Source organism: Cryptomeria japonica, chromosome 9 (genome assembly GCF_030272615.1).
Source record: "Cryptomeria japonica chromosome 9, Sugi_1.0, whole genome shotgun sequence".
Taxonomy (NCBI): Eukaryota; Viridiplantae; Streptophyta; class Pinopsida; order Cupressales; family Cupressaceae; genus Cryptomeria; species Cryptomeria japonica.
In genome coordinates this window covers 618,599,286-618,671,374 of record NC_081413.1, presented here as the reverse complement: position 1 = coordinate 618,671,374, position 72,089 = coordinate 618,599,286, and the positions used below count along the sequence as shown (strand labels likewise).

The window sequence follows — 72,089 nt, the reverse complement described above, 5'->3', positions numbered from 1 at the left end:
AGGTTTTTTATTTCCCTTATGTTAGGGGGTATTTATTTTTCCTACACATATATTATTTAAGCTTGCTTAGGTTAATAGGAGTGGTTTATATGAGGACACGTGGTGAGATACTTCAGCTACATGTGTAACTATCCACCTCACATGGGTAGTTGAGTTACACACCCTCTTTTGGCTTGTTGTGCCACCTCTCATAACCACTATTTTATCATTTCCTAAGTGGGTTGTGGGGTAGTTGGGTTTCACACCCTCTTTTGGCCTTATGTGCCAACTTTCTCAACTCCTTTTTTGTCTTCATGTAAGGAGGTTATGCCACATGTTTTGGCATTTACCAAGAAGGTAAAACCTTCCACTTTTTATGGGGAATAGGAGTTAATGCACCCCTTGGATGTATATGCTTATATTTTTCTATACAATAAGCACTATACTCTCACCTTCACTAGTCAAGCAGGTGAAGTGATAGCTCAGTGAGAGTCTTCTCCAAATTCTCCTCTTTGTCTCTATTTCTCTCTCATATTGAAATTATCTTCATTAAGCTATTTTGATCTTCGATCATCCGTTGTGTGAGGAGTTGCATGTGATCTACGACCGACATCAGATCTTGGCTCGATTCTTGCTTCTCGCAGAATCTCACATGGTATCAGAGCTTATTGTCTGGTATAGCTCATTGCTTTTTATTTATTTATTTGAGAGATTTGAGATTTTTATATAGCTAATATTTTTCTTAAAAATAAGTATGCTCTTCTCCTGCATTCTCGTGTGATCTGGAGAATCAAAATAGTTTAAAGGAAAATAGCTTCTAGTTAAATCTGGTTTACATGTATGTGTTCTTGTAAGATCTGGGTGATTGCAACTTTATAGTAATATTGGAAGCTTAATAAGAATTTTCAGAGTATCCATAAGGCTTGAAAAAGTCAAAAGTGACTTTTACTTCACCAAAATCAGAGTTTGGAGGACACAGTAAAAAATCAGAGTAAATTTTTTTTAACTGGAGCTGTTTTCATTTTGGCTTTAGTATTCCAGCTTTTGTTCACTTTCACAAAAAATGATTTCTGGGTTTTCTTTCCAGCATCGAAAAACTTCTGGGTTTTGGATGGTATTTCTAGAAAATTAATAAATTTTGCAGAAATCGAGCTTGAATAGGGCCTAAGCCGTTTTTCTATCAGGGAAATTCAACAACATTTCTTAAAAGTTGTACAACTTTTGCCTCAGGTGTCAGATTTTTGCAAACAAATACTTGACGAAAAGCTGGAAATGAGAAATCTCCATTATTGCAGGTCTAATTGAAATTTTTTGCCTTTTTCTATCAAATATTAAAGGTTGTATCAACTGCTTCGTTTTCTTTTCAACTGGTCATATCTTTCTCCTCACAACTCTATTTTTCAAAAACTAATAGTTGTTGGAAAGGTATTAAGATAAATTAAGTAGTTATAAGGCTAATTTGTTTTAGATATTGTCTCAAATTATTTGTATTTAAAATATCTATTGGTTTCTTAAAAGAATTGTAATCTGATAAAAAAGTCTTGTAAATACACTAATTATAAAGTGCCAACCTTGTAATATTTGGGGGGGGTGATTTCTGAGACTAGCGAAAAGGGGGGGTGTCTCTTATGCCTTCTTTCTTGCACTTTTCTTGATTCTTTGCAATCTTCTTTTCTACTATCATGGATGCATCTATAGTTCCACTTTTAACACCATATAATTATTTTGAATGGAAATCTAAGATGATAATATATCTGAAAAGACATGGATATCATCGTGTTACTATGAGATTTGAAATTGAACCTCAAGATGCTACATAAAAGATTAAATGGTTTAATAAATGTGATCAAGCTTTTGGTACTCTATGTATGTCCATCTCTCCAGACCTTTTTTTTCACATTGAATCTGCCACTACACCAAATGCAGTGTGAACCACTTTGGAAAACCTCTTTGGTAAGCAGGATGAGCTAAGAGGTCATTAGTTAGAGAATGAACTCATAGGGTTGAATCCAACCAATTTTGATGCTATACAAGACTTCTTCACTAAACTTAAGTCTGTAAGATTGCAGTTGGAACGGTGTGGAACTAAGAAAGATGATAAGCAACTGATCTTGAGTATTCTTTCCAAGCCTGGTCCTAACTATTCAGTGTTTGTTTCTACATTCTATGCTACAAAATGTGCCCTGGGTACCACATTCAAAATGCCTTCTCTGGATGAATTTGTTGCAGAACTCACTAGGGAGCAAGACAAATTGGTTCAAATGGGTACAATAAAACCCTCTAAGTCACATGCCTTAGTTGTAAATCAAGGCACAAAAGAACAAAAAGGGTCTAGTAAGCAAGATAAGAAACAAAAGAACTAAGGAGAGAAGAAAAAAAATAAAAAATCTGCTACTACAAAAGCAGATAATCAAACCTCTTCATCAAGAGGTGAACAACCTAAGAAGGAGAAGGTAAAGTGTTCTTATTGTAAGAGGTCTGGTCATGATGAACATAAGTGTTTAAAGAAACAAATTAATCACCTTTCAAATCTTCTTGAAAAGAATAATATCAAGGTGCCTGATTCAGTCAAACAAAGTTCATCAGAAGGATCTTCTAAGGATACAGATAAGAGTAAAGGGAAAGGAAAGGGTAAGGCCCTAGTTGCTGTTGCTTCACAACCTAATTCTTGGATAATTGACTCAGGTGCTTCGCATCACATGGCTTCTTCAAAAGACGATTTCACCTCTTTAGAGCCATGTTCTATGCCTTCCATACTAATGGGTGATGACACTCCTGTTGAAGTGCATGTGAGAGGGTCTGTTGATGTGGGTGAAGGAACATTTAAGGATGTCCTTTGTGTTCCATCTTTATCAACTAATCTTCTATCTATTTATCAGATCACTCACACTGGTTCTAGCAAGCGAGTTGAGTTCACACCAGATACAGTGGTAATCAGTGAAATGCATAATGGGTCTACTATTGTTGTGGGAAAAGCAGATCATCAATCCAAATTATATCAGTTTTCTCACTTTGTTCCTGACTCACCTTCGATAGTTTTACTCACTCATGCAGATGAGATTAGTTGTTTGTGGCATCAACGATTTGGCCACTTGAACTATCATTACTTGCAACAACTCAGTCAATAGGACATGGTTTCAAGGTTGCCTTCTATTCGATTTTTTGATGGAGTTTGCCAGGGATGTATTCTTGGTAAGCATCCTGAGGAGAAGTATGATAAAGGCAAAGCATGGAGAGCTCAACAACTATTGGAGTTGGTACATAGTGACTTGGTAGGACCATTTCCACAACCATCTTTTAGCAGGGCTAGATATGTCTTAACATTTATTGATGACTTTTCCAGATTTACGTGGGTTTACTTTCTCAAAGAAAAGTCTGAGGTATTTGAGAATTTTCTAGATTTCAAAGCTTTTGCAGAGAAATAATCTGGGAAGTTCATCAAAATTCTACGTACAGATAATGGGGGTGAATATGTTAATAATCAGTTTGAACAATTTTGTGGTTCAGAAGGTATCAACATGCAACACACAGTTCCATATAGTCCTTAGCAGAATGGTGTCGCAGAACGAAAGAATAGGTCCTTGAAGGAGATGCCAAATTGTATGATTCACTCCAAGTCTTTGGCACCTCAGTATTGGGCAGAGGCCATCAATTGTGCATGTTACATCCAGAACCGAGTTCCTCATAGAGCTGTGAAGGGGGTAACTCCTTTTCAAGCTTGGACCGGTCGAAAACCTACAGTTAAGCATTTCAAAGTGTTTGGTTCTCTTGCATGGGCCCACATTCTAGCAGAGAAACGCAAGGCTATAGATCCGCAGAGCAAGCCTTGCATGTTTGTTGGGTATCCAGATGATGTCAAAGGGTATAGACTTCTCCATCCCTCTACACATGAGTTGTTCATTGAGAGGAGTGTTCATTTTGAGAATAGTTCTTCTATTTCTTCTCATACCACTTCTCCATCCACTATCACATTAGAGACATTGCATGATGATGGCAGTTCTTCTGAGGATCTTAATCCTCCTAATCATGTTGAGGAGTCTTCTTCCTCCACTTCAGATGGTGACAGTGATGGTGAGGATTCACATTCTTCTCATAGTCATCCTTCAGAGGTTGATGATTCTCCCCTAGACTCTCTAGCTTCAGTGCCTCTTTGGGCTCGACAAAATTTTGAGTCAGCAGGAGATTGGCTTGGTGATCCATCAGATACTAGAAGAATTAGGTCACAATTTCAGCAAGCTCCACATCTCTTCATTGCTTCAGCTTCTGATCCACGGTCTTTTCGAGAAGCTACAGGTGTTCCCGAATGGGATTCTGCAATGCAAGAAGAGTTTAATTCCTTGGAAAGGAATCACACATGGGATTTAGTTCCTCTTCCTAAGGGAAGGAAACTTGTTCGATGCAAGTGGATCTATCAAACAAAATCTATAGCAGATGGGTCGGTTGATAAGTATAAGGCTCGCTTGGTAGCAAAAGGCTTTTCCCAAGTTCCAGGGGTTGATTACTTTGAGACTTTTGCTCCAATTGCTAAGATGAATTCCATCTAGCTTATCCTTGCTATTGCTGCAACCCATCTTTGGGAAGTTCATCAGATGGATGTCAAGAGTGCATTTCTTCATGGTGACCTTCAGGAGGAAATCTACATGGAGCAGCCACAAGGGTTTGTTCAAGATCCTTCACTTGTGTGTCGACTTCGAAAGTCTCTTTATGGCCTCAAACAAGCTCCTCGAGCTTGGTATGCCAAGATGGACTCCTTCCTTCTGACAGTTGGTTTTGCTCGATGCCATTCTGATCTGAACGTCTACATTCTGCACCAGGATGATACTCTCACATTTCTAGTTCTCTATGTTGATGACTTGTTGATCACAGGGAGTCACTCATCCACCATCAAGGTAGTGAAAATTGCTCTACATGATAGATTTTTGATGTCAGACTTGGGTCTTCTACATTACTTCTTGGGAAATGAGATTACTCAATCTTCTTCAGGCATCTTCCTTGGACAACCCAAGTATGCACTCGATATGCTCTCTAGATTTCGCATGGCTGATTGTAAGCCTGCACCTACTCCTTTTTTATCTGGGGTCAAACTTGAGGCTAAGTGCTCTTCACCCTTGGTTGATAGCACTTTATATCGACAAATTGTTGGGAGCCTCATCTACTTGACTCATATGAGACCTGACATTTCATATGTGGTGGGCATGGTCTCTAGATTCATGCAAGAGCCACATGAGTTGCATTCGAAAGCAGCTAAGCAGATTCTCCACTACATTCAGGGTACTCACAATTATGGAATTCAGTATGCAACAGGCATGGATATTGACTTGGTGGGATATACGGATTCAGATTGGGCGGGTGACTCTCAGGATTGCAAATCCACTTCAGGGTATTGCTTCTCACTTGGTTCTAGTCCAGTTTGTTGGTCGAGTAAGAAGCAGTCTACAATTGCTCTTTCATCAATAAAGGCTGAGTATCGAGGGGCAGTTAATGCCACCACTGAGGCTATTTGGCTTCAGAATATTCTCATTGAGTTTGGTATTCCAGTTAGGAAGCCTACTATCATCTTTTGTGATAATCAAAGTGCTATACAAATCTCAAGAAATCTAGTTCATCACCAGAGGACGAAACACATTGAGATACATATGCACTATATTCGGGAGCTCAGTCAGGAAGGCATCATTGATCTTAAGTATTGTTCTACAACGGAGCAAACTGCGGACATCTTCACCAAACCCTTCACCGAAAGCAAGTTCCTTCATTTGCAATCACTGCTTGGGATATGACAGGTGTCTACTTCAGGAGGACTTCTTAGTCCTCCCTTCTTTCTCTCCTTATTTAGGGGGGGGCTATTCCTCTTATGGGGGGCTTCTTCTTTTGGGGGGGCTATCTATGTACACGAGCACCTAACATGGTTGCATTTGCCGAGACTCATATTTTCACCCACCTAAGCTACGCTTAAGGGGGGGGTGTTAGTGAAGGTTTTTTATTTTCCTTATGTTAGGGGGTATTTATTTTTCCTACACATATATTATTTAAGCTTGCTTAGGTTAATAGGAGTGGTTTATATGAGGACACGTGGTGAAATACTTCAGCTACATGTGTAACTATCCACCTCACATGGGTAGTTGAGTTACACACCCTCTTTTGGCTTGTTGTGCCACCTCTCATAACCACTATTTTGTCATTTCCTAAGTGGGTTATGGGGTAGTTGGGTTTCACACCCTCTTTTGGCCTTATGTGCCAACTTTCTCAACTCATTTTTTGTCTTCATGTAAGGAGGTTATGCCACATGTTTTGGCATTTACCAAGAAGGTAAAACCTCCCACTTTTATGGGGAATAGGAGTTAATGCACCCCTCGGATGTATATGCTTATATTTTTCTATATAATAAGCACTATACTCTCACCTTCACTAGTCAAGCAGGTGAAGTGATAGCTCGGTGAGAGTCTTCTCCAAATTCTCCTCTTTGTCTCTATTTCTCTCTCATATTGAAATTATCTCCATTCAGCTATTTTGATCTTTGATCATCCGTTGTGTGAGGAGTTGCATGTGATCTACGACCGACATCAAATCTTGGCTCGATTGTCGCTTCTCATAGAATCTCACACTATGAGACTAGTCTTTTTAATGAACAGATACTGTTTTTGTAAGAATAGCCTCAAGCTCTTTGTTCGTAACCTCTACTTATCCATTAGCTTGTGGATGATATGGAGTAGATTTCCTATGCCTTATATTGTATTCATTGACCAAAGCTGTTATCAATGTTGAAGTAAATTGAGGTCCCTGGTCTGAGACAATTTCTCTAGGTACTCCATATCTTGTAAATATTTCTTCATAAAGAAACTCAGCCACCTTATTATCTCTTGCATGTGTCATGGCATGAGCTTCCACCCATTTTGTTACATAGTCTGTACATACCAAAATATAGGATTTGCCATTAGAAGGTGGATCAATTGGGCCAACAAAATCTAAACCCCATTTATCAAATGGTGCTATTGATATTTGTGGATATAGTGGCATCTCATCAGAATTTGTAGGTCTTCTCATACGTTGGCATCTATCACATTTCCTTGTATATTGTGTTGCATCCTTATGTAATGTGGGCCAATAGTACCCTGTATTGAGTATTTTCAGTGTTGTTCTTTTGGTAGCAAAATGGCCTCCACATGGCTCATCATGACATGCATGCAAGATATCATACGTTTCATCTTCTCTGACACATCTTCTCATGACTTGGTCAGGTCCAGTGTAAAACAGACAATCAGCAATCCATGAGAAGTTAAAACTTTTTTCAACTAGCAACCTTCTTTCCTTAGAAGAGAAATAAATTGGCATTTTAGCAGTAGCTAAATAGTTTTCTATATCAGCATACCAGGGAGTGTGAGATTGGATAAGAAATAAATGTTCATCTGGAAAAGCATCATCTATCACTGTTGAATCTTCTTGTAACTGAAGTCTTGAAAGATAGTCAGCAATTGCATTAGACTTCCTTGGTTTATCAACAACTGTAATATCAAATTCCTGCATCAACAATAACCAGCAAGCCAATCTACCAGTGATTGATGGCTTATTCATAAGATATATGATTGCAGTATGATTAGTATGCACAAATATGGGATATCCTGTGATATAGTGCCTAAATTTGTTAAGTGCATATATAACAGCTAACATCTCTTTTTCAGTGACTGTGTAATTCAACTTAGGTCCTTGTAAGTTCTTCTTGATATAATATATTGCATTTTCCAATTTGTCAATCTTTTGTCCTAAGACTGCTCTTATTGCATAATCAGATGCATCTGTATGGATTTGGAACGGTAAAGACCAATTTAGACCCTTAAGAACTGGTGCTTGAGTTAAGGCATGCTTAAGCTTCAAGAAAGCTTCATTGCATGCTGGGGTCCATTTAAATTCCATATCTTTGGTAAGCAGTGAATATAAGGGACTTGCAATTTTACTGAAATCTTTGATAAACCTTCTGTAGTATCCAACATGACCAAGAAAACTTCTTACATCCTTTTGTCTCACAGGAGCATTGATATGTTGAATGACCTCAATCTTTGTTGGAATCTATTTGGATACCTTGTATAGAGATATGATGACCAAGGACTATTCCTTCCTGCATCATGATGAAACATTTCTCACTATTTAATGACAAATTGTAGTCTTCACATCATTGCAAAACCTTTTTTCAGATTACCCAATGCTTGTTCAAATTCAGAACCATAAGTTGTAAAGTCATCCATATATATTTCCATGTTGCCTTGAGAAATATCAGAAAAGATACTGATCACTACTCTCTGAAAAGTGGCTAGAGCATTACACAATCCAAAAGGAAAAATAGAATATGCATACATGCCCCAAGGACAAGTAAACATTGTCTTCTCTTGATCCTCAGGAGCTATTTGAATCTGATTGTAACCACTAAATCCATCAAGAAATGAAAAGTATCTTTTACCAGCCAAGGAATCCAATACCTGATCCACAAATGGTAATGGAAAATGATCTTTTCTTGTTGCTAAGTTCAGAGCTCTATAATCAACACATACCCTCCATTTTCCTCCTTTCTTAAGGACTATGACCAGAGGTGATACCCATTGGCTGTCAAAGATAGGATAGATAAACCCGACCTTTAACAACTTCTGCAACTCTTCTTTAACTATCTCTTTTAATGCAGGATTGATTCTTCTTTGAGGTTGTCTGAGTGGGCAACACTCCTCCTTTATATAAATACGGTGGGTGCAAACTGCTGGATCTATCCCATGCATATCCTTGTAATCCCATGCAAAAGCATTTTTATGAAATTTTAGTAAGTCCACTAGGGCTTCTTTTTGAGCATCTGCTAGACCTCTATTAATATTCAAACCTTTATTCGACTCCACTTCTACCTTAATAGTAAGATCAATTTGGTTCATATCAGAAAAATGAGAAGAAGATACCTCTTGTGGCAACAAAGTATGCAATATATCAGTGGCTGCGGTAAAGTCTAAACTTGCAATATTCAGAACTAATTCCTACAATTTCTTCTCTTCTAGTAACTCATTTATTAGGATTTTATAAAGAATTGATTCTTCATCATGTAATTGCATGAATGGTCCTCGATTAATCATCATAAGGTGATTAATAGAGTCAACTCCCTCAAATTCTTCTCCCAAAATAGGCCAAATGGCTTATTGTTGATCAAGCTGGGGTTGTGCAGGAGAATACAAGGTTAATGTTTTTGTAGAATTTCCATCTGAAATAGTCATATCTCCTAATCTACATCCAATATATGCATCAGCTGTGGCAAGCCAAGGTCTACCCAAAATCACCGGATATCCTCCCAATGTTGCTTTTGGAGATAAAATCATAAAGTCTGCAGGGTATTCCCAGGAATCCAAAATAACCACTACATCCTCAATGATACCATCAGGTCTCACCGTAGAGCTATCAACAAGCTATAGAATTGTGGGTGTAGGCCTTAAATTATTGATCCCAAGCTGTATCATTACTTCCCTTGTCATCACATTAATGGCTGCCCCTAAATCAATCAAAACATTTTTTATTTGACTGCCATTAATGACTATACTCACAATAGGACTACCTGGATCAGAATATTTTAGAATGGAAATCTTGCCTAACATAATATCTGCCACTTGACCCATAACATGCACTGTTTGTGGATCCTTTTTCTTCCTGCCAGGTTTCTTTAAACATTATTCTCTCAGAGCCTTACCATATATGGGAACATCTTTTATTGCTTGCAACAATGGAATTTTAACACAAATATGCTTCAGTTGGTCTATGATATCAAAGCCTTGTTGTTGTTCTGTGGAAACTTCCTTTTCTTGCAATCTCTGAGGAAATGGTGGCAATATTTGGCTCTGAGGTACTAGATCTGTTGGACTAGAAATTTCTTGCTCCTCTTGTACCTCAGTGATAACTGGATGAGAGGGATTAGGCAGAGTTGTCCCAGATCGAAGGTGAATGTCACTTAGAGATAGAGAATAGGCTAGGTATTGATTAAGATCAGTTGAATAAGCTTGTTGTTGTTGTTGAGACTTAATATTAGGATTTGGTAGTGGTTGAGTAGGCAACTGTGTTGGTTTAGGTGGTACAACAATCACTGTAGGAGGAGGCATTAGTGCAGGAGGCTGCGGCTGTTGATAACTAGAAGATTGAGCATTCCATAGCTAAGTCCCCCTCCATTGAGAAGTAGGTTGCCAATTCCCTTGAAATTGGCTTCCTTGGCCCTGAGGTGGGTACCAGTTCCCTTGTCGCTGCTGCCACTGTGGCATTTGATTACCAAAATGCTACCCTTGGCCTTGAAGTGGGTACCAATTTTGATAATTACCAAAATTTTGAGCATATGATGGTTGCCATTGGTTATTTGGTGCATAAGAATTTCTACTATAACCAGAAAAAGAAAGTGGATCCGGAGGCATACCTTGTCTCTGGAAATTTGGTCTTCTTTGAGCAACATAGAAGACTTGCTCGTCCTCACCTTGAATTGGCTTGAATTCACGTACCTCCACATTTGCAACCATTTTACATCTACAATCCTTCTTTCGTTGTCTACAATGAGGGCAAAATTCTGCAAGAAATGCATCAGCTTCTTCATGCTTCTTCTTAGTTGCAAGTGTATCTAACTGGGTGGCCATATTATTTATAATGTCCTCCTTAAAGTCCTTCAATAAATGGTTCCAATCTAGAAACTCTAGTTCCAGATGCTGATGATGGTGCTCCTAGTTTAAAACGCCTATTCTTCTTAGAAGCAGATCTAGAATACTTCTGGCAGACTTGTCCTAGTTCAACCCAAGTAGACTGTGTAATGTCACCTCCTCCCATAAGATCCAAAGAATCAATGCATTCATCACTGATTCCCCTCAAAAATATCAACTTGAGGGAATCTTCATTGAGAGTTTTATGCTAGGACTTTTTGACACTAAACAGGAACCTTTCCAGATAATCTTCAAGACTTTCATCTTCTTTTTGTGTCATTCTAAAGATATCATCCCCATGATGATCAGTGCCTCTACAATAATCTTTGTATTTTGCAAGAAACAACTGTTTCATTTCATCCCATGTATTGATTGTGCTACTACCCAAGCTCATAAACCATCTCAAGGATGACTCCTTCAAGGTGGCCGGAAATTTTTTGAGTCTATGGGCATCTATAGTATAGTCAAAACTTCTACAGAGAACATCAAACTCAAACAAAAATGTGTCTGGATCCTCTGTCACCAATCTACAGAATTTAGGGAGTGAAGATGCTCGAATGTTCTTGAGATTAGCATTATCATGCTGATCAGATATGGGGAACTCAAACGTTGGGCCTGGTGGCGGTGGTGGATTATTTCCACCTGGTGGTGGGTTATTTCCACCAGGAGGTGGGTTCCCTTGCATTGAACCTGTGGGGGTTGTTTGTTTAAGAAATTCTTCTTCTTGAAGACCAAAGAAGAACTGAAGACTATCTTCTGGAAACTTAGATTCAGGATGGTTCAAATTCTGCGGGGTTTGGCAAAGTTCAGCAAAAGGATTTATATCTAAGAAATGATCTTTTGTATGATTAGAATGAGTGGGCAGAAATCTACCTCTGGCATCTCTTCTTCTTCTATGCACGTAGAGTCATAAAATTTTCAAACAATCAGGTATACCAAAAACAATTAACTAAAGACTGAAAACTGAAAAGATAATAACCATAATAGGTTCTTAGTTTGACACCATCCCTGGCAACAATGCCAAAAATGTCTACTCCAACAATAATAATAATAACTTTAAGTGAAGTCTCAACCCGAAGTTTGGACATTCATTTAGGAAAGTCACTATATTCATGGCTAGTGCTCATTTGATTGTCAACCCAGGGACGTAATACTTGAAATGGGTTTGCACTATATATGCACTAAGTTCCTACAACAGTTATTCTGCATTACTACAACAACTAACATAATGTGGAAAAAGGAAAACAAGAATGGAAATTATGGAAAGACTATAGGAAAAACTTCTACATAAATTCATAAAATCATTACTTTGTTCTGGCTTGGCTGCAGGAACAATCAATGGATCTATTTCCAGTGGCTACAGGAATAGACTAAGCAAGAACTTCCACTACAGCTACATAAATAAAACTAATTTTAACGAACACACTGGATCACTCACCAAGTGGGCCCCCTTGAATGAGTGATGCCAGGCTTCTCAAAAACTACACTTAACATATCAGAACAACATAACTTTTATTCATTGCTTCCTGAAAGTGATTACATATTCTGAAAAGAAAACTCAAGAATAATTCAAAAAATCCTCTGCTCTATTCTTTTCTCCTCTGTCTAACCTTTGAGGAAAAGAAGAGCTTATTATTAAAGGGAAAACAAACTACAACAGACAACACCAATCACGTCCAAGAGAAGAGGCGGATGATTAATCGATAAAGAAGATAATTGGAGCTATGTTGCAGGAAACGTGGATCTAAACCGAACCACAGTCTTTGCATGTCGTGGCGGTGTTTACAAATTCAATGCCCACTAAAGTTAAACATTGGAAGTGTCGCTTGACTGATCCGCCTATGCCGTACCTTGCGCTCACTCAGCTCCTCTTTAATTTGACCTTTAGTTATCTCTTACATAATCTTCCCTTCATCAAGCGCGATAAGAGAATATCCATCACGACATCTATTATTACCTACGCTACAATAAAAACAACATACAAGGACATACACACACATTTTATTCAATTAACAAATCTATTAATTCACATATGATATCACCCTAAATAATCCACATGGCAACAAGAATAAATCACATGGCTGCAGGAATAAATGGCGTGGCTGCAGGAATAGACCGACAAAGTTTAAACATGATTTAATAAGTTCAGGCTTAACAAATGGAATACATATAGTCAATTTCCAATACATCACTACCACTATGCAAACCAAAAGATATCAAAACTTAAGAGTTGTGATGATAAAAACATGACAAAATATCAACTCATTAGAGGGCTACCATTAACAAGCACTGAAACTCTGGGCATACAAATACAACTTTTAATCCAATCGATCCAAGAGGGGTGAAAGCCAAATCTATTCAAAATTCTCAAAAGGAATATTTTGTTAACATGATCATAAGCCTTCCTGATATCCAACTTTTTTAGCAATCTATTGGTTTTTTCTTGCCTCACTGAGTGAATCGCCTCATTTTCTATAATAATGCCTCCCACTATTGACCTATTTGGGGTAAATCCACTTTGCTCCTCTGAAATAATCTTTGGGAGAACTTTTTTCAACCTATTAGCCATCACTTTTGCAATGATTTTGTATGTTGTGATACACAAAAATATGGGTCACATATCTTCAGAGGTTCAAAATGCTTCCTTCTTTGGGATAAGAGCAAGCAAAGTATTATTAAGCTTCTTCAAGACATACTTCTTCTGTCACAATTCCTCCACTACCTCCCATATATTAGATTTAGTTAGCTCCCAAAATGTTTGAAAAAATGAGGGGGGAAAACTGTCTAACCCTGGAGATTTGGTTCTCCTTCCATTGATAATACTACAAACTTAACCTCTTCCATCGACATAGGCTAAAGTGGCATACCATTTTGTTGGTCCGAAATTATGCGAGGGATATTCCCAAGTGTCTCATCAACATTAGTTTCCAACTCTGGTTCTTCTTTCAATAGTATTTTTTTGAAAAAATTCACTACTTCTCTATTAATATCTTTTATGTCGCTGAGGAGATTACCTTACATGCTTCTCATTTTTCTAATACTATTTACCATTCTCCTAGCCTTGACTGAATTGTGGAAGAATTTGGTATTCTGATCTCCATCCCTCAACTAACATTCTTTGAATTTTGGACGCAAAAATATTTCCTCCCTAGCTAGGACCTCCGCTAACTGCTGGTGAAGAGTTTTTTTCTTCTAAATTTTTTTTAGAGTCATCCCTTTTTGAATTTCAGTTTCATTTACCTTCGCCAATTCCTTCTTAATTCTTTTTTTTTTGCAAAATCACTGCTAAAATGAACTTTATTCCACTCCTTCAATTTTGACTTTACATACTGCAATTTCTTAACCAAATTGAAAGATTTTGTACCTCACTTGAGGAACTTCTTTCCACCATTGCTCCAATAATCCAAATAGCTGCTCATCCCTCAACCACATCTTTTCAAACTTGAAGGGGCACTTGATCGAAATTAATTTTTTTTGTAAAAGAAGGGATATGGGAAAATGATCATACCTCAAGTAGGGAAGGATCGAGGCTTCCTAAAGGACCAATAGTGTAGCCCAATTTTTTTTCCAAAAGGAATCTGTCTAGTTTTTTAGCTATATTGCTATTTCCCACTTGCTTATTGGTCCAAGTAAACACACCATTTCTAAACTTAGGCTCAAAAAGACCATTTTTAGATATCAAGTTTTGAAAATCCAGTTGCAATTTATTTGAGCCCCCAACACCCCAACTCTTTTATAAAGGACTTTTGACCACATTGAAATCACCCTCCCAAATGAACAAGACATTATTCAATGGTTTGAAAAAGCTGGATAGTTGATCTTACACCTCTTCCTTTGCCTTTCCAAATGTTGGCCCATACACATTAATGAGGACAAACTCCCTATTTTATGCAAAAGATCTAATCCTTACAGCCTACCAAAATCTATTTTTGGACACCATTTCACCCTTCATAGTGTGGGGTCTCCATAATATTCCCAATCCTTTGGAAGCGCCTTTAGCATCCACAAAGGACACTTGCCACTGAGGCCATATTTTTTAAAGATCTCTACTATCATCCGCCTTTGGTTTAGTTTCTTGCAACATAAAGACATCTGAGAACACCTAATCAATACCTCACTTGATCAGGTGCCTCTTGTCAAGGGCATTGCATCCCCTAACATTCCATTAAAGGAGCTTCATTCCTCCCCAAGAAGGGAGGGTGCCTTCTTGGATCTCAGTTTCATTTGGCCCTTTGTGCTCCCAACAATGTCCAATTGAACTTTCCTTGTTTAGTTCCCTTGAGACTTATTTTCCCCTATATTAATTTTGCTTGATGATCCCAATGTTTGATAAATTGTTCTTTTTTCTCATATATCTTCTTCCTCTACTATGTCAAAGGGGACTTCAAATTTTTCTAGCTCCCCTTTCTCACTAGAACACAACCTTCTTAGGGTCACTTGCATTGGAGTTGTCTTGTCTTTCGAAGCTAGTCTGACTTAGGGGTTTATTACTCCAATTACTCCTTTCTCCCTTCGAGCCTTATTTGTAGCTAGAGTGTTACTCTTATTAGACTGTAATGGGGTACTTCTTTGATAATTTTTGTTAGGAGATACCATCAACATGAATCTCTCCCCTTCCTCTGCCAATGTTGTAGTGGAGGTTGATATTCATCCAATATCCGTGCCATCCATAATTATTCGTATGTTATTCATTATTTCCAAAGGATTTTCCATCTCTAAGGGCTCCTAATAAGTTCCATCTCCTTGTTCCTAGGGGTCACTCACTACTTGTTCAAAGTTGTTCTTCATGCTTGATTCTCAGACTCTCTCTCCAGACGACATGACTCTATTTTCCTATGTGATGTGATCTAAGTGATTTGATTATTCTTGATTCTCTTCTCTATTACTTTCCCCTATGTTTTCTTTTGCTGCTTGACAACACTGCCTCTTTGTCTAGCTCAAGATGTGCTCCCCTTGTGGTTTCTCTTCAGTTGACTCCCCCCACCTTATTTTTTCCTTTGTCATTAGCTAGACATTCAAAAGTGTTAAGCCTGTCCTTCTTACATGTCTTGCAACTATCAACAATGTCTTCAACTTCGATCCTTTGAACCTAGATGCCCTTGTTCGAGATTAGTTATATTTCTTTCAACAAAAGGGGAATAGGGCACTAGATAATACATATCTGTGTATAAACACTATTCAAATCCTTTTTCTCCACTGCCTCATCCACTTTTAAAAACATTCCCAACTTATTCCCAATCTGTTGTAGGGTTTCCATTTCCCATTACTCCCGAGGTAAATTCTAAAGCCAAATATAGAATAGCACTTCTTCAATAATAGCTTTTAGAGGATCAAAATTTGGTTCCCAGACTTTAATATAGACTCCCATACCCCCCATCAAGTATGTTCCACCGCTCATGATGCATTCTTTGCTTCTTACATATTCACAAATAATTAGAAAGAACCCATTTGGAAGAGTCTTGACAATACATCTCAAACCCCATATCTCCTTGCACCATTTCTTAACTTTTGAAAAGGTTGGCCAATTGTTTGCCAATTTGATGAAAAAACCCCATTTTATCAATGTACGAATGACAAACTTCTAGTCCTCATCTTCTATGTTGCTTGAAATCCTCTTCACTGTATCTGTTTGAATATTTTTTTTAGCCAAATCCTTCATATTTTGATTTTCTTTTGGATGCTATAACTTCTTGGGTATTTGGTGGCAACCAACCTCCCTCCCAGTGACAATATCCACAAACCCCCATTTCCTTGGAGGGGAGCGTTTTCTCTTGAGGTTTTTTTAGTGTCACTCTTCTTTCATGATACATTGAACAATTTTGCTGCTCCTCCCAAACTCTTTGAGGTGGTTGCCATGGGATATCACATCCTTTTTGCAAACCCCTACCTCACCCTAGAAATTTTGAGAATCTGTAACATCTTCGGCTCAAAAACTCTATGAACTTCTCTAGATCCTTGGCTATGCATATCTGATGATGAAAACCCTTGATTATTGATTTCATAAGATTTTGGGATACAACATTACAACTTGTGAATCACTGAATTAGATTCCAAGATGATTCTGAAAAATTACATAAGCTTCATGTATTTACTGTATTCATAGAAAAGACAAAACAAAATATATGAATTGAACAGGTCTCTGCATTATAGACCTATAGAAAAATATACATTATAACTTCTATGAAGTGCTCTAAGAAAGCTATGAGACTTCGAAGACTCTAAAAGGTTCTATCATGTTTCTATACATTGACAGGGCTTGAATCACAAATTTCAATAGTACAACTCTATCTGCAAAAGACAACCATCTAAAGGTCCAATGACTTACTTTCTCATGAAAATTATCTAACAATTTCAGCCAAGTCCCTCTAAGTAGTGAGCCCATAGTAAGGGGAATACCCAAATACTCCAAATGAGGGATCCAGGTCGAAAGCTAAGAATTTAGTCAATCCTTTCTTGAATAATAGGTGGAGTAGAAGATGGAAATAGAGGACTTACTTCCATTAATTTGCTGACCAAAAGTAGTAAGGTAAATATTTATCACCCTCTTGAAATTAGAAGCTTCTTGAATTTTCATCAATCACATAAGATTTGTGTCATCCACAAATTATAAATGATATTGGGGAAGGGTACCATTACCCCACCTCCATCTAGAAATAAGCCCTTGGTGAACTTGAGTCTTGAGAAATCGACCCAACCCTTCAACCAATAAAACAAATAGAAAAGGGGAGAGTGAATCACCTTGTCGAAAGCCCCTCAAAGCTTCGAACAAAGAAGTTGGTTCTCTATTGATAAAAACATACAAGGAAACAGAGGTAACACAACTCATGACCTAGCTGATCCAATCATGATCAAACTTATAGTAAATAAGATTTTTGTGGAGAAAAACCCACTTAAATCGATCATATGCTTTGGACATATCAAGCTTGATGAACATCACCTTTACCTTAGATGTTTACATAAAGTGTAGAGCTTACGCAACAATGACTACCCCATCCACACTTTTCCTACCAGACACAAAGCCACCCCACTCCTCTGAGATAAGCCTATCAAGAATTTTCTTAAGTCTCTCGACAATCAGCTAGGAGATAATGTTATACACCACATTGCAAAGGATAATTGGTCTATACATATTTGGGGAGTTAGATCCTTCTCTCTTTGAGATAGGAGTCAAGAATATTGGAGTCATTACTCTTAACATCTTTTTTCTACTACATGATTCTTGAACTGCAACCAATAAATCCTCATTAACAATCTTCCAAAATTTTTGAAAAAAAATAATAAAAAACCATCTGGTCTAGGAGCTTTACCTTTCTTTATCTAAAAAACAAACCCCTCCACTTCCTCAATAGTAATTGGTCTATTAAGCATTTCATTCATATCCATAGTAACCAAAGAGGGAATACACTCTAAAATATGATATTCTTCCTCAACATCTGGGTGACAAACCTCTATAAATAAGGAGGAAAAACAATGTAGAACCTCTTTGGCAATATCTTGTAATGAAGACAACTGAACTTCGTGAGATGACATAATTCTATAGATTGAATTCTCATGCTTCCTATACTTGATCGAGTTGAAAAAGAAGGTAGTATTTCTATCTCCCTCTCGAAGCCAATCAATTTTAGACTTCTAATTCTAAAACATTTCTTCCTGAAGTTCCCATTCTGCAACCTCCTTCATAGCCTTTGTTTCCTCTTCAAGGAGCTTCATAGTAAGTCCACCTCCTATGATTTCCTTGGTAATGCCATCTAACCGGATCTGAGCCACTTACTTAGCCTTGAAAATGTTCTCAAAACTTTCTATTTCATTTCTTGAGTTGAAACTTAACATATTGAAGTTTTTTGACAAAAACGAACACAGTTGTACCATACATAGGTTTGCCCCTTGACCATTAGTCTGCCATCAAGTCCTTTAGTGACAAATCACACAACCACATGAGTTGGAATTTAAAAGAAGGATCCTTAGACAATCCAATATCAATAGTTGAAAGCTTAATGGGCCAATGATCAAAGCCTCCCCAATCCAAAATCTCAGAGCTAACACTTCTTCTATTACCAACCCAAAATCTTGAGACTAGAAATTTGTCTGATCTCTTGGAGATAGAATTTGCACCACACCTTCTGTTGCTCCAAGTGAATTGACCATAACCTGGCTCAATGTTAACCAAATGCATAAGGAGAATATTCTCCTTACATATTTTTGATGACGAATCTAGTTTTCTAATTCCTTCCCTTTTCTACTCCAACCCAGTAATATCATTATTATCCTCAACCAAAATCTAGGGGTAAAGGGGGATTCAAGATATCACATATCTAATGTAACTCCCAAAATTTAGCTATCTAGCATAGTCCAATGATGCACACACATTTGTTAAAAAAACTAATTCTCCAAAATTAAAGCTAGTAGCAACCATTGAAAGAGAGAACTTGTTAGATATCCACCAACAAGGGATGAGATTATGCGAGTCCCATAAGAAAATGACCCCTCCAACATTGCCTTGGGTTCCAATACACCACCAATCTCCCCTCCACTAGAGCTTGGAGGCAATACTAGCCATACCTTCCATAGATAACTTTGATTCCTAAATAAACATCACATCAGTAGAATGAACTCTAATCAATTCCCAAAGAACCTTTTATCCAGGGGTGTTGTTCAACCCTCTTACATTCAAGGATAGAAGCATCATTTTTGTAGGTTGGAAAAGTGAGAGTCAATGGTCTTAATCGACCCTAATTCCACTAATTTCTCCCCCATCAATTTTATTTTCTCCCAATCATTCTTTCTTCCAGGCTTAGAAGATTTCTCAGGGCCATTATTTTTAAAATTATTTTGTTACAAACCAAGAGTTGTTGGTGTTTTATTACCAACTCGCGAATCAAAAACACCCACCTCAGGATACAGGGCACTAATAGCCAATGACACATTCTTGAGTATCTCTTTAGGCTTGGACAAATTAAAATCATACGGGTCACCCATACGTCGGTCAGTGTCCCATTGAGCCATAATGACCCCCTCCTGCTAATTGGTTTGACTCTCATCCACCCTAGTCTCCATCTATTTTAACTTTAAGAGCACATACCTTGCAGGGAAACCTTCTAGGATCATTGCTTGCTGATCAAAATCTTCTAAGGCATCAAAGTGATTAAAAGGCCCCTCAAATTATTTGTCCTTAAAACGTTCTCTTCAACCATCTACCATTATTATGAAGTCTTGCTAGAATAAATCCTTCTTTATCCTTTTCTCCTTTTGCCACAAGGGTATTTCCTTTATCATTCATAGGCATTACACAAAGGGTCGCATTAGATGCATTCTCCCTAGAAGGGGCTCTTGTGAGACTGGATTTCAGACATTTTATTTGCAAAATGCCCATATTCATGACATATATGACATTTGAAAGGTAGGGCGCCATAGTTGAGTTGTTGCACAGGCATGAAGTGGAACCAACTTAGTTTCCATTGAATTTGGTAATGGTTTATTCAAATCAAGCTCAATACAAATATGAGCATAAGAAATCACTTTTTTATCCAATGTCTGCAGAGACAAACCTACCGACTTTCCTAATAGGAGAGCTATCATATGCCAAATGTCATATCTCTATAATTCTAACAGGATCCAATGAAGTCCTATCCACGTCGGGACCCTAAATGAGAGCTCCATAGAAGGATTAAATCCCATGTGACAAGGCTTGATGAATAAACTAACTAGATTATGAAAATAGGGACCACCTTCAAAAGCCTTGTTTCGATATGTTAAACAAGAGAAAAAATGATAAAATATTTGTTGGTTGATAACATATACTCTAGATCCCCTTTAGGATTCCAAGTTCATTAGACCCATGACTCCAAGAAATGAGAGAGAGACAGATTCCCAAAAACTTGTAGATTAAAGCATGGGTACTCAAGTAATTCACATCTTCAACAACTGAATCTTGACTTCTTTCCAAGCAGCCATTAACCTTTTGGATTTTAGGGCTTCGGCTCTTCATAGACCCCTCCACATGCAAATCCTTAATAAAAAAATTCACTCCATTCTCGTGATGAGAATAAAGTTGATTGAATCCAAAAACCACGTCGTAAAAAGAAGGATTCTCTTGAGGGAATAACTCTCTGCCATAGCCCCTTTTCTCACCAAACTTTGCCCCTAAACTTGTAGCAAACAAAAAAGCCTAGGTCACATAATTCACACCAAACATATCCCCTAGACGCTTTCCAATTTAATTTCTAACAAGTTATTTCTCAAATCACAAAATTATTCTATCATTATAATTTAAAATAAAAATTTAATCATTTTTATAATTCATATATTCTATTAGATTTACCTATCTCAACTTGAATTATAATAAAGTGGTTAAATTTCTGTTCTAAATTTGAACAGCAGCCATGTAGTGTCTGTCACATGACATTTCGTGCGACGTTGACGGAAATAACGTTCAGTCAAGGTAAACGCGCAGTAACAACGATTGATTTGTTTATTTTATTACAATTTTTTCTAAATTTCCTTTTATTAATATTGATTTGATTATTTTATTACAATTTTTCCTAAATTTCCTTCTATTACCATTTTATCCAGCGACTTTAGTCTGTCGGACAAACTGGCAATGGGCCCCACTTGACTGTCAGCAGCCGGTAGACCATCAACTCCTGACCGGCGACCAACTTCAGACAGGTAGAAACGAACCGGTCAACTCAAATGTACGTATTCGTCTGTCCACGTCAGCTAACTAACCATTCGTAACTTGCCCCGTCATCACTAGACGGCATTTCGGGCTCAATAAAGTAAGACGAGATGGGAATATTGTGCCACGTCACTGACGACGTGGCTACGGAATTAAGCGAGCCTGTCAACCATGTTCTCGTGCTGGGGCGTTGAGCAGGCAAAGCCAAAGAAATTGTAAAAAACACATGCGAGCATTGTGGGAGGGTTTGCAGAGATCAAAGGGGAAAGCTCCACTTTCATGATCTGTGGAAAGATAAATAGACCTGAAATCTCAAAACGGCCGTTCGTGAGCCTTGATCTGCCTTTTCTGCGGTTTCCAACGAACCTTAAATTGCCCAGATTGGTGCTATATACGCGCTGTTCCGATGCCTCGGGGTTTGCTTTTTATGGAAGTAGCATGTTCGAGGCGCCGGGCGGGGAACGAGTAGAAGAAACGATTTCATTAAAGGAAATCTAGTGCGCATCTCTTGCTTTTGAAGCCTGCAAAATTATATAATTTGTGAATGCGGTTTGGGAAATCAGGCTCGAATAGAGATGTATGGAGCTCCTACTCCCCGGATTCCTGACCCGGCGGAGCCGTATAGTATGGACCAGGCTACAGGCCGACAGCGAGTTTATCAAGCCTGGAAAGGAAGTAATGTAAGTAAATTTTTGTAATAACTTCTGTTAACTTTATTTGTCAGTGTTTGGGTTTTCTGCCATATTTGTGGAATCAGACAAATGTTTTCAAACGGTTTCGCCGTATACAAATACAAAGGTGTCATCGAGATGATAAGTTGCCTATGTAGTTAAAGTCAGGGAGGGAATAAGGGTTTTTGATATTTGTTTGGATTTGTACGGTCATTTTGTTGTTATCCTCGGTTTATTCAAAATCCATGGTAACTCGAATCGTATTAATGATAGCTACAAATCTGCATCTTAAGACTAAACCAAGATCCTCAATGAGGCACCAGGCACCTACAGCAGTTTTATTTTTCCGACCTTTTAAATCTCATCTCCAGCAGAGTTTTAAATTTCGCTTGCAAATTTGCAATAGAATACGCCATTGCATCTTGTCTGGGTTGAAATTCTGCAGTTTTTTAATTTAATGTAATACTTAGGTTGACCGTCCAGTGTGATAGTTGCATAGGTGAATTTTTCTACATTTTGTGGTATGGAGCAATTGGAGCTATGCAGCAGCGGAGAATGTGGTCCAGCTATATTTGGCAAGGCTTTAGATTTTCTGCAGTATTATTCATTGGATTTGGGGCGAATGAATGGCTATTAGAAGAAAGAAGAATTGGCTGATCCAGTCCTCTCTGTTACTGTATTAGGGTGAGGTTCCATCAATGGGGCTATGGCTCCCAATTGTGTTGTCCATAGTCCCACAAGATCTTGTTAACGGGAAATTGCAAATTTTGAAGTTCTTAGCTAAAATTTCGGAGCATCTAGTTTGTAAGGATAGAGATTTTCATGGAAGTTGAGAGGGAAACTATAAGTTTGCAGCACCCACTTGTCAAATTTAGATTTCATCTTTCATTGCACTGTTTTACTGCTGCATAATATGGCCATTGGCACCTGACCTAAAAAAATTGAACAAGCCCCACTTCATTGGATTACTAGGTTATCCTTTATGAGCAAAATTTTGTAATGTTTAAACAACAGATTTGGGAATGAATGCAAGCAACGTTTTCTTCTGTTTCCAGTGCTAGGGGGTTCTTTAATACAGGTATTGACGAGTAAATTTAGGAGCAATTTGCAGAAAAATGGTCATATCAGAGATGGAAGATATAGCTCAATAAAAAAAATTCGGCTGCTTTTGTGCAAAGTAACAACTAAATTTTGCAGCTGCTCAAAATATCCCTTCTAAACAGTGGCAACTTTGAGTTTCTATAAAATATCTTTGACTCTTGTAGTACTTGAAGTGATTATTTTTCATAGGACCACCTCAGGCATACAAATAGAGGTAGCAAGCCCACCCTTGGGATGCTAACTTTTATTCTGCTAGTCCTATAGTCTCCTGAAGTCATAGATTTCTCTACTAGACCAGGGGTAAATTTGAATATCTCACGACAGTGTCAACATTAGTAATCATCTGGTCATTGAGAGGTGATTTCCACATCCTCCTATCCTGAATCTTAACAGTAGCATTTTAACAATAGTTGCCATTTCATGCATCCATAACAAAAGATTACCTACTAATGCCGTTACTTGGCCTTTGCTGATGACTGCTACAGTGCCCTTTACCTGTGGATTACTTGAACCAGGGCTCTATCTTTCTTTTCTGCTCTATGGTTGTACTGTTTTGTAAAAGATCTCGTAAGACAATAAATGTTTGGTGTGCTACTTTGGTCTTTTGTATTTTCAATTTTCATGTACATGATTTTGTTATGTTTTCTTTTGACTGGTTGTTGCATGTCAATCTTCACTGATTTCTTGTCCCTGTCTTTTGATGCAGATATTTTTACTTGGTGGAAGGTTAATATTTGGACCAGATGTGAGGTCACTCTTTTTAACAATGTTTCTTATCCTTGCTCCAGTAGCAATATTCTGTGTATTTGTTGCAAGAAAACTTCTGGATAAATTTTCAGATCCTGCAGGAGTATCCATAATGGTTATTACAGTTGTGTTCACATTATATGTTAGTACTTACTCCTTGCCTCCTTTTTATTATAAGATAAACACATAGTTTCTGCTATTCTGTTAGAAAGGTTCTTGCATAATGCTTCCTTATTTTGTCTTAGTCCTCAATTCTGTTAGAAAGGTTCTTATATATTGGGCAAGTTCAACAGCTCACTTATGCATATATGATATAAGCTGTGGGAAAACAAAGATTGTTAACTGTGTGTACAAAGAAAGGCTGTCAGCAGCCTGAGCACAAATAGATGAGAATGGGATAGACTTCTTGAATAGTATTATATCAGCACTGAATAGAATGAAATACATTTTGCAACACAAGCTGACCAATGTCATCCCAAGGGACAAATAAACTCCAAAACAATGACCAGCCTACGGATACTATTTTTTCATATTAATACATTATGCTTGCAGTACAAAAAACTGATGCTGAGGTGATTCATGTAAATTGAAAAAGCAGCATAGCTTCATAAATCAGCTGTAACATCAGACTCAGCCAAAACAGTTTTAACACGTAATGTATCGGAAAAAATTATTCAATGAAACAGGCATTTTACACTCCAAAGAAGATTATGATATATGAGTAAGTAATTTGAAAATGATTTGTTTTCAAACTTCTATGAATAGAGCAAATAGTATTGAAGTTCTATGGGAGTAAACTAAGCAGTAAATAATATCAAAATTTGAGTGTAGCAAATGAAACAGTATAATTATCTCTCAAATAAAATTTATTTCCCATATCAATATTCATAGTAAAGGACAATAAGAGGGAAAAATCCTTGTCGACTACTACATTAAGGGAAAAGTATGAAATAGTGTTTAATAGATAAGGTCCAATTTTTGGTTTGCAATGTCCAAATTTTCAATTCTGTGGATTATACGCCATGCTAAGAAACAAGTAACAAAATTAAACAAAAAGAGTAATACTTTTAGAGTCATGCTCATGATTAAGAATTGTTGCACATAAAGGTCCTACTAAGTCTCTCTTTCATTAATTTGTTGCTCATCTTGGATTGAATATTCACAAAGATCTCCTGATTATGTTCAAATTCAAAATCATTACATTCTGGTCCATCAATTCATTTGCATCCCTATATGGAGCTGAGGAGTGTGGTCACTAAAGTCCTCTCATCCATGTGTTGATTATATGCACATTACTAAATTATTAGTAAAACAGGTCAAAATTGTAAGCAAACAATACTGCTTCACAGTTTTTTCAAAAGCTTTACAAAATCACTAAGAGGGATTATGAAAGTCTAATGCTTCTAATATTTAAGAGATGCCAAATGATTTTACAAGTATTAAGAAACTTCAGAAATGTATTTGGACATCAGTAAATAGTCATCCTTATTGAGAATTTCTGATCACATTCAAATAGGTGTTCAAGCACATTTGTAGTGTTGTATCAAATTACAAGCCTGCATACCACAGAAATGCAGACTGCTTGCAGATGCTGTTATCATACTTTAGAAACTAATTAAATTGCTTGTAAGTTAAACAGGCTTAGTGCGTTATTCCTTGAGTACCTTCGAGTTTTGGTAAAATTCACGCACTGAATGAAAACATTGCATAAAATACATCAAAATCTGCCATTTTATTCTTTTGTTTATATGTTTTTCCTTTGTGCTTTGCCCCTATGAGGCACATTCAATCGCTTTTGAGTGAGCATTGATGGATTTGAATAATTTCTTGATTGTATTTGAAAGGTATGCAGCTGTTTTTTCAGCTAGGTTTTTTCTTTTTTTCCCTTCCATTTTAGTTCTGTCCCAGCGTTTCGATCTTTTATTATTTATTTATTTTTTCTTCCCATTTTCTTCTTCCTCACAGAGCGAGGGTTTGACTATTAAAAGTTGATTATTTATTCTTTTTTCTTGAATTTTTAACTTTGTAGTGATATAGAAATGGCATCTTTAACTAGCTGTAGTAGCAGCAAGTCTAGGGACCCTGCTTGGATTCTTGTAAATTGGGTTCATAGTCAGAATTGAATGTAGGCAATTATAATGGTTTTTATGTGATGGGAGACATAAATGGACTCAAATAACAGCTTGCACAAATCTTTGGACAAGATGTGTAATTGTGTATTGCAATGGAACATGAGATTACATGAGAGTCGAAGGCTCCCCTTGCTAGCGACAAAGAGGGAAAAAAGGAAAATAAGAGAAGAGAACAATTGAGACAGTTGTAGTAGTTATAATTGTTTCCCTTGATTCAATTATTGAATTAGTAGACTCTTGTCTTGGGTGGGAACTAGGAGAAACAACATGAAATAAGGACAATCATTGCATATTTTTAGTATTATAACAACACACTTCCATTTTGTGAGGAGCCATAGGGGAGTTGTGGTCAATGCACAATGCATTGAGCATTGTTGGGAAAGGGTTCAAGGCACCTAGTTTTGATGATTAGAGTGGGCCCTTAGTGGTGGAGGTTATGAAAAGTATTGAGGTGAGAGAGAATTTGAGCAAAATGGTTACAATATTTTGTCTAACGAGTGGATGAATTATAGGAATTATACATTGGTCAACTTTCTAATGGCATCAAGGGGACCTATTGGTGTTATTGAAATCTATTGATGCGTTATATGAACCAAAAACGCTGAGACTTGGGGCAGTATGTTGGAGAAGGTGGTCATGGAAGTGGGTATTGAGAATGTCATCAAAGTTATAACTAACAATGCAGCGACACATTTCAAGAAAGTAGACTTCTTGAGAAGAGTTACCTTACCCTTTTTTGGAGCCCATGTTTCATCCATTGCATTGATCTCCTATTTGCCGACATAGGAAAAAATGGATGTGTGAAATACTTGATAAAGAAGCTATACACATCACCAAATACATCTACAACCACAAAAGAAAAAGGGCTTGTGCTATTGGAAGTCACACAATATGCCACCAACTTTGCATTGTATCCTTACTAACATCGCAAGTAGATGCTTGTGAGCACTTGGTTGTTGGAGTTTTCATATTCGAAGAAGGATTGTGAAGGCCGTTTTGATGATGTGTTTGTTCAGAGCGTGGTCAAGATTCTAAAGATAACTTTAATTGAACTTGCAAAGCAATCAAATCTAGTACTTGCTTGTTAAACATTTAAAATATTGAAAATTAGATCTATCAGTATTGCCTACAATTTTAAGCATGGAAGATTTAAAATTTTCCACCTTCACATATTGTTCCCCTCCTCCATCTATTCAGTCTTGGCTGAAGATGAGGATCAACTACAAGTTGTTACACAAGAATGCAAAGCCTACAAGAAAATGACTTTATGATGGATGATTTTCACAACCATATGGATGTTGATCACTACTTATCTTTATCATTATAATTTCATCCCATTCACCATGAATTGAAAATCTCTTCACAAAGGCAAGTAGACAAGATCTATACAGGAATTCTTTAGGGTATCTCAAAAGTATATCAATGAATTCTTTTGTCATATTAATGATTTTTTATTTTATGGCTTCTGTGATGTTGGTGAAGACCAACTATTCAAGGCATTGAGAAACTTCAAAAAGGAGAGTGTTTGTTTAACTTTAGACACTGGTAAGATTACATCGATTGATACAGATATAAAAATATTGGATGCAATTGCACTATCAGTCTAGCAATTCATATTTGGTTGGAGAAGGATTTGGACAAGGAAATGATGAATACAACATTAGAGTTAGTGACTATTAGAGAGTGTTATTATTTGCTTTGTTTGTTTCAAAGTACTTTTGATGGCATTGATAAATAACTGCGTATATCAAACATATGAAGAGTTGCTGTTGGGTTCAAAATGGTTTTCAACAATGCTACCCAGGAAAATTATATGGTCAAAGGGCCTATTTCAAAAGCTAGCCTTTAAGGTTTTGATCTATGGACCTAATGGTTGGATTGGTGAGCTGCTAGGAAAGATATGTGAGAAATAGGACATAACATTCAAGTATTTTTACCAGCTTGGAGAAACAGGAAACTAAAATTTCCTGCAAATGAAGTTCATTCGTATGATAATGCTGGTCCAACGTTTCCATCCCACAACAGCATACCCCATACATATCAATTTAGAAATCTAGATAGAGCTGCCATAGTAAACTTATCAATTGAGGAAGCATTCTAGTTGAGTCCATGGAGGTTGTGCCCATTGAGAAGAGAAAAAGAGGTGAAAACAATAATTAGAATGATGCTAATATGGGCAGCCACAATGATGTTTTGAACCTCCTATGCTCAAATTGTGACTTTCTCAGCAGGCAAGCCTCTAGCATAAAGAGAAATATGGGCAAAAACTTTGAGATCTCTGGAGCCTTCTTGATAGTATTCTTTGTGGGTGCAATCCTACTCACACTGGCGTTGAAGATGCTTTGATTTTCAAGGATTCATTGGAGTGGCAAAATGATGGATGGGTGCAAGATTTGCACAACTTATTCAAGAAGCTGGATGATGTCAATTAGGCATTGCCATGATTCAATTGTTCAATATGACATGGACATGGTAGTTGATAGGCTTACTGTGGGGCCGGAATGAGGGTCAAAATGACATATCCATAATAAAGGGCAGCGGCTGAAGTTGGATTAGTGTTGACATCATATTTGTTGCAATGTCTTGAGAATGCCAATGTTGAATATTATATTCAAATATCTATGGTTCCTTGTGATACACTTTCACACACAATTTTACCAGGTTTAAAGATAATGAGCTTTATATTTTTGAGAGACAACCTCAATTTTTGCATCAACTTTAGGTACGGCTTGGAGGTAGTGCAACTCAAGTGGTGATGTATGGACGTGATATATCAACACTGTCATTAGAATACCTTCTAGATGCATCTTGGCTTGCTCACAAAATCATTTTTGTATGAAACTTGGAGACAACTATGACTGTTCATGCAAAAGGAACTCCTTGGACACATGCTCCAAGCATTACTGGCCAAAAATTGAGTTTGAAGGTTCACTATATGCAGACTATTACTTCCATGAGTAGGAAATAGATAAAAGCTTTTGTTATGGATAAGTTCCACAAGCATACTTGGGGTAAAGTGCTAGACATGTGATCATCATCAAAAAGCAGACATAGGGGCTAATATTTTATGGAAATATAAAATTCTTATTGCTCATTTAAGAACTAATTCTCATCAACTTTGGTGTGAAATGGGATGGTGGGAAAGGCCAAAAGAAACTTGGGAAGAGTGTAATTTTTGCGCTTTTTGGGGCAATGGGATTAGAAAAACACTTCCTTTTGGAGTGTGATGCCTTAAAGGACAGCAGGAACAAATCTGTAAATATATTGGTAGATGGTTCTTGGTATAGTCTATTTAGTGAGGGGACTACTGTGAAGTTGGGGGAGCTCATCATCATCTTGTATAGGAAAAGGATTGAAATACAAAAGTCAATATGACTAGGCTAACTGTCCCATAGGCTATTTTTAGTGAAATTGTAAAACAACAACTATAATGTGGATTTTCATGAAGTAGTTATAGGACAAGGAATGTGCTATAAAGAGAGAGATTTTAATTGTATAGGGATTTATTTTCTCAGTTAGGAACTAGAGAACTTTGTATAGGGGAAAAATAGGAGCCTTTCTGCTCCTTTTGATTTTAATTAAGATTTATTGTTCTGATGTCAACATTTCTTCAAAAATTGATTGTTCTTGTGTTTGGTTAGTTTTCCTTGTATTCATTTCCTCACTCCTTGCTCTAGGCTTGCAAATGATTTGGAAGTCTTTGCACTTCTGTAGTTGGTATAATCTGTTCTTTTTTCCATTTTTTATTGATACATATTTGCCATGTTCTTATGTTCATCGTTGGATTTCCTTTCCTTTCTTTTCTATTTTTCTTTGTTTTCCCTTTTGTACTTTCTGGTTAAAAGTACTTGAAAATCCAAGACCCCATCACATGAGGTAGCAGCCCCTTTCAATTGCAGAGGAGAATCATTAACTTCATAACAATTTCTCCATTTGTCAGTGCATTTTGTTGTTGCCCATTGGGTGACTTTGGTAATTTTTGAAGTGACAAACTATTTATAAACAATCATTTACTTTTTATTTGTTATTGTTCAAACTTTTTATTAATTTTAATTAAAAAATCTGTACCAATGTTTTTTCAATGTCAAAATCTTTGTTTAGGGTTCCATGCTTGGTAGATGGAGAAAAAACTCAGTGGTATATTTATATGAGGTCACAGATAAGGCCAAAGAAGCCATCCAGAATTTTTATGGGGAAAATTAAAGAAAATATTGATCTCATCTTTTCCACGATTAATTAGAGGTTGAACAACTAACTTCACCAACACATATATTCAACTACTTGTTACTTGAACCCTAGCTTTTCCTTCTTCCTTCCTTTAAGGCTGATGAGGAGGTTATGGATGGCCTGTACACATGTATAGAGAGGGGGATGCATAATGAAACCCTTAAGAGCTTTAATTCTTGATTGCTGATTAGTTTAAATTTTCAAGGGTGTGGAGGAGAGGTTATTTTCTTCTCCTCTATGCAGTCAAAGGAAAATGACCCGACATCTAGGTTAAGAAAAAGACTTCAGAAGTTCAATCATAGTGACATAGATAAGAGACTTATTTAATAATTATGTTTCTAGTTTACTTACAAAATTACAAACGTCCTCATTTCAGATTTGTGATAGGAAGATTATGTTGCAAAAACACAAAATCTTTTAGCCATTTGGATTTTGTGCCAAAATTTTGGCAATTCTAGTTGTCAATGCAATGGGAGCATCTTTGAGGCCATTGAAATGGAGTGCAATAGGTTGACCCACAACTGTCTCAATGAGCTTATTTTTGTGCAAAATGATATTCCTCTTTGCATCAAAAATTTGGAGGGGAAGGAGACTTCTTATGTGATTGACTTGGGTGGCATTGATTCATATTCGAGGTGGATTTTTGAGGATGTGGAGCTCCTGTTTTCTGAGAAGATTGCAATTTGAAGATAGAAGTAGACACAAGTGCGGGCATATTTTTAAGCATTGAGAGGGGTTGCGTAGGATGATTATATGTTTCAGGAGGAATCTTTACCATAGTTTGCAATTTTGAACTTGGCAAAAAATCAGTAGACGCAAATTCGACTTGGACTTGCAGCTCAGAAAAAACTTGACAAAACTCATCAACTTAAAAAATTATTTAAATTTCTTTAAAAAAACATAAATTGGTCCCTAGATAGTCGTATGCACAAAAAATCTTCACCTAGCATTTATAAATCCTAGGCACCTGAACAGAGACAAGACTCAGGATCAGAAAACATTCAAATACACTGCAAATGACAAAAACATTGTCTATTTTCTCAGCTTTCTTGTGCTTTTTTTTGTTGCCAATTTACTCAGCCTATAAAATTCCATGCGAGTCTTGTGAGCATTCAGCAAGTTTGTAATCTGTGATCTTTACCATCCTGTTCAAGGGTGCAGCTCTAGCATTAGTTATAGGACAAATTTGCAAAATATTTTATGGATCTGTAAATTTCGATGATGATGATGATCAATCATCACACGACATTATGATGTGAACTGTAATCTGGTTATTTCAAAAATATGCTATATGTTCTGTAAATTCTTTTTTTATCCTTTTTAGTAGCATTATTAATTTATGTATTTTTAATATGCTGAGTCTGACTATTAAACTCTGGTTCTTATTTTTGTCATAAATATAAGCATCAGGGTTTGTTTTCTCCATTTTCCTACCATGTGAAGGATCTCCATTGAAGGCTATAAGATTGGGATCATCTATTCATGATTCCTTCATAAAGGATCATTAAGCCCATGTTTGAGACATCATTGCCATCTATTTTATTAGTATGTATGGAATGTATTTATTTGTTTTGCTAATAATTACATTCTTCAAATTCATCTTTTGCTCACAAAGTGATGGCAAGGAAAGATGTGTGGGCATTGTGGGTCAGTAGAATTGAGTCTTGACAATCTACTCGGTACCAATGGATTCCCTTACAAGTTTATGATCCATTCATTTTTGTAAATATATTTGGTTTGATTTTGCCTTGTTTGCAAATGAGTTGGCCTCAAGTTTGGTATGACCTTGTACAACAAGACCTTCTGGATATGCTGCATAAATTGTCCAAAAACAGTTATTTATTTATCAAGTAGTCCAACAACTAAAAAGTCTGAACATTAATCAGTCATAATATAAACAAAATTTATATCCTCCCCAAAATGTCTGACTCTAATAGCTCTTAGATCTGCTTTCTGTGTCATATTCAGAGGGGAACACAATGAATGAGAATTCTCCTATGTTGTAAGATGGAAGCAACAGTAGAAACACATACAAAACCAAACTAGATTGCACACTAAAGAAAGATCTAGAAATTAGAATAGATTTACCAAGATTAGTTATTCATTAACTAGAATTATCTTATTAGAAAGTTCTCTGAGTAGAGGTGTATAGTACCTTTATATGAGGAGCAGCGTAGCATCCTTATTTGTATAAAAATGAAGTACAAGAGGTATACAAAAATGTAAAATATGTATGAGAAAAATTATCAGGTAAGAATTTGTTTATATAATATTTTTTGAGTAAACATCCTCTGGGATGTAATCTATAGATAACATCCATCATATATAGTTTTTGATTCAGGGCAGAAACATTAGAAAATGAAAGCTAATTAAGGTTGGAAATGAACTAGATTAATGCTGATCACTCGCTTGTAAAAATAATTATTTTATGTGTACAAAAAATTAAAATTGGGAGGAGCACAGGAATTTGAAGAGAATTTTTACTAAACAGGACACATCAATATTTATAATATACATGATTAGATACTGGTGCAGGAGCACCTGGGCCAACAAATAATCAGCACCACCTAAAAATATTGTTGATATAATTTTTAGTTTTTGTGTGTTTCCAGTTTCTTTCTTTGTTGGCATCTCTACATCCGATTTCAAGATCTTGGAAGGGCATGGACATCCACCAATTTATAAAGAGGCCTGTCAGCTATCAGCTATTGTAGTCGCAACTGCCATGGATATTCACAAAAATATATTTGTGAAAAGGCTTCTTAAAACTTTTGAGAAAATGCAAATTGAACAACCTCCAAGACCATGCAAAAATGGGAGCTTTGAAATGGAATTTGGACATCCATCAAAGGTATGCATTTGTCAAAACGGCTTTAGACAAAATTGCCAGGTGTAAAGCCAAATTCTGCAAACCTTTGCCAGCATCTCGGAGTCTGCAATGAGAATCTTGAAGCAAGCTAGAAATTCAATGTTGATAGGTGTAAAGAAACCTGTTCTGTTTTCCTTTGACATGCAATGAAGAAATGCAAAAAGCCAGATAATCGTTGATAATTGAATGGACAAGTAATTACAAGAAAGAAAATGTTAAAGTGATAGGAATGGGAATAACAAACAAATTGCAGATTAGAACCTAAGTAATCCATTCATTGAGAAGAGGACAAATGAATGTGAATTGATGGAAAAAGAGGCAAATTAATAAATGCGATAAGAAGAGAGGAGCAGGCGAGCTGCCTAAGAAAGAGCTGTGCTAGAGGAGAAGTTTGCAGTTGGACTGCATAGTGAAAATTTGCTGATTGGAAGAGGGTGTGAGCCAAGGAAGAGGTTTCTGTGAGGGTGAAAACAGATAGGAATAGGCAGAATTAGAAACTTGTGTAGAAGAGGGAAAGGCCAACAAAGGCGATGTTTGACTTGTTAATTTTGCAAATTTGTTGTGAATGCAAGTTTGTTATTGTTGCAATCAGAAAGTTTATTTTTGAAGCAGACAATTTCTGTTGTAGTTTTGTGTTTTGATTGTAGTTTGCAAGCAAGGGAAGATTTGTCTTGCATCAGATACTAGAGATGAAGAAACTGGACCCAGATAAGTAGTTGGAATACCTGATTATCATTCATTACAAGAATTGGATTTGTAATGGATTTTGGTATTTTTTAGGTGCAAGACTATAGCACCAATGAAGATTGATACTGAAGAAATATAGCACCAAAAGTTTAAGGTAACACCAATGTAGGGAGTTGAATAGAATAGAATAGAAGGGTCTTATTGTCTGCTAGGCCAAAGGCTGTAGGACAATGACTTAAATAAAGTACCAAGGTTTCCAACCTAGAAAATAACTCGCTCATTTTTTTTCTGCTATTTATGTTGATGATGAATTCTCCTGTTTTCTCAAGCTCCTTTTAAAACAAATTTTGCAACAAATCTGCTGCTCAAGTATTTGTGCATCTAGCTGGAATGTCACCATATGGTTCTTACCCCAAAATAAAGTGCTTCTCTGTCCCAAATGCCCTGGATGTGTAATAGGCACACATCTTTTCCTCATTCTTTTTTGTTTGTCTCTTCTGTCTGCCTGTGAGTTAATACTCAACTGGGCCATGGGCATCATTCCTCTCCAGTTATTATTTGCTCCTAAATAAGTTTTTTTGATGGTGATCATATGTAAGATTATATTCAGGGTGATATTCTATCGCCTTTCTTCTAATTGCTTTTCCCACGTAGCTGTGTGGAATTTTTCCATAACAAATGTCTCTCTCTTTGTTATCCTTCGGGCATGCATTCAAGTTATGGTACATACTAGAGATAAAGAAACTGGGGCAGATAAGTAGTTGGATTACTTTGATTGTTATTCCTAACAAGAATTGGATTTGTAATAAATTTTGGTATCATAGATGTGTAAGACTATAGCACTAATGAACATTTGATACTGAAGAATTTTGGCACCAAAAGATTAAGGTAATACCAATTTAGGGAGCTGAAGAGAATAGAGTAGAAGGTTCTTAATGTCCATGAGGCCAAGGGTAGCCTGTGGGACAGTGGCTGAATAAGGAACCGAGGTTTCTAACCTAGAAAACAACTGACTTGGTTGTTTTTTTTTCCTGCTATTTATCTCAATGATGCATTTTCCTGTTTTCTCAACCTCCTCCTTTTGAAACAAATCTTGTGATGAATCCACTGCTAAAGTATCAGCATAGCTAGCTTGAATGTCACCATATCCTTCTCACTCCAAAATAAAGTGCTTTTCTGTCTGAACTGCCCTGGATGTGCAAAAGCCGCCTATCTTGGTTGTTTTTTTTCCTGCTATTTATCTCAATGATGGATTTTCCTGTTTTCTCAACCTCCTTTTGAAACAAATCTTGTGATGAATCCACTGCTAAAGTATCAGCATAGCTAGCTTGAATGTCACCATATGCTTCTCACTCCAAAATAAAGTGCTTTTCTGTCTGAACTGTCCTGGATGCCTCCCATTTTTGTTTCTTTTTTCTCATGTCTGCCTGTGAGTTAGTTCTCAATTGGGCCATAAGCTTCTTTGCCCTCCAGTTAATGTTTTCTCCTATATAGATTTCTTGATGTGATCATATGTAGGATTATATTCAAGGAGATAATATTTCTCCTTTCTCCCTTACATTGATAGGGGTCAGGACTTTTTTGATCTTGTTTTCTTAAAAAGAAATTCTAGGTTGAAAGTTGAAAAATCTTATAAACCGCTTGGCTCAATACAAGTATCAGGTATCTTGGTATTTGATTTTCCATTAAGCTAACCTTCAAGGATGTGTGGAACTGGGCAAAGAAAATGTTTAATCAAATTAAAAAGAGGTAAATGGCAGAGACATCTTTTTCTTGTCGAGGCTTCAGGGATGTCTTGTTGGCTGTTCCTCAATTCACATTTTTATTAGTTTCAAACTTTCAGAATATAGTTAGGAAGTTTTTATGGTCACATGGCAAGTAAATAAGAATGAGGTGGGGTGAAATTGAAGACTTCGTGTCAATCCCCAAAAGGGGGCGAATTAAGCTGGAAAGGATTTAAGGCATCAATGATTTTCTTTGGTAACTAAGTGGATTGTTATGTTTTTTGTTGGAACTGGATCTTGGATGGTCTGGATAAGACACAATAACTGGATTGGAAGTGTTTTAAAAATGGTTATCTTTCCTTTGAACCGTTCAAAGTTGAGGTTCTCCCATTTTTTGGCTTGCTTTGGAAAAGTTGCTTTATTGTTATAAGTTAATGCTAGAGCCTGTTATATTTTATGGGGAATGGCTGTTAGCTTTTAGGTCAATTGGTGGAACCTCTGCTACGAAATAAAACTTATGTCAAGGTTGGAGATTGTTCTAATTTAGCTTGGGCCAGGAAGGGATAATAACTTTTGATGATTTGTGTTGGCTCACAATTGACTTGCCTGGACACAACATACAGAAACATTGGACATTCTGAAAATAGTTAGCTTGGAGAATGCTTTTGAAAGCCCTTGGCATTGCATGTTTGGGATCCCCATATTTAGAGAAATCAAAGTTACCCATTATTTGGAAAGCAAATTGAACAAGAATTAGGTTATGTCTGATAAAGATAGAAATTGGTCCTAGAGGTTGAATTCCCATTGTCTAGAATCCAAGAAATGTTGTTTCAGTTTTCAGATGGTTGTTTTTGTGGCAGAAGTTGCCAATTTTTGAAATTTTGAACAGACTTAAGTTATCTCCAATTTTCTGATGGCCTCTTGATCAAACTAGAGATGACAATGCTGATCCAGTTATAGAGATTGGGCAGGGCATGCACATTTCCAATGGCAATTCTCAGATTTCATGGTGCTTGGCAGAAGATGGGGGAATAGGCATATAATGTAAGAGCAATGATAGTTATAATCCACTTTTTGCTGACAATTGAGTTTGAGGGAGTTAGATATTATTAATCGCAGCTGGGTATATATGATTGAGGCAAAGAACTTAGAAATTATTATTTTTTTGATGGGTTAGATATTGTTAATCTCAGCTGGGTACATTTTATTGAGGCGAAGATTTTGGAAATGATTCCTTGTTTGATGGGGAATGAGGAGCAGCTATTGTAGAATGAGAAAGAGGGTGAGGGGCTTGATCAAATTACAGAGCAATGACTGAATATTGTTGAAGGAGTTGAGAAGTCTGGTACAGAGTTATTTTGGAAGGGCTGATAAAGGGAGAAGGCTTACACTTCTTTTGAGCATGTCTTTTTCTTTCTATCTCTGCCTCATGCAATTGTGGAGTCTTTTTCTTTCTATCTCTGCCTCATGCAATTGTGGAGTCTAAGGCATGTTTTGGATAGTGTGGGGAGGGGAAAAGAAGCTATTTGTGTGGGTGATTCTTCTGAGCCATAAACTGAGGTATTGTGTGATAACTTTGATACTATAATGGGCATGGTTTTCATATTTCTGGTATGGCCGTAGATCCTGTTTGCGTTGCTTCCCCTGAAGATCATATTGGTATTCTGTTTGTGTTAATATTTAATTTGAGGGTTCTATTGGGGCCCTCACCTGTAAAATATATTCATTTTCATATAATGCTATAGATACCAAAGCTGGAACTTGCCAGATATCTATCACCACCTAACCATACCAAATATCGCCTACTACAACCACCTTAGAGTACAAAGCTGCAATCCCACAGATCCTAAGCAATTCAATAAATGGTTATATGCTGCCACCCTGCACCAACCCACACCTAGACAAAAATGAACAGCTTTCCATCTGCAGTCTTCAAGGAAAATCAGATTAAAGTAGTTGGAGCCTTCCTGAGCTTGCAACCACCAGAAGTGAGGATATCCGTACACACTCAACTACTAAAGGATGACCACCTTCCTCTGTTATTTCACATTTTGCTTCAGATTCCCATGCACACCTAGAATGCTCCTAAGGTTCCAGACATAACCTCTCTTTTGAATGCACCAATTGAAAAATAATTGAATAAACAATCGGATAACTTTATTCAGTTATAGAGCCATTTAAATAGGCAATTACAAGTGGTGATGTTTCTAAAAAGAAACAATTGCTTCTAAAAATAGAAGCCAAAAATAGAAAACTAAAGAAAACAAAAATTACACTAGTGACCATTAAAATACTAATTAAATAATAGTTAAATATTCTAATACCCTCCCTTAATGGTCATATTCTATCAATAAACTACCCTACAAAAGACACTATAGGTCTTTTGATCACAAATGGAAAGAACACTTTGATGTGGTGGAGACCCTCCCAGGATCTGCAAAGTGTTAATGATCAAGAATACCAGAATCCATACAACCTGATGTTGGGTAAAATAGAAACCTGAAACCACAATTTTGAGGAAAAATTGACAAACCCTCCAAAATTGAAGATACAAATCATCATTTTTTGTGGAAAAAAATGGTAAAAACCCTAAAACAATTTTTGAGGAAAAAACCAAACAAAACCCTGAAACATCGCATGGCAAGACCCAAAACACTAGACATCACGTGGTAAAAGATGAGACATCACACGGTAAAACACCAGACAACATCATGTGGTAAAATACCAGACATCGCGTGGTAAAACCGTGATTTTTGAGGAAAAAATCAAGCAAAACCCTCCCATGATTTTTTATGGCGAAAAATCAGAAAACCCATAATAATTTTTAAAGGAAAAAATTATAAACCCCAGAACAGGAAAACCGAATATAATTTCTTTTATTATTACAGGGCAAAAATTATAAAACCCAAAAATAATTTTTGAGGAAAAAATTAATAAAACCCAAAATATTTTTGTAAGGCAAAAAAATATTAAAAAACCCAAAATAAAAACCCCATCACCAAAGATCATGAAAAAAAAACTGCCATCGCACGAAATACAGAATCCGTCGGAAAATAAGAATCGCGGGCAGAAACCCTACGCTGCAAACCCATCACATGCGGACTGTTACAAACTCCACAATCACTGTGTATAAACCCTCACTTCGCACCAACTAGCAAACAAAAGAAACCTCTATTGCATGGTGTTGCTGAAAATCACGGGTGCACACAAAACAGACTCTGAAAATCGTAGGAGGAGAAAACCCCCCCAAAAAATGTGGAATTCGCAGACGAAAGCCGCCAAAATCACGGTTCAGACTCCAGCAAGGTTTAACAAACCCTAGCCGCGGTGAACCGCAGTCACAGTTGAATTGTGGAATGAAAAACCATTGTCGTGATAGACCTAGACATGTGATAGACCTAGACAAGAGTGCTGAAAATTGCAGGCCAGAATACTCAATGCAGAAGGATTGAAGGAAAGACAAAAATCGCGTCTTAAAAAAACGTTGTGAAAAATATTTTTGTGTGGTCACGAAATTCTTTTCAAGGATGCCCTAACAGAGTAGAAAATAGGGTCAAAAACCCTAGTCCCAAGTGCCTTAGAGAATTCCGACATAAGTCAGACACATAAAAACACGTGTAGTGCTATGAAAAGTCGCTGCTCCAATAAATCCAATGCCAAAAAAAACATTGCGAAAGCCCTAGCTCGCGATTTGATAAAAAAAAGTCTTCAAAACCCATGAACTACCTGCAAAAAAAAAATCAGACAAGGATGCCAAATTTTCCAGAAACCCTAGCTCGCTGAAAACAAATCTCAAAAACTTCACCCAAGAACTCCAACTAATTTTTTCATTAAAAAAATTGATTAAAAAATTTCTGGAAATAATATCTAGGTAGAGGCTAATGAATTTTTATTTAAAAAATTTGGCAAATCCTAAAGAAGCCCATTGACCCGCTTTGATACCATGAAAAATAATTGAATAAACAATTGGATAACTTTATTCAGTTATAGAGCCGTTTAAATAGGCGATTACAAGCAGTGATGTTTCTAAAAAGAAACAATTGCTTCTAAAAATAGAAGCCAAAAATAGAAAACTAAATAAAGCAAAAAATACACTAATGACCATTAAAATACTAATTAAATAATAATTAAATATTCTAATACCAATCCTTCCCAGAATAGAGAAGGCAAAAAAAATGCTAGGGACTCCCAATTGATACTCCTGGTGAATTACATGTAGCTCATCCACACATAATGATAAGTTCTTACAATCGGCGGCCAGATCCTCTTTCTACTTACAAACTGCTTGAATTTCCTTATGGAAGGTCTTTGTTTCTTCACCCAGTTGTTAGATTTTGCAACAATGAAACAAAAACTAAGTTCTAATGCCTGAAAATTAGCAAAAATGCCATTGTAATACCAAAAATTCAATAATAATGCAATTCTATTAATGAGATTTTTTAAATACAAACAAGATGAGTGGATTTAGAGGAAATGTAAGGGGAGAGGAAGTGAACACCTCATCCAATAGGAAGTGTAACTCCTGAATCTACAAAAATGTTAAGAGTAATTTCTATGGAAGAGTGGGACACCTTGCAGATCAAGACTCATCCTTTGACTTACCTAAGCAATCTAAACTAGGTGTATTGGAAAACACATTTTAAAGTAAATAAAAACGGAAACAACTTAGACCAACGCCCCTCTTAAGTGTGAATTAGATGGGTCTCAATAAATGTGTAGCCATTTTGGATATTCATGTATGAAAAATGCCTCTTAAAGAAAGAACCCCACACCCTTTCGAGAAGAGAGAGTAGCAGGCAGGCCCCAAGGGAATAACCTCCTACACCCCATCAAAGATCATAAATGAAGATTCTGCTTTTGTAAAGGGTTTGCTGAATATGTCGACAATCTGCTTTCGCGTAGGAAAATACTGAAGATCAATGACCCACCCTTGATTCAACTCTCTAATATAGTGTATATGGACCTCTATGTGTTTGGTTTGTTGATGACGGACTAGGTTCCTAGAGATTTAGATTGCACCCTAGTTTTCATAGTGTTGTGACGTATTCACACATCGCCCCATTACAAATGGGGACCCCTACTTTTTGCTTTCTAGGGTTTGTTTTTCTCAGTCTTTTAGGGTTTTGTCTGTTAGCCTTTGCATTTTGAGTGTCGCCAGGGGGATCACTTGGATAGCAAGCTTTGCTTGAGCTAGGTTGAGTCTTTGGGGCCCCAGAATTAGGGTTTCTTTGAAAGTCTTCCTTAGGGCCTGGTTTTGCTCTTGTTGCTAATTGTGTCTTGCTTGGTGAGTGAGTATCATTCTTGAAGGTCGAGCTAGGTCAAGTTGGTGAGTGATGAAGTCTGGAATGTCATCCTGATCTTCAAATGCCCTGAAATTTGGCTGTTTGGAATGTCCCGATCCTGAAATTTGGCTAAGTTTGGAATGTTCTGATCCTAAAATTTGACTAAGTATGGAAAACTGAAGAATCCTCCAAAAACTAGATTTTGCAATATAACTCCTGGAGGTCCGAAACCACTCTCAAACATCCTGACAGTATATATGGAATATAACTTAAAGTATAAGAAAGAAGAAAGATCACTTATACTTAAATGTTATATTCCATAAAATGATCCTGACGGAGAGACCAAAATGTCAAATTTCGCTCCTGACCCTTCCAAAGGGTCCAAAGCGAATTTCGCTCCTAACCCTTCCAAAGGGCCCAGAGCGAAATTCTCCATAAGACATTCTACTTTGACCAAAACCTAGAACTAACGCATTCCTAGGCTTGAATGAAGGTAAAAATGCTTGTTTGAACGAGGAAATGTGAAAATGAAGTCAGGATTTGAGCCCAAGGATGATTTTCGCTCCCGACCCTTCCAAAGGGTCCAGAGCAAAATTCATTTTTCTCCACTTTGCTCTTTGACATGACCAAGTTTGTTGACTTCTGGGGCGTGATGGGAAGGTTTTGATGCACATTTGTCTTTGAGAGGAGATTTGAGGTGACAAAATGATGGAAATTAGCTTAAAGTAGGAATTTCGCTCCTGACCCTTCCAAAGGGTCCAGAGCGAAATTCTTGAAAACCTCATTTTCTCCCTTGTTTAGACCAATGTTCTAGTTTTGAGGTGATGAGATGTGAAAATGTGAAGGATTTTGGCCAAGATTAGGAATTTCGCTCCTCACCCTTCCAAAGGGTCCAGAGCGAAATTCTTGAAAACACTCATTTTTCTTTTAGCCAAAGTCAGGACCAAGGTGGAAATGAAAGGAACGTAGTCTATGTTTGCCTTCCAAGGAAGATTAGAGTTTGAAAAATCAAGAATCAAGGTCAAAACATGATTTTCGCTCCTGACCCTTCCAAAGGGTCCAGAGCGAAAATCCTTATATCTCTTGTTTTCTTCCTTGTTTTGGCTAGGCGTTGGCATGATGAAGGAGGAATTAGTATGTTCTTGCCCTGAGAGGGAGTGGGATGCTTTAGAAAATCAAGTTTTTGCCTAGGAGATGAATTTCGCTCCTGACCCTTCCAAAGGGTCCAGAGCGAAATTCATTATATACTTCATTTGCTCCCTTGTTTTAGCTTGAAACCTTGCTCCTTAGATGAAGAATGATCTATGTTTGCTCCCAAATGAGATTGAAAGTTTGAAAATTGAACAAACAAGCCCAAATCATGATTTTTGCTCCTGACCCTTCCAAAGGGTCCAGAGTGAAAATCTTCTTAGACCTCATTCCCTTCCTTGTTTGACCAAATTTTGATTTGCAAGGTATCTTGAAAGGAAGAATGGACATGTTTGGCCTTTGGAAATGTTTGAAAGCATTGAAAAATGAACGATTTTGGCCAAGAGGGTGAATTTCGCTCCTGACCCTTCCAAAGGGTCCAGAGCGAAATTCTTGGAAACTCATATTTTCTTCTTGGAGATGGTCAAATTCTTGAGTTTTATGGCATGGTTAGAAGGACTTTGATGTGTTCTTGCCTTTGAGTATTGGATTGAGATAATGGGGTAGTCAAAACAAGCTCAAAATAGGAAATTCGCTCCTGACCCTTCCAGAGGGTCCAGGGCGAAATTTCACCAAAACGACCTTTTTTCCAAATTTGTGACAAGATAGTTGCAAACTAAAGTGAATTGGGATGGAAGAAGTCTTTAGGAGTAACTTCAAGTTGCTAGGAAACATTGAAATTGGAGGAATTGAGCCAAATCAAGAATTTCGCTCCGGACCCTTCCAAAGTGTCCAGAGCGAAATTCTAAAATCCACCTATTCCTTTCACATTTAGACCAAGCTAGGCCTAGACAAAGATGATAGAAGCCCTCGAGATTACCCTTGAATGGATTTTGGTCTCCAAAAATGATGATTTTGGGCTAGAGGAAGAAATTCGCTCCTGGCCCTTCCAAAGGGTCCAGAGCGAAAAACACCGAAACCATCCTTTTCTCCAAATTTTGTGCTAAGTCAGGCCTGGACTAGGGTGAGAAAAACTATTTGGAATGCCTTGGAAAGATGTTTGACCATCAAAAGTGTGAATTTTGAGCTAAAATGAGAATTTCGCTCCTGACCCTTCCAGAGGGTCCAGAGCGAAATTCTGGATAGGTCATGTCTCTGGCTAGGTTTTTGAGCGAATTTGACTTTTTAGGCCTTGTGAAGATCAAACCAATGTTGCCAAGTTGGGAAGTGGATTCAATGTGAGGGAGTCCAGATGAAGTGAGGTGTGAATAGGCAAGCAAAAATTGAATTTCACTCCTCACCCTTCCAAAGGGTCCAGAGCGAAATTCATCTAAATCACTATTTCCCCTTTGTGTCAAGACAAGATTTTGTTTCCTAAGGCATGAAAAGACTGGAGGGAGGTTATTTAAGCCTTGCAAAATGAATTGAGGTAAAGGAAGTGTAAAATGAAGCCTAAAGAAGGAATTTCGCTCCTAACCCTTCCAAAGGGTCCAGGTCGAAATTCCCATTATCACATAATTTGCCCATGTGAGAAACCAAAAGGATGGATCCCTAGACTTTGTTGGACTAAAACAAGCATATGCTCACCTTCCGGAGGATTTTGAACTCAAAAAATGGAGTAATTGAGGCCTAACCAAGAAAATTCGTTCCTGACCCTTCCAAAGGGTCCAGGGTGAAATCTTTTGAAACTCCTATTTTTCACCTTGTTTGGGCCAGGCGAAGAGCTGGTTGTGAGGTAATGTTGAAAAGAGGTCCAAGTTGGTCAGGAATGCAAATTTCGCTCCTGACCCTTCCAGAGGGTTCAGGGCGAAATTCTTATAGGGCCTGTCCCTGGGGAAAATCTTGAGCAAGCTTCATTTTAATATCTTTTGTTGATGACTTAAGGTGTAAAATACTATGTTGAAATGAATTTATTATATGTTCTTAATCATCTTTTGATTTGTTTTGCAGAGGAAAGAAGACCAGATCAAGGACGACCATCTCAAGTCCAGCATCATTGAGGATGACCACTTCCAGCCCAACATCATCAAGGACGACCTCTTCCAGTCCAACATTTGAAGGAAAGGTACACCATCCATCCTGCACATCAAAGACAAAGGAGGTCAAAGCAAGGGTCCGTTGGAGAAGCAGATAGTTTTAGAAGAGTTAATTGAAGTTAGCTTCTCAGCATCACCAAATTGAACATCAACCAAGTGTCAAACAAGGTGGCGTCCCAGTCATCATCCCTCCAATTGGATTGGTCCACCTCAACGTGTCCAAGTTCAATGTACCTAACTCATCAAAATGACACAAACTTCGATGTACCTACCCCGGTTATCCATTGGTCGAATATTCCAGAGAAGACATGTCCAAATAATGCAATTATTTCATTGGCCAGAATTGAGTTTGTTGTAACAAACCCTAATTAGGGTTTTCATTGTAAAATCTCGGCCATTGATCTCAAGTTGATTTGAGCCATCGAATTGTATTGAGGGCACTATATAAGCCCTGGCTCCTCATTTGTAAAGGCTAATAGTGAGTCAATAGTTAGAAGGTGGATAGTTAGTTCTTAGAGGTTAGAATAGCTAATAATTAATAGCAAATAGAATAGTAGTTAGAGTAGAATAGAAAGAGAAGGCAAAGATTGTTGCCAAGATGTTGTTGTAAAAGACTTGTAAACTTCATTGAAGAAATGGTGAAATCTATGGGTCGATTCAACAATTTGCATGGTCTCTATACTTCTCAGATTTGATTTCATGTTATTAGATGAGTGGAAGAAATGTGTTTGATTGATGGTGAAATTTGTATATCCATACTACTAGCAGTTTGTTGATTGCAGACTTGCCTTGTGTAGTAAACTGGAATCATCCAGCTTAAGCTTAACTTCAATTGTCGCTTCTTCACTGATATGCATCAGCCTGATGGTGTCTATGCCTATAGCGATGATCTAAACATCACAAAGCTTTCCTCCGAAGATCGCACTAACCTTGTGGAGATGGTCCTAGGATGTCAAAACAAGACTTAGTTAGAATTTCATCAAAAGTCATTCATTGCTCCTACATTCTTAGTGTCAGAATTAGATCCTTCCCTCGCCCTCGTCCTTTTTTCCTTTTTTCAAAATCTAGGCTAGTGAAATCCTGTGTTCCAGCAATATTCAAAGCAAATCAAACGTTTAGTCATCAAGTGTAAGTCCCCTTGTGATTCCAGCAAAATCACATCATACCACAGAGAGCTTATCCACGAGTAGAGAACCTACATACAAGAACCTTGGATTTGCCTCGACTGATCCTTCGGCAAGATCTTCAGCAGTCGGGAAACTTTGCTCAAGAGAGGATAAGGTGCTTTTAGGTATTTTATTTTGTGTTTGGTCGTGTACAAAATACACATCAACACATAGTAAATGATATATGGTTTGTCGAAAGGGAATGCCAAATTTGGTGAAGATTTGTTGAAGCCAGATGGCCTGTAGACAGCATTTATAGCTTCTTGGTACTATGCTTTAATAGAAGAAAGAGCAATATCATGTTGTTTCTTGCTCAGCAACAAACACTACGCTAACACTAGATTCCTTGTACGATCCTCTTGCTGCATATTCTTTTTGTCTGAGCTGTCCAACTGGCATACATTGCAGCTTGACGTACTTTCTGGATGATCCAATCCAAATTGCATTCATGCCATAAAATCCTCTTAATAAATCTTAGTGCCCGCAGATCAAAGATGGCAAGGTTCTTTTCAAGTGTCTATTTGAGACTGCTTTGCCATATAGAGGGTCTTTTCCCTTTCCTCTATGATGCTGCATTTTTATACTTCCCTGTTTGCAATTATAAATACTCTGGTGCTGAGGGAACAGAAAGGCACCCCTAGGAGTTTGCTGAACAGAAACACTGATCTCCTTTTGCTGCTTCCTCAAAATAAAATCCTTCCCACATGCAGAAGCAGGTGAAAATGCAGAGGCTTTAATTTGCTGTCTGCACAGACACCTTATTTTGCCACATGTATACAAAATCGTGGCCACTACCATGCATCCTCTACAATAAACCACCTTAGAGATGATAATAATCGTGCTCTGATATTTCCTCTTTGGGATAAAGAAACATTCTCAAGGACCCTGATTTACAAGGCAGGGCCGCTTTAAAAAGAGTACACAAAGTCTAAAGGGTGAGACATGATTAAGGCAGGCAGTTCGTAAAAATGATAGGGATAAATCTTTCCCACAACTTAGGCCTCTCACTGACCAAATCAGGGAGCAAAAGCTGATCTATTCCAGCAGTAGCAAAAGAATCAGCACACTGCACACCTATTACCTTCCCTATAGCTGTGTACAAAGAAAACCTCTTTGAATTTTCCACACAGGCTGCATGCCTCCAAAAGGCCATAGTTTAATTTTCAATTCATTGTGGAACCCTTTGCTAATCCTGAAATGATAACTTGAGGATTGCCTTATAGAATCAATCACTTAGATCCGATAGATTAAGTCAGCTAAACTTCTTCAAGCAGGATCTCCAATTCTGCCTTAATGTTGGTTTTGGTCTTGAAAAAGAAAAACCCACCATTGATCAATGGCACCAAGGCTTCCCCAATAATGATACTTTCTCTTGCCAAACCAGGATTTTCCCTAGAAGGTCCATTACAACTGGTCTTTGGGAACCTATCTGGAGGTTTATTTGAAGAAACCAACGATCAACAGTTCATTTTTCCTTTTTCTCCATTATTGGGGCATTGATTTGGTATTGCTATTTCAAGATTCCTTTTAATTTTAATTGAGCTGCCTATTGCTGCCACTGCCTGTTTGGACAAAGTTAAGGTTGAACTTTGCCATCCTATATGACTCTTGAGTTTTACTGTAGAACTTTAGCTTGTATAAAGTGAAGACTGAACTGGTCAACAGGATCAAGTGTAGGAAGCTGGTATTGAGGATTCCTATGATGTGGTTACAGTGATCTTGGATGATAAACATTAGAATTTTCTATTTCCTTTGTTTTTTTTGATGTGGTGTACTATTTCTTATAAGTATTTTGGATCAGGTCCGTATACTAGAATAGTGCTGTGACCTGTTCAGCTCCATACCCTTTCAGCGTTTGGTATTGAGCTCTAGTAGAAAGTTGAAAAAAATCCTTTCCTTTTTGTTTTTCATTTATGTTGAGAGCATTTTATTGAAGTGCTAACAAAAATAAATAAAAATTCAGATTGCCATTGGTGGCCAATGATTGAATGAGGTTGGAGAAAGAACAATGGGCTGTAAATAACTTTCACGCTTAAATTCATAATGGTTACCTGTTTGCTCTCAAGAATATGAAATACTGAGAAATTATGGCATTGTACAAAAGAATTCCACTGAGCCAACTTGTGCTTAAAAAATATCTCCCTTTATTGTGTGGTAGTCAAAACTCAAACCCATGAATGTCGCCAAGTTCTAGTCTACAGAGTTATAAGTCTTTATTGGAATCAATGAGCTTAAAGTAGTTGACAATTTGAACGACTTTAAAGGACAGAAGTGTAGGAGAATGACTTTATCATCTGCTCTCATTCATGGCACACAAAATGAATGATTTTAGGAAAAAAGGAGACTATTAAAGCAAAAATTGCATTCAATTGGAAATTGACAGGGTCATCAATATTTTTCCCCGAAAAATCGTGGGTTTTTTCCAAAACTATTGACCCGAAAATCATGTAAAAAACAGTTAGGTTTACCCACATGATTTACTGGTGCAATTTTTCTTGCATTTGGTTTGTGATTGGAATTTATATGCATATTTGTGTGGCATATTTACCATTCGCACAATTTTTTCCGGCAAATTTGCAACCAACACAAAATATAGGGCTTTTTTAATAAACTGCCTAGATTTTCTATTTCGAGATGTCTGTTTTAATTTGCCTAGATTTTCTTTTTGGAAATGGCACAATTCCAAAATTCGAGGTGGGTGATCAAAACCGTACCACAATAGGTACAAAATTTTATTCTTGTCACAATTCCAACATGCTTCTGTGCTGCTTTCTTCCTTGTGATTCTGTGAAAGTTGGCCTTGGTCTTCCCTATATGCTGTTTGCTATTGTCTTATTCAAAATCTGCCAGCCTTTGAATGCAGGCACACATTCATAGCTAGTAAACCCTTCACAACACCTTAAACAATGAATATTATAACAATTGGCCATTGCAGTCAGCAATTTTTAGTTTAGAAAAACTTTGTAGCAACAATTCAAATTTATAACAGTCATCCCTTTACAGCATTCATAATAATCAACCCTTACACAGCGATTTCATCTTTGGTTTTCTTCTCCTTCAGCAATTAGTTTAGCATACCCTCTTCAAGGGCTTACTTGCTCTAATACCAACAGAAAAACCAATGGACAGATTTTGAGAGAAATATATGGCACAAACTCTAATATGTGTATGCTTGTATTTATTATTGTACGGGGAAGTTATATTGATACTTGTAACTGACATTTGTAAGTTACATTTTAGACATAATTAATGTGTTGTTACTTTATCATTAAAGTAAGCAATAAATGTTTATGTATGGAATATAGTTTGGCATTAAATTATAACTTTATCTTTAAATATATTTAATTATCTTTATGGAACTTAAACTTCAGAAACTAAAAATATTCTGAGTCATTCAATCCCATTTTCAATCAATGGTGAGTAGAGTTTCTTGAAATAGTAAAGGTAAAATGTGTTAAAGTTCTAAGCCATTATGCACTATGAAGTATGCTTTGTGCAATGTACATCAGCAAGATGAATATAGGCAACAAAAATCTATTTTTAATAGTTTTTTAACACTCTATTTTATTTGGATATACTCTATTTTATTTGCTCCCTATATAGCTCTATGCTGTGGAAATGCCTTTAAATTTAGAAAACAAGTAGTTTTTGTCTCCTTTCTACATTTATGTACGATTTCTTAATAATCGGATTTTTTCAAAAAATCTTAATACTTTTGATTTGCGTATTATTTCCCCAAAAGATTTTTGCTGCTATGGTTAAAACAGCTGTATAGAGTAGATAAAAATAAATTGAATTTGCTAGACGAATAGGAACCCTAGATGACATTCTTAGACTTTTTGCCTATATCACGCATGTATGGGTTTTTCTTATGTAATGAAAACATAGACACATTCCACTATATATTCAGATCATATTCCTGTCAGATACTGATTTATTAAAAGGTAGTGCAAAGAATTTATTGTTATTTAGCCAGGATGTAGATGTAGATGTAGATATTTTGTATAAATTACTGCACATGTCCAAAGTTTGTTAAAGGGAATATGGGCATATTGATTAGAAAAACAATAATCATAAGTAGAATCAAGCAGCACAAGTTTCTCATGTGCAAAAACAAGGTTGCTTTTTATTCGTTCATTCAAATTCCTGAAAAGTCTTGGTTATTAATGACGTAGAGTAAATATACCTTCAATTGTGACATTAGTTCCCTTTACAAACATGCAACATGGAAATTACCTTCGAAGATGTGAAGTCAACTATATTTCATAAAGGAAAGTGTTTGGGCATACCGGCATACAACCCCATGCTCAATTAAACTTAAATTTCATGCAAGGTATTTATTCAATTTCTAGGAGTAACTTCTGAAATTAGTATCTTACAATAATGGTTTGCACGTCTAATTAATTAAAAAATTTCAAAAATTGGTAGAGAATGAATTAATATTCTTCCTTTCAACTAGTTATGTGGTTTCTTGAAACAAATGAATGTGCATATATGATCACTCTAACTTTATTGAGTAAGCTGTTTATCTTGGCTGAAACCTTCTATTATTATAATACTACTACTTGTTTTAAATCTGGCCACGTTAGTAGATAATGAACAATTAATGTTGGGCCCTGTTTAAAAAGGATATTGCAAAGGATATATGCTATCTAGAAATATGAGTATAAGTGGAGATTTTAGTATAATAGTTAAAATCAATTATTTTCTGACCAATGTTCCATTGTGTTTTGGGGATGAGGGCTGTGATGCCAGGATGGTAGGGAGAACATTTCAGGGACCACAGTCCAAGGGCCAATTTTTTGGAATGGCGGAGAGAGAGAGAGAGAGAGAGAGAGAGAGAGAGAGAGAGAGAGAGGCATTATAATAGCAGCAATGAATATATCATGATAGCAGAATAACACAGCAATAATCTGAATTTCTAATTTTATTGTTCAAACTTTAAACTCAAAGTCTCAAGCTTCAAATTTATGATAGACAACATCATAAAAAATATGGTTTTACTACTAGCTGGTAAGTACAATATGCGTCATCTGGGCTATCAATATCAAAGGGCTAACTATGTCACTCTTTGGGTAAAGCTGCGGGTCATGCAATAGAAGCTCAACCAATTTTTGGCTGCACATTTGCATTGTCAATCTACCTAATGTCTTCAAGATCAACATCCTAACGTGCTGTTGGAATCTGTTGATACTCAGTAGTCTACGATCTCAAATTGTCAAGGCACTATGAACTACAATTAGCTTCTCTGCTTGTCTAGAGGTAAGCTTGTTCCTCTTAATTGAATGGATGAACCATAATGGATCAATTCCTCCCTGTAGTATAGGGACTAACAATATGTAAGAGTATATGAATTGCAAGTTGCTTCAACTCCAGTGTGTCGTTTACTCAAAATTTGTACTATTTAATAGGGTTTTAATGTTTTTGTGCAATAATGGCCTTATTTGTCTCAGCCTTTGGTTTGCTGAATGTAGGACCTTAAATATCATAAAATTAAAGCCATCACTCCCAAAGCATGGTTGCATACTCAGTGCTATACATCTTACAAAGGGCCTTCATAAACCCTTCCATGACCTTATCATCCTTGGAAGTAAGAACTCAGATAGATCTAGGCATGTAACATTTGGGTTTAAGAGCATAGGCAACCATATGCAGAGGGATGTTCATTGTGTTCCACCTCTTTATGGCAACATGCCCAATATGCTCCTCATAGAATTGTAATTCAGGATCCTTGTCACAAAATTGTTTGCCTCATTTTTAAGCATGCTATCAAAGGTCTCATAAATCTCTCCAAGGCTAGGAGAGTCTATATTTGCATTCTTGATTACCCCAACAAGTGATATGATCGGGCAAATATATTTGCAAGCACCATTTTAAAAGTTATAAGATATTTAACAATATTTAAATTTAAATTAAAAATAAAAACAAAGTACAAACATATGAAATAAAAGTTTCTTACTTGATATTGGACTCACTTATTTCACCTTTCACAAGCCACCATAAATTGTAGAGCATTTTGCTCCTCCAATATTTTCTTTAGTAAAGTCAAATAGCAAGCATATCTAGTTTCAATTGTTTGAAGTATTCATTCTTGAATAAGATTGGAATAAGACAAGTGAAGAATGATAGTTACATACAAACATTTGTATGTCTAATTTTGGCCATCATTTTCTTAATACAAGTGAAGAATGATAGTTACATACAAACATTTGTATGTCTAATTTTGGCCATCATTTTCTTCATCCAATCTATTTTTTGGATGTTTTGGATGCATTGGAGGTTGAGTTGGGAATATTGTTTTGGGTCTCACCATGGTGTGTGGAGATCCACATTAGGTAATTTGCATTGGAAGATGCTTTTGGGTCGTCTGGTTGCTGAGTTTCATTGTTTATCTACACGTTTCTCTTAGAACCAGCGTTAGGGTATGCGGCTCGTTGGAAATTACTAAGAAGGATGCGTGGTTGTTTTTGGGCCCCCTCTTTCTCCTGGAGTGGACTGCATTGGATATTATTGGTCCGAATGGCCTAGTTTATGTAATTTTATATACTCTCTAATTGAATATATGCTTGCATGAGGATTTATGTGATTTGCTCCTTGATGCTTGAAGATTATGGTGGGATGAAATGCTGCCTTGAATGCCTGAGAGTGCTTGATGAATGCACGAATGATGGGGTAAGTATTTGTTATATCCTTTAGGTGAAAATGAATTGATAGGATGCTTTTATATAGGGTTCCCTAGGTAATTTACCAATTAGTCCGACCTCCAACAGTCGCATTGAGGCATGGGGACCAAAAACCATTAGGGAGAGAAAGTGCACCGCCTTATTTAAATTAGGGCCTGTTTAAGGAGGACCATGGCACCCTGGTCCAGATAGGGGCATCCCAAGCACCCTTCTCCTCCCAAAATAGGGTAAATAAGGTTGGATTCAAGAGGCACAGTCTCAGGATAGGGTCTGCTCAGCCATGCACATGCCAGGTGACATCAAATTTGAAGTAAAAAGGGCTAGAACGGACCTAGGGAAAAGCTAGGATGGACCATGCTAAAGTAGGGGCACAAAAGGTGGTGTAAATTGTACAAGGTTACAATTTACGACGCTACAGAAAGGAATGGCAATAACAACTTGGTAATAAAATGTGAAATGATCATAACCTATTTTTGTCATTTTAGGGTTGAATAAGGGCATGGAAGGGTTTGTGGGATCCCTACATCCCTTTCAAAACTTAATTTTTAAGTGATGAATGATTTCTGTTCAAATACTTTATAAAATTTTGCCATCGGGGACAATGGGCCATCCCTAGGACGGTCAAGGGATGTCTTAGATGTCTTCGACAGACATAGGAACCACCAAATGTACCTAAAGCATTTCCTTTTTCTGATGAAGGTTTTAAAACGTTTCAAAGGTTTGCAGATTTTTGGGGGTGCTTAGTGGATGCCCCTTGCTGGCCTTCTATACCTGAAATGCCATTAAGGACATGGACAGGGTTTGGGTGCTAAGGACGTGTCCCCATGGAACACAGAATGTGATAAATCATCTAGTGTTATTGATGTACCTATTACAAAAGTAAATGCAAAATATACAACCAATTTTATTGGAGCAGCCACTAAATTGTCTTGCTAGGATTGAAATGAGTTTGTTTGCAGCTCGGGCATATTGCAGCAATTTTTGGTAGGATTTGGGCCCTAGATGGATGATACTCTCCGTTTCTCTTTGTTTTATATAGAAGGGCTTTATATCATAGTAATAAAGTTTTGTTAATATTCCAAGTAAAGTTGCTCTATCTGAATTATTTTTCTTTTACTTTCATAATGAAGTTAGTCTCAGCTAAAATAAATCTTATTTCCATTAACTGAAATCTGCTTTGAGATGTTTCATACAATAAAGGTGCTTACCATCTTATACGTAATTGGATCCTGACCTAACTCTACAAATTTGATCTAATATCAACTAAGTAGTCAAGAATTTTAACTTACGAGGTAATAATTTTTCACTAGGTCAAACTTCAAATGGCAACTGGAATGCATCAATCTTATCTTTATGTTTTCTGCTTAATTCTGAATGAAGCATTTTTCATTATGGTTGAAAAATTTTCATATCAAAGTTTTGTATTTCAATGTTTTTTTGCCATTTGTCTTCTTGAATGGTACAATATGCGGTCCTTTTTAAGTCAATCCCTGTTGTGGGTAAATTGGTGTAGCATTTAATTTCTATTTAGGTGAAGATTTTTTTTTTTGTCAACTTGTAAAGATGAGCATTTTACACATCTGTCATTACATTTTATGAACTGCAGGTGAATTTTATTATTTGTTAGCATTTTCATTCCTTTAAAAGTTGTCAGTCCTCATTTAATGTTTTCATTCTATTTGAGCAGATTCTAACTTTACTTATTCTCACATCTGGAAGAGATCCTGGAATTCTCCCTCGAAATGCACACCCTCCTGAACCTGAAGAAGGTTATGATTTTTCAAGTACAACCCCTGAGGTAGGAGGTGGGCAGACACCACATTTACGACTGCCTCGCACAAAGGATGTTGTGGTCAATGGAATTACAGTGAAAACAAAGTATTGTGATACCTGTATGTTGTATAGGCCTCCACGCTGTTCCCACTGCTCAATATGCAACAATTGTGTGGAGCGCTTTGATCATCATTGCCCATGGGTAGGGCAGTGCATTGGACTGGTATTCTATCTTAACTTGTAGATGACCAGAATCAAGTTTTGGAAATTTTGGACTGAACCCTAGTTCATATATTGTTCAATTTCATTCTAGCAAATACTTGGCATGATCTATTAACTATTGTCATTTTGTTGGCCTTTTTATGCTTTTGATCTGGTGTCTTGGTCATTCCCATGCAGCGCAACTACCGCTTCTTCTTAATGTTTGTCTTCTCAACTACACTGTTGTGCATTTATGTATTCTCCTTTTGTTGGGTATATGTCAAGAAAATCATGGCAGCAGATGATGTTTCAGTGTGGAAAGCCTTGTCAGACACACCTGCATCAATTGTGCTTATAGTCTATACATTCATTGCAATGTGGTTTGTTGGGGGACTTACGGTGTTTCATCTTTATCTGATTGGTACAAATCAGGTGAATTTTCTTTGTGTTCCATAATCAGTAAATGCATTCTGTTTTTCTTTTTGCAGTATTAAACTTGGATTAGAAAAATGCCGTGGTTTCCTCTTGCTTTCATATTTGATTTTTAGCCATTTGTCGAGCCTGAATCATTATTATTTCAGACCACATACGAGAATTTCAGGTACCGATATGATAGAAGAGCAAATCCTTACAACAAAGGAGTAATACAAAATTTCAGAGAAATATTCTTTAAAAGCATTCCACCATCAAAAAACCAATTTCGAGCTATGGTACATCATGAATCTGCACTACATAATATTTCCTCCTCTGCTGTAAGGGACAATTTTCTTCGTCCTAATATGGGAAAAGGAGGTGCTGACCTCGAAATAGGTGGGAAGCCACCATGGCCAACTGTTACTCCTGAATCATTGGCAGACTTGGAAGGGGGTCGTGATGGCAATGTTGGTTTAGAAAACAAAGATGGCTACGAAGACACTTTTGCTCATGCTTTAGGCCGTACACTACCTGTTGAAACAGCAGAAGGAAGAAGTGGAATACATCCAAGGCGCTCAAGCTGGGGCCGCAAAAGTGGGAGCTGGGAAATAACGCCTGACATTATTGCCTTGGCTGCTGGAGTTGGTGAATCAAATCGAATTAGTGGAGATATCACTCCTCCAGGGAACCGATAAGTAAGTAACATGTTCTAAAAATGCTTTTTATGCCACAATTATATGAAATCAATTTGCTGTACATCTTATTTTCTCTTTAAAGCTTGCCATCTCAAATTTTTTTTGCTATGCAGGAGCATATCTTTATGAAACACAACTTTTGCAATGTTGCCCTGATAACAAATGTCATATCTTCAGATGATGGACAACAGTAACAGTTCAAGGAACAATTTTCAAGATTGCACAAGGCATATATATTTTAAGATATAAATTTAAAAAATTGGCAATACCAGAAGCAGGCAGATGTTGCCTGCATATTGTAAGCATGATCGTGTTATTTGATTGAGGTGTTTGTTTTATGCATGTTGAGGTATAAAATTAAACTGCTGCATGTGTAACTCCTTGCATTTCCTTGCTTTGCATAATTTTTGATGAAAGAGATGTGTACCTTTCTGTACTAATTCTTGGACTGTTGAGATATGAAAAAAGGGCTGAAATTCAATTTATGGTTCTTTCTAAGATGCTGAAGACAACAGTTGGATTGAATATAAGATACTTGAATAGTTAATAATTTTTCTTGCCGTAGTTTATTTCTATATTGAACCTTTTGACCTGAGACATCCATCTTGAGAAATGAAAATTAACACTTAGAAATACGAATTAAAATCTAAAATACAAAGTCAAATCTATAAATCAGAATAACATGTTTATAACTTAATAAAAAATATAGCTATAAAATCCATATTGGTAATTATGCTATTGATTTGTTTTGAAAATAAATATTTTGATGACCTCCGAAAAAAATAAAACAACTGAACCTCAGATGAGAAAAATGATGTGAAACTGTTTTGAAGGCATGTTGTTTTAGCAGTGCGTGGAAATGAGGGTAGTTGTAACCTTAAGGAATGAGGAGAGCAGTGTTTTAACAAACGGCACATTTGGTGCTTCACATCTAGCATCTTCTTGTAAAAATTTATTGTTTATGTATATCTATAATTTTCAGTCGAATAGGTAATCATGGAACAGACAATGCTATCACTTCAGCAAAGATAGAACTCTTGGGCATGTGATGCTATATGTCTACTGAAATGTTGATTGATTTGACCATTCTTATGGAATGCCATTCTTTCATTACATAGTGAGGGTTAGCATTCAAGGTAACTGTTTGTGTTTTTCTTCAAACAAAAGATCCCTTTGATAGGAAGGAAACATCTTTAGGCATGTAAGACGTTCCCATTCCCAATTACTGGCTAGGGGGTTGAAGAGGCATCTAATTGATTCGGTGACATATTTTTGTATATGTATGTGTGTGTTCATATATATATGACTGTGCACGAGCATGCAATGGTACAAGTAGATGCCTCTACATCTCCTTGGCATGCAGCTTTGGGACGGAAATTGGAAATGGTAACCTGTCATATGTATATGTTGAGTGTATCGCGTTATGCAAATATTAAAATGGCTTCCTTTATCGGAATAACAGATAGACTAAGCAGCCCAAATAAAGCAACGTAATAATGTGCTTAGTAAACAATGATCTTGGAGTTACAATTTAAAAGAGGCATTAGTGTATTGGATTGGTTGTGCCTTGTTCTTTTGAAGATTGGTTTTGTTTTGAGTTACCCAAGAAATGATGACAGTGAATTTGGTAAGAGTATACAAAAATCTGATATTATACAAAAATATCAGATTGGAAACCTCTTCGTATGCTCCAAACATTCATTTCCGACACTTTTGGCTCTAGATTTTAGATCTAACTTCCTCTTTGTATCTCTATTTTAGATCTAGCTTGTTGTATCTGTTATTCTTTCTGTATCAACTATTATTTCTAAAATCAATCATTTTCTATTGTAATCCTATATTTCATACACAGAAACTTCACACTCTTATTTTCATTGCAATAAAGGAGTAAAATCATAATGGTCAGCTCTCATATTAAGACTATAATCGAGCCTATCCATCTTCCAATGTTATGCAAGTTGTCTTGTTACCTTCTGCTTCAACTCATTCAAAACTCTTTATGTTCTATTGTTGTCCACTTGAATTCATTCTGATCTGCTCTTGTTGTTCAATTATTGGTGTACAAAATAGTACAAAAAACATTGATGAAATTTTGGTATAAACTTGTTAATCCATGAAAAAATATTACATCCCCAATGCTCATTAGTGTTGGCCACTCCACAATTGGCCTTACTTTCTCTAGCTTTATTTTCAATCCTTCAACAAAAATGACAAATCCAAATTGAGCAATTATGTTTCATTTAAATACACTTTTTTATGTTTATCAACAACTTATATCTTACTAAAAATAAAATATCATCCAAGTAAACAATTATAAGCTTACCCAATAAATCTTTCAGAAACTAAAAAGAAAACACTGACTAGGAATAAGAATTTTTTTTAGCAGCATTTAATAATGATGTAATGTTATCATGTTTTAACTACTGCTTCTATAGCTTCAAACAATTGCAGTAGCTACATTTTTGTCATTGTCCCTATAAATTGTTGGGGAAATAGGAGACATCATGTTGATTAAGATCCAAGGGACGAGTAATCTCCCTTAGATTGCTAAATAAAAAGATAATCTAAATGAACGAAAATGGTGCTATAATAAACATAAAAAACCACCTTTTAGATTCTTTAGATCTTCATAACTTTTTTTATTTTGAAACTTATTTTTTAATAAGTAAATATAATCATTTTACAAAACATGTACATAGGAATTATTTTACTTGGTTCAAAGGGTGAAGTTATTGTATTGGACTAGGCATTAGATGGAAACACAAAACAAGTAATGGGTATGGTAACCATTTACTTTAATGCTTCCCTTTGTAGGTAACATGTTACAAAGAAATCATTTTTAAAAAAGGGGCGCCCCCTTAGTAATCACAAATAAATTGTTTTGGAAAAAAAAGGGGCCCTAGAAAGAGTTATGTATCTACATAAAAAATTCACATAAAACCTAGATTAGAAAATAGAAATACATATGTATTATGCCTTGATCTCATTTGAAAATAAAGTATTCATGTAGCGGGTCTTTAGTACTCAAACAAATTGTTTTGACAAAAAAGGGGCCCTAGAAAGAGTTATGTATCTACATAAAAAATTCACATAAAACCTAGATTAGAAAATAGAAATACATATATATTATGCCTTGATCTCATTTGGAAATAAAGTATCCAGGTAGCCTAGGGGATGTAAGAATGGTAACCATTTACTTTAATGCTTCCGTTTGTAGGTAACAGGTCACAAATAAATAGTTTAAAAAAAAGAGGCCCTTAGTAATCACAAATAAACTGTTTTGGAAAAAAAAGGGGCCCTAGAAAGAGTTATGTATCTACATAAAAAATTCATGTAAAACCTAGATTAGAAAATAGAAATACATATATATTATGCCTTGATCTCATTCGGAAATAAAGTCTCCAGGTAGCCTAGGGGATGCAAGATGTTCTTAGTATGCATATGTTTGAGGATAGGACTTATGGAGTGTCTAATAAAGATCATGGTGAATATATTAATAAATAAAGATTAATCTTTCAAGAGAGTCATTCTACTAAGGGGGATATGAATAAAATCTCTATGAAAACTTGTCAAGATAAAATATATTATTTATATACTCAAAAGAATCTGATGGATATATTGCTTGATTCCCTAAGCTTTTTAGGCCAAATTCTAAGGTGGATTTCAAGAATTTATTTTATATTATTTACTCCTAAAGACAACAACCTTGATGCGCTCCCAATAGGGGAGCATAGTCTTTAGAGAGTGACTTGAGACTTTAATGATCCCAATGATTCTAAATCTCTATCCAAAGCATCTATGTCTATATTGATAGATGCCTACCCCATTTAAGTAGATGTCTATTCCAGATAGATAGATGATATCCTATCTCATATGGATAGATGCATGACCCATATGGTTATATGCTTGTCTTGAATTTGGATGAATGATTATCTTGTATGTATAGAAGTACTTGAGCTTACAAATGAATGAACAATTAATAAATGTTAACAAATAATAACACAAAAAAAATAGTGGTATTTTTTGGTATAATTTTTGGACTATTACATTCACAGAGAGCCTTAAGGTCCAACAGGAGGGATGAACTAGCAAAAAGGAAGATTTTGTTTAGGAGTCAATGAAGGCAAGTGGTAAATATTGTGATGTAGTAATAGTGGTAGTTTGGAGAACTTGGTCTTTATGGAAATTTATGATTTAAAGCTAGGGAGGATGAGGTCCCCATACTAGATTGGCCAGTTGTACTAGCAAGATCAGGTTTTGGTAAAGGAACAAAGTTGGGTGAGATTTAATATCAAAGTGTACCATGATGAGGTGTAAAAATGAACCAACAAATGTGTGTGATTTTCTATTAAGAAGGTCGTGATAGTTGGATAGAAATGTGGTGTATGATGGGAGGGATAAAAATTACACCACACAAAAGGAGGGATAAAAGAAAAATTTGATGCCATTGAGATTAAGTGAAGGATAATTCTATAGCAATGTGAGGGTGTGTATTGGGGAGTATTAATATGCGTCGATTCCAAAGGTTTTTGCCATCACTAGAATAGATGGCAAACTATAAATCCAAAAGAAGTAGCATAGAAAATTGGCTATAAGAAGGGAGATCACCAAAATGAATAGTATAAAGGACACAATAGATGAGTAAAAGGCTAAGGAATTATATTGATGAACCTTTAGTCATTCAAAGCTAAAGAGTATGTGATGACTCTGAAAGAGGCCAATCATTGTGGAGGACTAATTAGTGGAATAGAGAAGTGCTTTTTTCTTGAATACAAGCCAAATTATTAGTGTAGAGGATGATTCGTTGAATAGGATGATAATTATATAGGTGCTTAGAGTAGTACTTAGGGTGGATCACATGCAATATACTTGAGGAGGTGGAAATAATAGGTTGATAAGGAAACAAGTTGAAATCTCTAAGTATGTATCTAGAATATCCTAAAAAATGAGGGACACATATTTTTATTCTACCTTTGGAGTTTAACATAAGTGCATCCCTAGGCATCATCAAAATTTGGTATCATATTGGATAAAATTGAAGTTATGGCTTAGTTTGATAGTTTGGTTGTGTGTAAAATTATGGTTAATATTCTATGGTAGAATAAGTTAGCATGTTTAATTGTATTGACAGATCAATCGCTAAAGTTGAGGTAGTAGTTCAATTAGTAGTCTATTTACCTTTTATTGGTAATAAGGTAAATTAGCTGAATAAAAGGTTGTAATTTGGATTGAGAAAGTATATATAGGTTCACAACATGTCTAGATAGAGTTGTTTTAGTTTACAAGAGGTATTTTGGGGTTGTGCTAAGGATGAATATTTAGAATGGTGGAAAGGCTAGGATAACTATTGGAGGGGTTTTTATTGTAGTATATTGTGTAGAAATTCACCATTATTGGACTATTGGAATTTGTATGCTTTTTTATATTTTTAGTTAGTGACATATTTTATATGGTTTCAAGCTTTGTGTCACCTTGAGGCCAACACAAATTGTGTGGAAAATTAGGGAAAGTTTCAAGTCATTTGTACATAAGTGAGGAAGATTAGGATACTTTAGTAGTGTAATAGGTAAGAAAAATAATGAGGGAGTGAGGAATAAAAGGTTGAATGAGGCAACAAGGACTATGATGTAGAGTGCAATCATGTGAAAAGATAGTGCACGAGGATCATGTGGTGTTGTTTTATACTTAAATGTTGCCCATGTGTCAAGTTTGGAAGTGGAGTTTCTAAATTTATGTTTTAGTGTGTGTGCGGGAAGCCATTACAACTAATTATAATTATGTTTATAAAATAATATAATAAGAAATATTTGGAGCTACATTATTTGTCACTAAGGTTTTATTAAGGTATATCTCGTGTTGTTTTGTGGTTATTTATTTTATGTGTATTTATTGGTATGGTATACACAATTAGATAGTTTTTCTTTGGACACTATATTTCTGATTCTACCATTATGATGAAGAGATAAGGTGATAAAGGATCCCCTTTTTTGATTCCCCTACATGAGGAAAAATTCATGATTTATTCTTCACTAGGACTAGAAGTATTGATGGGTAGAAATATACTAAAAAATCATCTATCTCCACTACAAGCTAAAACCAAATTCTCTAAAATCTTCACGACAAATCTCAAATCAACCCTATCATATGCTTTGCTAATGTCTAGTTTGATTATCATACTTTTATTGTTCCTAATGGTGATAGAGTGTAGCCACACATTGTTATGATGCCTTCTATAATGAACATGGTAGTATTGAAACAACCCTAAACATTTGATATGAGAGTTGAGCGGACTATTTAGAGCTTGTTCTCTTGTGTTTTGGGCATAATTTTATAGAGTATGTTAAATTGAGAGATTGGGAAAAATTTGGTGAAAGATTCTAAGACAACCTTTTTTGGATTGAGCATTATGAAACTAATATACTTTAGTGCTTTAAAACTTTTACTATGTTTTCTTTATTCATTACAAGCCTCCACCAATTTGTACCCAACAATGTGTTGATATTTTTAAAGAATGGTATGGAGAGTTCATTAGGGTCAGAGGCCTTGTTAAGATTTATGATAAAGGTAAATTATTTTCATCTTCCATAAATGGATCCATTATCATCTAGTTATCCACATATGTGATCGCCTTGGGTATGTATCTCATAAACTCATTTTGTTTTACTAAACAAGAAGCATCACCACTACCTAGTAGGTTAGATAAGAATGAGACTATAACTTTTTTTATTACTTTAGGGTGAAAGAGAATGTCCCTATAGAGGATCAAATAGAGATGATCTTATTCTAAATTCTTTTGACTTTTTTGTGAGTTGTGAAAAAATTTAGTGTTTCCATTGCCTTGTGAAAAAATTAGTATTTTAGAGATGTTCCTAGTGCCCCTCTTTTCTTATTCCAATTAAAGGTTCCATTATCTATCTTTATGTTGATTAATGAGTTCTAATACACAAAGGATGTAAAGGCATCTTGTGATTGTGTGATTCTACTAAGATTGCCTTGTTTTCCACTCGGGGTTAAAACCATATTGAAATTTTCCCCATTATGATCAATTCTTTGTTGATAGGTGCCAAATTAGCTAATATTTATTTCCCAAATAGATTTTTTTAGAGGGAAGATTGGGACAATATGTTGAAGAGAAAAATATTGAAATTGGAGGACTCAGAGCAAGTAACCTAGCATGATTGCCAATTTGTACCTTGATTTATATATGCTATGATGATCAATATATCATACCACAAGATGCCCAATTTGTTGAAGGACCTTGAGGATGAGGTGAAAATAATGTTCTATTTATATTATATTTTAATACAATATTCCCTACATATTCAATGCTTAGCTTAGATTCCTATAGGAGGATGTCTAGTTTTTACATATCCATTTTATGCTTAAATAAGTATGCATTGTCATAATCCCCTGAAATTCCATGGTAATATTTTCATTACACTCATGAGGGGCCCTTCCTCCCTCTGTTTTCTTTTTGTTCGTCAAAATTTTGGATGGATTGAGACCCAGCTCTAATCTCTTCTAAGGTTATTTCTCCCCTTATTTTTTTCTCTTCTTGTGATAGGGCCATATCTAGTTTTGGTTTTCTATATCTCCTATTATGAAATCCTTGTCTTCATTTTGCTCAATAATTTCTCCTTCTTTTAGGATCTGCTTTAAATGAGCCTAATTATCTAGGTATTTTTTTATGAGAGCTATCATAGTAGTGAAAGGGAGCATAGTTTGGATCCACATTCGCCTTATATGGAAGATGGAAAAGGAAAGGATAGCATTACATATGAAAAGTTTCTCATTAACTTTATTATGTTCATTCATTTGTTCTTTAAGGATCTTCTTTAAATGAGCCTACTTATCAAGGCATTTTTTAAGAGATCTCTTAGCTTGGTGAAAAGAAGTATAGTTGGGATCCACCTCAACCTCATATGGTAGGTTGGAAGGGAAAATAACCTTATTAGATATAGTGGGGTTATGAATAGGGTCTACTCTATCCATTAATGGGGGATCTAGTCCAATTTGTAGTTTCTTAAAAATCTCAAGCATTTCTGACATCCTAAGGGATTCATTATATAACTTATAGAGGAATGGGATCTCAATTTATAGATGTGAAAAAGGATGGAAGGAATTTGAATTCAAGAGATTGAAGCCAAAAATACATACTTGAATTCATCATAATTATTTTGGGAACAACCTTTGACAAGTCTTTGATTATGCATATCCTAGTGTAGATTATGTATTCTATTTTGAGGATGTCTTCATCACACATCAATAATTTTCCAGGAGAATTCCCAATTTGTTCTAAGGTGGAGTGATCTCAATATTCCTCTAGTAGGTTGTAAAGCCTTATCCAAGTTGAGAGTTTAGACATGCAAAAACTCATGGGATCAAAGTTGGTGTCCATTTCTTACAAAATAAGATAACACTTTTCATGAACCATGGGTCACCATCCAATATTTCATCCATATCCATTTTGTTGGGGCATTATGCTATGAATAAGATCTTTGTCCAAAAATTTGGTGTAGATGTAAACTCCCCCAGCCCACATATATTAACAAAACATATAATTTTTTAGTTATAATATATCCAAAATATTACTCCTTAAATCTAATTATTATTACACTACTAACAATATCCTAATACTTTTACTCATTTTTATTTATTTTCTATCTATATACAAATAAATCTGATGTTACCAATTTAGTTCAACATTAAAATTATTTAATTGTAAATTTTAATCTTTGATCATATAATTATTCTTAATAATAAAATATTTAATTTACAAAAATTAAACCTATAATATCTTCTAACAAAAACTTATTTCTTTACTAGCTTGATAAAAAAATATTATACTTTCAAATGGCACCATATACAATGTTACAAAGTCTCAAAATTAATATGAACAATATATCTAAACATAATTTAATATAATGAACAATATATCTAAAATTAATATGAACAATATATCTGTCAACTCCTTGAACTCTCTCACATCCTGATGATGAATCACGTAGTGTGATTCAAAAAGTTGATGATCAAAAAATTCCTCACACAATCAAATCTAGAAACTGCATATAAGATTTGAATGGATTGTGGAAATCTTATAGCTTTCATTTGATTTATTTACAAAAAATTGATTAAAATCATTGTCATATATTTACAATATTAAATTTAATATTAAACAAGGATAAGATTATATTCATCATCATCGACTTTCAAATATTATATTTTAGATCAAATATCAAGTAATACTTATTTGAGTTTAACCACTAAAATGCTACTTTTCTTGAGGAAGATCTCAATGGTTTATGCCTTCTTAACTATAGCACAATTCGAGAGGAATCTATATATAGACACCTAAATTTGATTAATTTCAATAATCAAATTTCACTATCTCGAGCGCTTCTAAATCAAATATTTTGCAAATTAATTAATTAGTGTTCCTTCTTTCTAGCTAATTAATTTTATTAATTACGCTATAGTCCCCTTTTAATTAATTACTCGATAACCATAAATCATTTAATTAAACGAGCCCTCTTCTTCTATTAAATAAATCTAATACATGATTTGATTATTTGATTCTCTTTTGTCCTTTTCCTCCAATTATAGAATTAATTAATTAAATTAATTAATCCTATTTCCCCTCATGTCTCCTAACCTAAACCACCATCTAACCCTAACCCACTACCTAATCCTTGGGTTCTAACCAACCCTATCCCCTCAAACCAACCCTATCCTTTTTAACCTCTTTCTCACATGTGTGTGCACATTACTAATATTCCCAATATTTGGAAAAGATCTTTATTTGGGTGTTTATCTCCCAAATGAACACATGTCCATAGGGACATATGTCATTCTTCCCCTTGACATTTGTCCTTCTCAACGACACTTGTCATCATTGGTTGAGTCAAAAGTGTGGAATTCCATTCCACATGGCATTTGGAAGATTGCCACTTGTCTTCTTTGAGGACAAATGCCTAATTTTTAGGGCCATCTCATCTCCCATTCATGCCTTTTAACCACTCCTTTTTCTTTGCAATTTATCAACTTTCATGCAACCATACTACCGTAATGCCAAATTAATCATTCTCATTTGCAACCATATCCATTCCTCATTTGCACCAGTCCATCATTTGCATCCATTTTAACTTAATTTGCATAATCATCATCACAGAGTACATCTAGCACCCTTGAAAGCACACGATTGAGCACACATCAAATCAAAGGACAATCAAATCAAGGAAAATGAGAGAGTTTGCAACTTAATTTGTTATCATTTTCTTTCTTATTGATTAATTTATGTATGATTAAATTGATAATTGTTATTTCACTCTTTCTTGTTTAGCACTCACATTTTTACTCACACACTATATAATCAAATATAGCGTGTGTCCACTTGTTGATACTTATGAATCATATCTCTAGCTAAGACAAACTTATGTGTACATTATATACATACATCACTATCTTTAGGCTCATTATAATATGTCACATCAAAAGAGCATGCTCTTAAGTGTATAGAACTAGGGATGTCACAACATGAATAACACCACAATGTAACTCAATGACATAAAAAAATACTAGTGAAGGCATAATTTACCTCTACATGTATTAGTAGAATGTAGGGCTACATCGTTCTTGAATCCATCACACAAGGGATATAATCATCATGAATCATGTATACAAAAGAAGTAGAATCCACTAAGATGAATGGAAAAGCACCAACAAGGTCCATGGAAGAGGAGCAACTAGAAATGCATGGAATCAATTCATTCATGGAGAACATGTAACATCATTAAAGTAGAAAAGGGATGCAATATCATTAAGGACCAAAGAATGGGAATCACTAAAGTGTAAAAACACCTTAAAATCCTTGATAATGTGCATAGAGATTTGATATTAAGATAAAGGCTCAAAATGGTACATGGTTATCGATCTAGCAATAAAAAATAATCAAATAGTGTGGGAAGGAATAAAACAAGAAATGAAAGTTCAAACCTATCCAAGATATAGCAATGGAACTCAAATTAGGGTAGATCCAACCTTTAGTCAAACGTAAAATACAAGGTACAATTATTGAACACACCACATGATTGATAGGGGGAGTGAATTAGTTCATACCTTCTAATTCTTAAATATTGATCTTCAAACTCTAAATCACAAGCATATAATCTCAACAATAACAAATTATGAAAGTATGAAGCACAACAAACACATGAACACCAAATTTACGTGGAAAACCCAATCAGGGAAAAACCATGATGAGAATCAAGATCACAATATAAATATAATTTGTTACAATGTTACCTCTGGAACACCCTGCTCTTGAGAGGACTTGTTGAACTAAGGCGTACAACCTTAGGGCAAGATACAAGTGACTTGCAAGACTGAAACTCACTATTTCAGGGCAAGAGACATAAAGTTGCCAAGAGACTCACTATCTTCTGATAGAGAAACAAATAACTATATTGGAATGAACAAGATCTTTTGATCATGAAATTGGTCTTGAGCCACTATGTCAAGCTATCAATATCATAACAAACTCTTCTAATTGAAGAACACAATCTTTGATCTTTGTCACACTTAGAATATCATCATCAAAGCTCTTCACCATAATTGTTCGCACATCTTCAATACCAAATCCACTTGTAGGTCTTTCACACCTCTTACAAATAAATTCACACCCATTCCACACACTCACTAATACATCCACACTTCTTTATATACAAGGTTAATCATCAAAAGCCTAACTAGGCCGGTCACATATAGAATATACATTATTAGATAAATTCAACCACCCAAACCTAAAATATCTAATACATTCCACTCTAAGAGATAGAGATGACCCAAAAATATTACAATATAACATTTCCAAATGATTCCAATGAACCACACACACTAGCACATCCTCCAAGACCTACATCAAATGAAACATGTAGATGAACAATGAATCATGCCAACCAGACAACCTAAAATATTCTCCAGTAGATGAAACTCAATGTGGATCTACACATGCGATGGTGAGACCCAAAACAATTATCCATACACATCCTCCAAAGCAAACCCGAACCAAAATAATATGATACAAATAGAATACAGCATCATAGTTAGTCAGAGACTAGAATAGCTAACACCCAGAACTCATAACATCATAACTTCTCTTGCCAATCAAGTTTCCACTTGGCAACTAAACTAAAACACTACATAGATCATATGAACAAATTTTCCAAACCACAACACCCGAATCCACATATCCAAAAGCCACCGATACTCTTCCAGATCTGATTTGACAAACAACCTTCCTATCATAAACAATGATAATCCGCTCAACTAACTGAACCATTCAATATTTACAAAATAGATAGTACAATGTACATGTACACAAAGCATAGAAATCATGTGTAGAACCATAAAATATAATCTTCACAAATTAGAGGAATTCAAGACATTCTTCCACTGAGATTAAATATTGTTTCCCCCCAATAGAAACTTCCACTATACTAATCTTTCAAAAATGCCCAACATCTTCATCAATACGAGAACATTCAAAAGTGTACATAAATACTCTTTCCTGCATATAGAAACATTTGTTATTCTATTCTTACTTCCATATCAATATAAGACAAGTTGACATCAATGACAACACAAGATAGGTTGACATCAATGACAACAAGTTTCCAACATTCTCCCTCTTTGTCATTGATGGCAACACATGTGTACCACCAATAGAAAATACAATTGAGCTCAAATTGTATATCTCCCCCCCCTTTGTCATTGATGGCAACACGTGTAACACCAATAGAAAAGACAACTGAACTCCAACCGTATATTTCTCCCCCTTTAACATCAAGGACAAAGGGCACCATATTGAATGTCCCCCCCTTTGACATCAAGGACAACAAGAACAACTCTAAATAGTTCTTCTTATGATTGAAACTCTTTGTCCTAATGAGTACAACACATTTAAAATGTAGCAAGAGATGACATTACTCCCCCTAACAAAGATATAAAAAAAATATCATCCTTATTAGCTCCCCTAAGAGCATAAACAACACCAATCCAAAAGAACAAAAGCATAGTCAGATGGCTCCCCCTGGACAAATACACCTTCCCTTTCTATCATTAGAATTTATTAACATTATCTTTAGTTATTTCTTCCTCTGTCATGCTTGCATTGACTTCCGGATTGGTTCCAACCCAACAACATCTAGGAGCTCAAATAACTTCTCCATCTCTTTACATATGAACAATTCTCTATAGACTTCTGGAACCTCACAAATGAAGAGGAAACTAAATGAATATCTGCCATGTTGAAAACATGCTCACCAACAAACTACAAGGTGTTGCAAGAGGGGTCGTAATATTTTCATTTTGCTCTCCCTCTTAGACAATGAATATTGTCTAGTTATTGGAAGAAGAATCAACACCACCAGAGGGTGCCTATCCATCCCCATATTCGTCCTCCACTTCCGATTCCTTCACCCATATCTTTTGCATCTTCTTATTTTTCTATATTGATATCAATCTTCTTTACTAGCCCATTCTTCCCACTTCTTTCTTTGTAGAATTTGACAATGTGTCCAAGTTTGTTATAGTTGTAACCTACCAAACTTTTGTGATAAGCACTTCTATTTTTTCTAGCATTGTTGTCTCTTATGATGTTTCTAATTCTTTTGATAACTCTTCTGCACTCAATAGATTTATGACCCAGATTGTTACAAGTATAACAACGTCCATTAAAAGTATGAACATTTCTACTATTTGAATTTCTCATTATTCTACTTTTGCACTTATTAGCTTAGCCTTATGACCAACTTTGTTACAAATGTAGCACTAACCATTAAATAGTTGAGATATGATTTGATTTTTGCATTCACTATCTCTAAGCTCAATCATATTGCATGAAAAATTGTTATCATTGAAATTTGATGAGTACTCGATTTGAGTATGAGACGTTCTGGACACCTCTTTGTTTTAGATCTGAGGGAATTTTTTTTGACTAGGATTCCTTGCTTCATTCATGACGTTTTCTCTACTAGCTTCATTTTGGTTATCTTTTGCCAGATTCTTGTCTATAGGATTAGGCACTGGTTTTTTGTCTTGCTTTCCTTTGCCTGATTCAGATCTTCTTCTACCATCTTTGCCCAACTTTTTATCTTCTAGGGTATTCATATTTATTGTAGCAGTAGGAGTAGCCACAGTCATAGCTACATCCTCGGTCTAATTATAGACTTGTGCCAGTAAACAATTACCTTCATTATTGTCCTTTACATAGTAAACATTTCCATTAGTTCTTGCACTTGCTACAACCAATATTATAGAGCTTCCCTTTCTAGTTTCACCCATGAAATATGACCTTATACCCTTTGCTACACATTTGGCTTATACGTAATGGATTATGTCTCAGACCTTTAACATAGTAAACATCATTGGTTTTATGCTTACCATTAATAGAGATGCTTCCTTTTCCACAAATTGGTCCAATTTCCTCTCCTGCAAACTTGACTAATCCACCATCATACTTTTCAAGGTTAATAAACTTGTCTCTATCATTGGTCATATGATTAGAACACTCGAAGTTGATGATCCATGCCTTTGATTCCACTTTAGCATGTAAAGCATATTTGTCTTCTAAATTTTCGAACTATCCATCATTATTGTCTTCTAGAGCCAAGAATAAGTATTCTTAATTTGTGTCCTCTTCTTCTTTAGATGTGTAGGCCTTTGTTGAACAAAAACTTCTCTTCTGCTTGTCTTTATCATCTTGTTTGATATCTTTGTTAATCCCGCTATAGTTTTTCTTTCCTTTGTTATCATCATTAGTTCTTCCACCATAATCTTCCTTATACATACATCTAGAAGCACAATGTCCCATTCTTCCATAATTGAAACATTATAAGGGTAACTTACCTCTTTACTTGCCAATTCCTCTCCTCAATCTTCTTAAAAAATTTGCTTCAATCTCATCCAAGTCTTCATTTTCTTCTAATTTATCTTCAGACTTCTTTGTGGCTTTGAATGTTGCTTCCTTCCTTTTCTTCTTGATGTCATCTAATTATGCAATCTCAAAGGCAACAAGTGACCCCATAAGTTGATTCACAGTGTATTTATTCATGCCATGACTTTTCTCAATGGCATACTTCTTCAGATTATAGCTTGTGGGTAATGTTGCCATTATCTTCCTTACAAATTAACTTTCTTCTACCAATCCACAGACACTTTTAAGAGTATTTACTATTTAATTCACTCAATGAATGTAGCCTTCAATGTTTTCATCATCAAACATTCTCACATTCTTGAACTTGTGTTTTAGATTTGTAATATTGGCTTGTGTTGTCTTTTCATTTCCTTCAAATACATTCTTTGGCTTGTCGCAAATTTCTTTAGCTGACTTAACCCCTGTAATTTTGATGAACACTACATCATTCAATAAATAATAATTGCAATAGTAGCCTTTGCATTAGTCTCATATGCTTTGATTTCATCCAAAGTTGTAGGACCATTATGTGAGGCACTATAATCTTTCTTAATGTTTTCCAAAATCTCAACCACCATAGTAGATAAATAATTCTCCATCCTTTCTCTCCAATAAGCATATTTTGTGCCATCAAACTTTGGAGCCTTCAATGTATAGTCTTGTGCCATCCTCAATCTTCCTCAAGCGTTTAAGCTTTAAAAGAGGAACCTTGCTTTGACACCAATTGTATAACACACTATTAGCACATGTTTTTACAAAATATTTTTGTGCTATATATGGATGCCTTTTTTTCCATCATAAGAGCATTTATTCCTGGTGTCTTATATGTAGGAGCATAACTGAAGAAAATGGAGCTATCCAAAGATCAACTATTTCATGAATGGCGTTGCCAAGTCCTTCAATCTTGCGCAGATGGAGCGGTAGAAAAGGCTTTAGAAACTTTCAAGTATGTTGCGCCAAAAAAGGGAAAGCCTTTATCCCACATTGTTTGTGGGATAGGCTCTTTTAATATTTAAATCCAAAATGATTCGTGTGATAACTGTCGAAAGACAAATGGCTTTTGGCGCGAAGAAGGCTTGGCTGAACCCAGTGGACCCCACATACACATACATGCATATCGAGGCAACCAAAGTTTTACAACAGACTGGCAAGGATGGGGGCTAAAAGTTGAGCAGGTCAGGTAGATTTGATGATCGGGCGAATGATCCAACAATGGTTGTTGTACTGCAATGAGAAAAAACTCGCCAGATATCTATCGCGGATCAGCAATAAAGAAGAGCCAAGGTCCATTGGTGGGTCCAACGGTGCTGAAGTGGCAGATAAGGTGGCACCCATATGGACTCACGAACCAATCCAGAGGTGACATGTGGCAGTGTGCAAAGACAAAAAGGTAAGTTAACGAGCGTGCAGATTGAAGATGATCCAACGGTGGTCGCTGATCCACAATGGGAAGTAGCTCGATGGTTATCCATCGCAACAAAGAAGGCTCCAGTCAGGTGGCAGTCAGGTCGCACTGAAGTGACACGTGGCAGGGGTTTGCAGGCGAGTTAACGGTTGTGCAGGTTAGATGAAGATCAACGGTGTTCGATGTACCACAATGGTTACTCATCGTGGATCAATGACAAAGCACGTGCAGTAAAAAATGAGATAAAGAGTGAGCAGATCGTGGATGATCCAACGGTGATCGTTGTACCGCAATGAGAAACAACTCGCCAGATACCTATCACGGATTAGCGACAAACAAGAGCCAAGGTCCAGTGGTGGGTCCAATAGTGTTGAAGTGGCAGATGAGGTGGCACCCAGATGAACTCACGAACCAATCTAGAAGTGACACATGGCAGGGCGTAGAGACAGAAAGGCGAGTTAACGAGCGTGCAGATTGAAGATGATCCAACGGTGGTTGCTGATTTGCAAAGGGAAAGAACACGATGTTTATTCATCGCGACCCAGCTACAAACCACTAGTAGCAGGCGGTTAAGGCAGACAGTTAGTACAAATGGTGAAGTGGCGGTGGTTAAGTAACTAAGGACCCTAAAGATCGAGTGGTTGACCTGTAATCCGACGGTTGTCGCTGGACCGCAATGAGAAATAGCTCAATGGTCACCCATCGCGACCTAGTGACAAAGAAGAGCCAGGGTCTGATGGTGGGTTCGACGGTGATGAGATGGCAAACAGGTGGCAGGTTAGGTGGCACCCAGGTGGATCCGCGAGCGAACCAGAAGAAGACACGTGGTGGG

The 72,089-nt window shown here is 36.2% G+C and overlaps 1 protein-coding gene across 1 annotated transcript; it reads left to right on the top strand.

Annotated features, from left to right (window-relative positions):
• The first annotated feature begins 21,479 nt into the window (after positions 1-21,479).
• LOC131063695 (probable protein S-acyltransferase 7) lies at positions 21,480-55,366 on the top strand. The gene is made up of 6 exons (XM_057997586.2): positions 21,480-22,025; positions 23,824-24,006; positions 53,486-53,794; positions 53,971-54,204; positions 54,354-54,881; positions 54,995-55,366. The coding sequence occupies exons 1-5, from the start codon at positions 21,921-21,923 to the stop codon at positions 54,879-54,881; spliced, it is 1,359 nt and encodes a 452-aa protein (XP_057853569.2). The 5' UTR covers positions 21,480-21,920; the 3' UTR covers positions 54,995-55,366.
• The last annotated feature ends 16,723 nt before the right edge of the window (positions 55,367-72,089 follow it).

Coding starts and splice junctions, on each gene's coding strand:
- LOC131063695 (XM_057997586.2), top strand. CDS start 21,921: ATGTATGGAGCTCCTACTCCCCGGATTCCTGACCCGGCGGAGCCGTAT. Junction 53,795..53,970: donor TAGGGCAGTGCATTGGACTG/GTATTCTATCTT, acceptor ATTCCCATGCAG/CGCAACTACCGCTTCTTCTT. Junction 54,205..54,353: donor ATCTGATTGGTACAAATCAG/GTGAATTTTCTT, acceptor TTATTATTTCAG/ACCACATACGAGAATTTCAG.